The following is a 60948-nucleotide window of genomic DNA, read 5'->3' as shown; positions in this document are numbered from 1 at the left end:
TTATCCATCAACTGACAGTCAGTCACTCAGTACTGTATAAGGCCAATCCAGCCCAGGGGAAGATCCATCCCCAAATATCAATGATTCAGACAAGATTCATGTTTAGGAAAAATCCACCCCTAAATATAAATGCTTCGGGCAAGATCCATGCCCAGGGAAGATCCACCCCTCAATATAAATCAACCGCGCTCACTGGGAGTGTGTGCAGACTCTGGAGGGGCTCCTTCAGCCCAAGCGCTATAAATCAACCGTGCTCACTGGGGGTGTGTGCAGACTCTGGAGCGGCTCCTTCAGCCTAAGCGCTATAAATCAACCGCGCTCACTGGGGGTGTGTGCAGACTCTGGAGCGGCTCCTTCAGCCCAAGCGCTATATAAATCCGATATGGCCTACTACGGCGTGCAGTCCGATCCCATATTAATAATAATGCCTATAAGGCCTGCTGCAGGTGGTCAACCCTGATCCATATAGTAATAAAGCCTATAAGGCATATTGCGGCGTGCAGCCCGATCCTAAAATAATAATAATTATATATAAAGCTGATATGGCCTGCTGCAGGCGGGCATCCCCGATTCAATAAATATCCTCACAATGGATGAGCATGACTGAGTATGAAATGTATATTTTAAAATAATTAATTCAACAGCAACACAACCTTATAGGTCCTAAAATATCAGCACATAGCCTAAACATGATCTTTATTACGATCTCAACTCAATTCCTCTAACATGTGTGGCATGTTCAGATAATAACATGATTCTTTAACTTTGCAACTTCACAGGATTTATTCAAGTTAATTTATATGGTGCACGTCCACACGCTCGTCAACTATCGTGTGTGTCACCTCTAAACAATTTATATAACACCAATTCGGGGATTCATACCCTCAGAACCAATTTTAGAAGTGTTACTTACCTCAACATGTATAATTTCTCACTATGTTATTCCTTTGCCTCGAGAATTGGTCTCCGAAATCCTCGCATCTAGTCACAAATAATTCGATTCAGTCAATAAAAATTACTGAAATTAATTCCATAAGAAAATACAAATTTTCCAATAAAATTTGTAATTAAGCACATAAAAATCTCCAGTAGGGCCCACGTCTCGGAACCCGACAAAAGTTACAAAATCCGAAAAGCCCATTCAACCACGAGTCTAACCATACCAATTTTTCCAAAATCCGACCTCAACTCGACCCTCAAATCTTCAAATTAAACCAAGAGAGTTTTCTAAAATTTTCAACTCAATTCACTAATTTAGTGATAACAACAACAATAGATTCATGTAATTTAACCAAAATCATGTTAGAAATTCTTACCCCAATATTTTCCTTAAAAAACTCTCGAACAATCGCCTCACCCGAGCTTCCTTAATTCAAAAATGGAAGAATGAGATGAATTTGGACTTTATTCTGCTGCCCAGGGGTTTGTTCTTCGCGTTTGCGACCCTCCCCTCACGTTCGCGATGAACAAATCCTCCAACAACGATTTTCAAACTCTTCCCAGATAGCATGTAGTTTATCTACCATAACCTTTTGTACACAACTCCAAATGACAAATGGTTTATCTTTCTGAAAACTAGACACAAAGGGCTACAACTTTCATTTTTGGATCATATCCAAATTCCTTATAGATTGCGAGATATGAGCCTCCAAAGTCATACGACGAACAACAAAAATTCCTTCTTCGCGAACGCAAAGAACAAAGTCCCTACAACAAAATTCTTCTTCGCGAACGCGAGAGTCTCCTTGCGAACGCGAAGAACAATACCAGAACCAGCAACCAGCAGCATCAAAACACCCAAACTTAGTTCGGAACCACCCTGAATCAAACCCGAGGCCCCCGCGACCCCGTCCAATCATACCAACCATTCCCAATGCATAAACGAACCTGCTCAAGGCCTCAAATCACATCAAACAACAATAAAAACACGAATCACACATAGATTCAAGCCTAATGAACTCTGAAACTTCGAATTTCTACAAACGATGCTGGAACCTATCAAATCACGTCCGATTGACCTCAAATTTTGCACACAAGACATAACGGACCCAAATTTCCAGAATCGGATTTCGACCCCAATATCAAAAAGTCAACCCCCCGGTCAAACTTTCCAAAAATTCAACTTTCGCCATTTCAAGCCTAATTCCTCTACGGACCTCCAAATAATTTTTCGGACGCACTCCTAAGTTCAAAATCACCATACGAAGCTATTGGAATCATCAGAATTCAATTACGAGGTCATTTACACATAAGTCAACATCCGGTTAACTTTTCCAACTTAAGTTTCCAATTATGAGACTAAGTATCTCATTTCACCCTATAATCCTCCCAGACCCGAACCAACTAACCCGGTAAGTCATAAAATAACTGTAAAGCATAAATTGAGTAGTAAATGGTGGAATGGGATTATAATACTCAAAACGACTGGCCGGGTCATTACACTATCAGAGTGAGTGACTCTTCCTAGTGAAGGGTTTACATATCTTTTCACGTACCCCTTTACTTTGGGTGCATTTCTTTGAGCGGAGAGCTGGATTCCTTGATTGCGGAATTTTTCCTTCGCTACTAGGTGTGTTTGGCACAGGTAAGTCCTTCAGTGTGGAGGATGGTCGCCTGCCTTCGGCGTTGGTGCCTAGAAACTGGAGAGGAGCTAACCCTAGCTCATATGATGAATCTTTATTCCCCCAAAATCTTCCGCGGGGGAATGATAAACCTTTGCAAGCATAGCCACCATGATTTTCTGTCTAGCATGGATGAAGACAACGACCGTGGGTGGATGGAATAGTTCGTTGCAGTTGTCAGTAGTGACATTATTCCAATAACGGCTTCATCATTTTTGGTTGCTTAGAACCGCTCTCGTAAGTTCTATTTAATACATCCTTTCTTACTAAATATTATTCCATGCTTGTATTGATCCTTCAACCTTCATTTATTATAGCGACCCGATGGATCCCACTGGTGATAGAAGTCTTGGACCGGTGGGTTCAGAAGATCTTGGATATCACAACACCCAAAACCCGTTAGTGGAAAGAACTGTCCATTAAATATGGGTGGAAGGCCAAAAATCATGGTAACTTTAATTTACCTCGCTTCCACTTTTTGTATATGAAGAACTTGGTTGAACACTTCTGACTTGCTCATGAATTTAGGTCTACCTGCAGACTTAGTTGATGTCCTCGAGGAGGATATTTTGGCTGACCCTGCTAATGCGGCGAGGCTGCTGCAGGAGGCACTTACTCGAACATGCATCTCCGGGCCTGCTTCGGGCATAAAACGTTCCTTAAGAAGTCCCCGGCCAGAGAAAAAGCAACCAAAAGGAAGACATTCCTCTACGGTCGGGGAAAAGAATAAGAGGGCAAAAGTTGATGCCCCCGAGTCATCTTTGGTGGCGATGATGACTGGTCCTCCTTCCGGGCCGGTCATAGACATTGTGATGATCGATGATGAAGAAGAAGCTAATGATGAGGGAGCTTCTTTATACAGAAGGCGATGATCCTCATCATCTCAACAGGATGCTCAACTTGTTGAGACATTCACACCAAACGAGGATGATGTCTCGACACTTTGGGGGAGAATTTGATTTGGTCGATAATGACAACTCTTATTCTCGGGCCCGAATTGTTGTGCTCGGTACTGCAAGGCAGAGTACCGGGTTCATGCCGTCTTTGGTTGGCGAGAATCAAACAACCAGCACTGCATTTGATGCAGCTGCTTCACACTCTTCAACTCCATCAATTTCATCTCCACCTTCACCATCACCAGCAACTGCCACATCATTTTTGTCTTCGTCCACTCTTTAAACAGCGGTTGCTACATCATCTCTATCGGTCGCACCTGACTATGAAGAAGGTAACCCTCCTCCCTAGTCCCCAGTTCATGTCAATATGGGGTAAAATTATGCTGCCTCTTCTGAAGATCCACAAAGGAGGAGGAGTGTTACCCTTTCGGTCTCCACCGGATGCAACTTGCTTTCGAGGATGGTGGATCTTGCTAACTATATGAAGCCTTTGGCTTCAAAAAAAGACTGGGAGAAGATTCAGACACCCTTGGGAGAGTGTTTTTTTGAACAATGCTATGCATAACGCCACAGCGGTACGTTCCTTTCTTCTTCTTTTGTTATTTCTTCTACTTTTGAACAAATCTACTCTATGTTTTACTTTTTCCTGTTTTGTAGGCCAACTTTCTTGCTTCTGAGGGCCTCCAAAGGCTGATTCGTGAGAAGGAAGAACTTACTTCTGAATGGGATCAGCTTTTGATGGAACGGGACCAGATTGTTCTTCGTCTCTCGGAACTGGAGACCAAGGATATCAAGGCCTTTGTTTTGGAGGCCCGTTTGCAGCAGAGCGAGCAATAAATGGTGGCCCTTAGCCAAGAAATTAGGCCGCTGAGTTTTAGATTTGATGAAGCCAAGGCTAAATTGGCAGAAGTCCAAAACGTCGTTCTTGCTACAAATGATCGTGAGGCTGCCTCCGCTGAAAGAACGATTAACTTAGAGACAACCTTAAACTCCAAAAGTGAAGAGCTTGCTGCTGTGGTAGCGAAACATGCCCAGTTGGAGGAGAAGTACAGGAAAACTATCGAGAATAATAGGCTCTATATTTCAAATGTCTGTGAGCTCGATGTCAGTCTCAAATCTGCTAGGTCCGATCGGGAAAACCTTTCGGTCAAAATTTCTCAATTCAAAGAAGAACTCAAGCACCGAGCGGCTTCCATCATTGTTGAAAAAAATTATTCCATGTATAGCATGAGGAGAAAAACCTTGGAAGAGGCCAAGATTGGTATCATTGACATTGATGCCGAAATTGCTAAGGACCGGAAGCTTGAGTTGGCTGCACAAAATGGACTCCCGGTGCAGTCTGATGCTTTGGGTTCTTTTGATTTTGATTCCGAGTTTCCAAAAACTGAAAAGGGATCGGAAGGTGATGATGCCGAAGACCAAGATGGGGAAAATGTTGAGCCATCGGTGAAACCAACTCCCGGGGATGCGAATACTCCTCTTCCTCCTGATTCCGGAGACGTTGCAGCTTAGATTTTTCTTTCTTTTTCTATTTTGTACCTTTATCACTCTGACGCGCCTTTGTAAATAAAAACATATTTTTTTTTCAAGTATTGTTTGAGTCTTACTTTCGTTTTGAATATTCATGCAAGTCTTTAACTTTCGTACTTGCTTAAGTATTCTGTGCATGTTGTTCTATTCACGCTTTATTATGTGTAATCTCGGATGCTTTTTCTTCAAAGCATTTTGGTTCCGAGAATTATCCCTTTTACATGAGGGTTTCAATAAGTATTTGTGAAAGTTTGATTTTTGCGTCTTTTTCGTATGCAGCTTCGGGTGTATTTTTTTCCCGATGGAATTATGGATTCTAGGCATTGATTCTTCCGGAACCAACCTTTTAACGTGAGGGTTTTTATAAGAGAGGAACCTCTTATGTTTACGGTGCTCTTGAAGAGGACGTCTCATGTTCATTACGGAACAAACATGTGAAGTACTTGTTTAACTTTCAAATGGTAAAATTAATCATCGCTCAGACAAGAAACAATATAAAAACAAAAGGATTTCATTTCATTTAATTCCTTCTATTTTCAAAAGCACATAAGCATTTTGCTACGCAAAAAATAAATTGCCATGACTTGTGGCTTATCTTGTACAACTTGTTTCTACGAGGCTGCCTACGCAGTCCCTGGATTTTTGTTCCCCGGCTGATGTGACATTCAGTGTTGCCATATCCTCATATCATTTCCCCCAGTGTTCGAATGCGAAGAATGCGAATTGGAACACTGGAAGTCTTGTGTCTTCGAAAATCCAACCAATGAATTGCTAGGTAATCCTTCACTCGACAACATATCTTGTTTCCCATTAGAAACCTGTGCTATCGAGCGAAAGAATACCTAACAGTCCTCTAGTGGTTTGTGCTCGGGAACGATCGCGCAAACCTTGTTTGGTAGTAAACTTAACTTCCTGATGGGAATTTTTTATCGAAGCAAATATTATCTAATCGTCCCCGAGTGGAAACTTGTTTGTTTGCCTTGTTATCAAAGGTCTTACCGTTGCTGTCTTTGTAGTATGCTTTCTGTCGCTGCCTCGTTAAAAACCTTTCTAGAAAAACCCAATTGGGACAAAACCTAAACGAAGGGAAAAAGAGTGCAGCACATACTTTCTGTTTGACTTTTTTTCGTTAGCAGTAATATTTTTTGAGGTGAGCCACGTTCCAGTTGCTGGGAAACTTGTCTCCGTTTTGGTTTTCCAACTCGTATGATCCTTTCCCAGTGATAACTGAAACCCGGTAAGGGCCTTCTTATGTTAGGCCTAACTTGCCCGCGTTGAATTCCCGGGTATTTGAGTTACCTTCCTCAAGACCAAGTCTCCTACTTTGAAATATTGGAGGTTGGCTCTTTGATTATAATAATGCTCCATTCTCTGCTTTTGGGCCGCCATTCTGACATGCGCCAAGTCCCTGCATTCCTCGAGAAGCTCCAAGTTGATTAATATTGCTTCATTATTCTACCCTTCGCTCGCCTCGAAATACCTTAAGGTTGGTTCCCCCACTTGTCGCGCCCTATTTTTCTCGCGAAAGCGGGCTTCGACACATGACAACTCCTTTTAGAATGTGAGATAGAGGCTAAAGAAGAAGAGTCGCCACCTAACAATTTTTAAGGTGCGTTAGGGCACCTATTATGCAGATAACTCTGTTTGAGTAGTCAACGCCACCAAAGATCTGTTAAGGGCTCAAGTTACCTCAAAGAGAAGGTGTTAGGCACTCCTCGAGGTCCACAACTGTGGGTCCCGGTCGAACTTAAGATTATGTGGATTACGATTAAGCTAGGTGATCAAATAAGCAAAGGGAATTCAAAAGTCAAAGAACTTTATTACAACATGATTAATACAGATCTTAGTGCGAATATAGGGATACAACTATTTAGATCTAATAACAACATATACAGAGAGGGGGGGTCCTAAGTGTTTTAGCCTAAAGGATCACCCCATGTAATATAAATAATACTTCGCAACTCCCTTAAGATAGGGAGTTACTCATATTATTTAGTGGGCACAGACTATCATCTCCTGCTACCCGATTACTATGTTAAAGTTATTTACCTAAAAGCGCTCTAATTCAATTCTAAGGCGTACCCTATGCGTGCACTACCCATCCCATACCTATGGCTCAGGAGGTGTTGGACCTCTATTTGGGTGGTTCTAGACCTTACTTAGACTGCTCAGAAATGTCAAAACTATGCGACATACAAATCACATTGGACTTCAAGTATGGACAATTAAGGGCTCAAGTTTGCCTCCACACTTAAGCAACAAATGCACGCAAGACAAGTTTTCACGTTAGGAAATTCCGAATTAAGAACCTTAAGCCCTATAGACATGATTTCTATGTGACAAGGCATCAAAGCACACAAGCGGTTTCAGAGGCCAGGTACTGCTCATAGACAGGATTATACATGCTGATTATTGAGATTACAGGTTTCCAGTTATTAACCCTGTTGTGTCTAGGTGACTTACGCAGTAAGGAGTAATGAAGACCATTGGGAGGAGCCCTTGATGGCGCAACAGTCCAATTCTTGAGAACAACTCCCTTCTCTATTGTCTGAATAATAAGGTCTTCCTCCTCCTCCTTCTCCTCAACCATCACACTGCAGTCCATGTCTTTGTCATCTAGAAATAGCTTCCTTATGCCAACTAGAGATTCATCTTCTTCAGACCCCCACATCATGTCAGCTTGATGAAACGACTGGCTCAAATATGGTACTGGATGATCTAGAGGGTAATAAGGACCACGCCACAGTGGCGACCAATTCTGATACTCGTGCCAGGTGTATTCATACCCAATCCCAAAAGTTGTGCCGTGACGCTTTAGCTGTATCAGTTTGGTGATCCCTTGGAGATTCTTACCGAGACTCTTGCCAGGTTCATACCCTGTCCATGCCAATATGCCTTCTATCTTACTACTCCACCATTTGTCTTTTTCAATTGCGTTGACGTGCTCGACGTGATGGTATGTTTCCCCACCCAACTTCCTTCTATTCTCGACGACCAGAACAATTTGATTGGTGTAAATGGGATTACTTCCGTCCCCATGGATGATCACTTCCTGATGGTTCCACTCAAACTTTACGGCTTGATGTAGTGTAGAAGCCACGGCCTCAGCGGCATATATCCACGGTCGCCCCAAAAACAGATTGTATGTAGGAGATATATCCAATACTTGAAAATCAACATCGACCCAGGTCGGGCCTATCTATAGGCTGAGGTTGGTCTCCCCACATCATGGCAGTTTGAGGACACTGGCAATGCATTTGTCCTCAAACTGCACGGTGATATGTAGTGCCCTGTTGTGACTTAGTCCTTCCGGTGGCAGCTCGTCTTCATGAAAAGTGATCTTGTGGCTTTCTAACACTTGCCCTACCATATTGGCCATCTCTCCACTAGTGATATTATTTGGTACATAAGCTTCATTCAACACCTTCATCAGGGCATTCCTATGTGCCTCGGAGTTTTGCAGCAGTGATAAAATGGATATTTGAGCAGGGGTTTTGTTCAGATGATCAACCACAGAATACTCTCTCGCCTGCACCTTTCTCCAAAGATCATCTGGGCTAGTCTCAATGATAGGCGGCTTAGAGGCAGCTTCTTTGCTTGTTCCTCCCAAATGCTTGGGTGTATAAACCCTACCAGTTCTAGTCATGCCTTGCACCGCACCTGTTTCTTCCATTTTTGCCTTTCCTTTTCTTCTTGCTTCAGCAACATAATCCCAAGGTATATCACAGACTTAAAAGACGGTGTGGGTGCCACCATCACGGTGAAAGGTGTTGTTACCTCAACCTCAAATGGAGTTGGTGCGGCTACCTCAACTTCGATCAGTGCCTGAGTTTGTACCACGATAGATGTGAGAGTGACTGGAGATGTTTCAGGGTTATCCACCTCTCGAATAAGTCCAATTGACCACCTCTAAGTCCCATTCTTCATCGGTCTCTATCACGTTTACCCCTTCACCCCTATGATCCGGGAGAGGATTATTACGGACATTAGGTGCAGCCTCATTTGCCTGTATGACTTTGGTGTCAATTAATGTCTGAATCTTATCTTTCAAAGTACGACACTCATAAATAGTATGACCTTTCATGCCTGAGTGATAGGCACATGTGTTATTTGGATTAATCCACTAGGAGGAGTTTTCCATAGCAACAATGGGAATGGGAGTGACATAACTGACAACCTTCAGTCTCTCATACAGTTGGTCTATGGGTTCAGCAATTGGGGTGTATTGTCTGGGTGGTCTGCGGTCGAAATTTGGTCTAGGGTTTTGGTAGTTTTGGCGGGCTGGTGGTGAGTGGTAGTATGTTGATTGGGTGTTGTAAGTATGGTAAGTGGAGGCAGGTTGTTGGTATCTGGGAGGTGAAGGCTGATATGTGGGTGGGGGTATTTGGTATGTAAGAGGAGACTTTGGACCTCGGGCTACCATCACCACACCTACTTCTTTCTTCTTGGAGATACTTCCCGACTGTAAGGCTTTATTTGTGGCTTGGAGTGCTTCAACATTTGTCACCAGTCCACTTTTGATCCCTTCTTCTATTCTTTCTCCCAATTTTATGATGTCAGAAAATTTATGGTTTTCAATAACCATCAGTCTTTCGTAGTATTGCGGATCCTGAGCTCTGAAGAAGAACTTATTCATTTGTTCTTCTACCAGTACTGGCCTTACTTTTGGAGCTTCAGACCTCCACCGAGTAGCATACTCGTGGAAAGTTTCCGTTGGCTTCTTCTTGAGATTCTGAATGTAGAAAACGTCTGGTGAGTTGTTAAACCTGAACCGATCCATGAAATCTGATGCCATGCTTACCCAATTAACCCATTTCTTTGGGTTCTGACTGATGTACCAAGATAGGGCGTCTCCGGTGAGGCTCCTCATTAACAACTTCATGTGGATTCTTTTATCCTTGTCAACTCCCACAAGCTTGTCACAATACGTTCTCAAGTGCACCTTCGGATTACCAGTCCCGTCGAACATTTCGAACTTAGGAGGTTTGTAACCTTATGATAGTTCTAAATCTGGTTGAATACAATAATCTTCATAATTCAATCCCTCAATGCATTTGCCCCTTTCGACACTATGAACCTTGCCAGTAAGTTTCTTGAGTTCTTCCGCCATGTTCTTGATGAGCAGGTCCTACTCGGCGGATTCAGGTATGTATAGGGTCTGTTGTAGGGTGTAGGGTAAAGTTTCCGCATATATAGGATTGCTTTGGTGGACTCCGGGAATCTGGGTGTAATAGTGGTCATTGGTTGAGTTTTGTGGGTCATGAGTAGGTTATGGTACATTCTGAGGGGTATAGTATGTGGTTGTTTGTGGGTATTGAGTTGGGTGGTGATGGTGTTGTTGAGGAGTAGGTATCGGTGGAGGGTTGTAGTTCTGAGGAGGCGTGGTGTATTGATGTGGTGCATGATGATTTTGCGGATTTTGATTTTGTGTGTTTTGGGGAGTTGCCGGGTTTTGGGCGTTTGTGTTTTGTTGGTTAATGTCAGGGATGTTTAGGGTAAGGTAAAGGTTTGCTAAGTTCCGGACCTGCTCAAGTTTCCCTTGTAGCTCCAATATTTTCTGTTCCAGACGTAGGACCAATTCATTCTGTGCTGGAGTATTCTGACCGTCCGAAGTTTCAACGTTCTCTGCATTGTCCTTTCTGATACTGCTTAAATCATCCATTTTTCCTTTCCATTTGCTTTTGCCTTTAGGATCACTTGGTGGAGTAGGAGTTGGAGGACCTCTGGATCTGGTGTGATATGCTGACGATGCTAGTATGTACGAACCAACCTTGGGGAATGGGAATAGTCAAAAGAAAGAAAAACAAAAGGTAACCAAGTCAGTAAGGGATATTGAAAGGATGCTTGCAATATTGAACATGCTTTGCAAAATCATGTAACAGACTCGCGTCCTAATTTGGGGGACCTCGCCGTGCCTGAGATAGTCCTAAGCGACACATAGACTTGGAGAAAATTGATGCCAATAATTATGTCATTTCATTAATGCGAAAATGAATCAGATCCTTACTAAAACGACAATAATAAGAAAAATTACTAATGGCATTTGCCTTATTACAATCAAAATCTAAAACTAAGCTAAAAAGTAGTAAAAAACATCAGTTTCTTAATCTACTTGGCTATAGAGGGACCTTCTCCATGCTTGGCCTTCTTGGATCCATCAATCAAGTTCCCTAGGTCGCGCATGTCCAATAGTAGGTAAGCCCTTGCTAGATGCCCTCCCTCATTGCCTTCCGTATTCTGACAATCCGAGAGCCTCTTCCTCATCTTCCCATCAAGTTCCATTAACCCTTGCTCCAAATATTCCAATCTTTCTGTTGATTTAGTAGCAATTTCTTTCCATTCATTGATTTCTTCCATATCTACTTTGTGTTGTTCCAAATGCCTATCTTCAGACTCGAAAACCCTCTTGCGCAACATCCTATACTTGACTTGTGCTTCAGCAATGTCATCTATAACCTTATTTTTCAGATTAATCCCTGGCTTGACATCTCCCGCAATATCATCTTCCAACCATGATGGGTAGAAGTATACATGGCTGGCATGGTACCTGTCTGGCTCGATAATGTCTCTCTACAAAGACCTTTTGATTCCACATATGTTGTGCCTCGAACTTGAACGGAATAATGTTCCCTTTAAAGTCTGCTTTGTACTGGACCATGTTGGAAAACTGAGGTATAACCTGCTTTCTTCCCGCTTGCCTCATTACCCTTATAGGAGCATAAGGATAGATTCCTCTTAACTCGATCAACACTAAATGAGTGGTTTCTCTTTACCTGATGATGAACTCGCTGCTAGGGAACCATTCGAACATCCAATGTACCTTTTCGTCAGTCAAATTGCTGAAGAAACGCACCCAACTCACAGCACTTCCAGGTTGCGCGAACCTATCTGGGATAAATGTCATTCTTTTTGGATGATGGTAGGCTATGTAGTCATTCAATGGTCATCGCAGAAGCTCCTGACGATATTCACCTCTCTAGAAATGTTCTTATAACCAAACCTACAGCAACAAATTACAACCCTCGAAGTGCCCATACCCCTGCTTGCATCGATCTAGAGCTCGGTACATTTCGGCCAAGATCATGGGGATGATAGTGTAAGTTTGTCCCACAATTCCTTCCATTAGAGTCCTAGCGGCCATGGCTAAGCAAGTGTGGATCTTCCCCTTTTCATTAGAAATATCAGCAACCCCAAGAAACAGATAATGGGAACAATAATTCGGCGGTGTATCCAACCCAAAGAAGTAACAGCAAGTTCATCATGGTGAAGGCGATATGACTTGCTATGCCCATAACGTTCATAAAGGAATTCAAATGGTATGTATAAGGTGAACGGGAAAGGGATGTGCATGTAATAGAAAATCTAACAAATAAAGATGGAAAAGGAATGTGCGTTTTATAACAAAGAAAACTAATCCACATAAGCCAAGTTCATTATGGTAAGAGCCTAAGAGTAAATCCCCAGCAGAGTCGCCATGTTGTCGCGCCCCTTTTTCTCGCGAAAGCGGGCTTCAACACGTGACAACTCCTTTTAGAATGGGAGATAGAGTGCTAAAGGAGAAGAGTAGCCACCTAACGATTTTAAGGTGCGTTAGGGTACCTATTATGTAGATAACTCTGTTTGACTAGTCAACGCAGCTAAAGATCGGGTAAGGGCTCAAGTTACCTCAAAGAAAAGGTGTTAGGCACTCCTCGAGGTCCACAACTGTGGGTCCCGGCCGAACTTAAGATTATGTGAATTACGATTAAGCTAGGTGATCAAATAAACAAAGGGAATTCAGAAGTCAAAGAACTTTATTACAACATGATTAATACAGATCTTAGTGCGAATATAGGGATACAACTATTTAGATCTTATAACAACATATAAAGAGAAGGCGGGGGGAGGGGGGGGGGTCATAAGTGTTTTAGCCTAAAGGATCACCTCGTGCAACATAAATAATACTTTGCAACTCCCTTAAGATAGGGAGTTACTCATATTATTCAGTGGGCACAAACTATCATCTCCTGCTACCCAATTACTATGTTAAAGTTATTTACCTAAAAGCGCTCTAATTCAATTCTAAATCGTACACTATGCGTGCACTTCCCGTCCCATACCTATGGCCTATGAGGTATTGGACCTCTATTTGGGTGGTTCTAGACCTTACTTAGGTTGCTCAGAAATGTCAAAACTAGGCGACATACAAAAACAAATTGGATTTCAAGTATGGACAATTAAGGGCTCGAGTTTGGGGCTCAAGTTTGCCTCCACACTTAAGCAACAAATGCACGTAAGACACGTTTTCACGTTAGGCAATTCCGAATTAAGAACCTTAAGCCCTATAAACATGATTTCTATATGACAAGGCATCAAAGTACACAAGCAGTTTCAGAGGCCAGGCACTGCTCATAGACAGGATTATACACGCTGATTATTGAGATTACACGTTTTCAATTATTAACCCTGTTGTATTTAGGTGACTTACGCAGTAAGGAGTAATAAAGACCATTAGGAGGAGCCCGGAATTACTTATGCTTGATGACAGTGGCATAAACAAGCAGTAAATAGTTTTTAGAGGTCCATCATTAATATAGAACGAGTAATTATACCCTATAGGCAGGATCTTTAACAGTTGACGGTTGGAACTTATTTTATTGTTATACTTAGTCCTATAGGTGCGGTTTCTACTGAACAGTGTGATACAGTAGCAAATGATGTGATCCAAATCCTATAGGCATGATTGCTAGTATATATGCTGCAGCAATGCAAATTGAAGGAAAGTTCAACGATATTTATTTCCTATGGGCATGTTTTCTAATAACATGTAGCAACAAGGATAATTGAAGCATTAGAGCTCATGCTTTGCTAGTAGAGAAGTAGTGTGAGTGTGTGCTTCTCTTAATGGCATGATTTCTATAGTGTACATAGAGAGTAAACGACACATATAACAAACACATTATTAAGTCCTATAGGCATGTTATCTACCCATCGCATGTAAATATTAAAATCTACCCCATTCCCTTTTACTAACAACCCCAATTATTTATACAAAGATTATTACATGCCCAATAATGAGTAAATGTAATAGTGTTACATAACAACGATAAGAGGCCCACAACATGCCTATTAAATATCCAACATTGCCTGGGCCTTCAATAGCTCTTACACAGCATACCCAGGCCTTCAACAAAGAGCCACATTCAATACACGACTCAGGGATCGATAGAGGAGTCCAGAACCAGTTTACTCAACCATGGCACCAAGTGTTGCACCATTTAAATCAGCCAATTCAAGTACACAACACATAACAGGGGAAAGTAGAGTGAATAGGAACAGTTTGAGATTGAAGGAGTGACTAAGGACCAAGTCCTAGTGTGTCAGAGTTCACAAGGATCTCAATTAGACCCCCAGCAGTGCTCACACTAGGGAGGACAATAATAGAACCTAGGTAGCCTTGGCTGTCAGTCGGCTAAGAATGAAGAGTTCAGAATAGCATAAGTTGCCAATGAGGAAAATGGACAGAAGTTAGGAGATACATTCATATCCTAAAGTAGACATAACCAAATTGAGCATATAGAGTAATTAATCAAATAGGCCAGTAGGTTCAGCAGGACAGCAAAGCACCAGATAGATAGCCTCATATTGAATGAAATTGGGGAAGAAACAAGTTTGCAAGATATACATAGATTATCATTCATGACATTAAACCAATTGAGACCTAAGAGGTTCGAATTAAGCTAAGCATGCATCTTAGGGTCATGCTAATAAGTATTTAGACATTGTGAAAAACACTGGAAGAGACAGGGTATCAAATGAATAAAAGATAGACTGGAAACATATTAGCATAGAAGCAAGATCATAGTCGATAGAAAATGGATTTATTACAAATTGCAACACATTGTACATACAAGACAGACATTGCAGAGATTCAGGACAGTGTGTGATAGCAAACACATGTAGGTATTCTGGGATTGATATAATAGACTAATCTACTAGAGAAGATCTAAGTTATGTCATAAAGCAAAATAGTTCAAACATGGTAGAGAGATCAAGTTGAGATAACTGTCAAGATCTTAGTCAATCACTAATGGGGTAGGGGGATCATGTTGAGTGACAAAAGGGACAAAAGAGCAGGCAAACATGTCACAATTACCACAGGAACTTCTAACACAATTATGAAGAATTCACTATAGAGATTAAGGAGAAAGCAAGTAAGCATGTATTAGGGAACATCCAGACACCCATACACTTAGAGGATCAGATTATCCAGGTTGGACTTAGGCATACTCAGAACTAGTAGCATTAGGAAGAAGTTAGATGCTAAAAGTCTTAGAACAAAGTAGAATTAACAAAATCGTGCACAAAAGTAATTTAGAAAAACATATTAAGCTAGGAATTTCAGAGGCGAGGACACATGCAAATCAAAGGCACATAGGGATGAAATTGCAAGAGTCAAGTAGCTTACCAGTTAACGGACAACAATAAAGAACAAAAGATCCACAAGAACCCAGAAACCTCGATGCGTCAAAGTTCCCAAGAGCTTCGATGAACTCAGGGCAATGCTCGCACCAAGAACAGGTAACAAAATGCTAATGGCCTTGGCTTTCAGCCACGACCAGTACAGAATACCAAGCAAGAGAGTAGCAAAAACCCCAAATTTTAGTAAGAATCGATTCTTTTTTTTAAGTCCCCCCCCCTCCCCCCCAGAAGGGAAAATGAGGGGGTTTATATAGCAGTCAAAAATCGAACAAACATATAAGGAAACCGAGTAAATTAAACAACAAATAAGGAAAGAAAACATGCAAATAAATCTGAAATCGATTTAAGAGATAAATCCGGTAAACCCTAGTTTTCTAGGAAAAGTGTAAATCAGTAGAAATCCAAATGAAATCGGACTCACACAATATAGTATTGAACATATGTAGACGAGATATGGCCCAGATTCAAATGATTGAAATTGAATGGGCAGAATCGGTGAGCTAGTACTTGCTATGTTTAGGCAAGTACCAAGCGATACCATAGAGGAACAACTAGTAGCGTAAAAGCACAGATATGGCAAGTAAATGAGAGGAGAATCCCACTAGGAGAGGGATTGGGAGAGGGATTTAGGGAGTGGCAGTGATTTAGGGTTCTTCAGAGAAGGGGGAGGGTTCCAGGCGGGTGAGAGGGAAATGGAGATTAGGGTTTGGGGGTTGGGCAAATAAAAGGGTAGGTAGTTGTGGGCCGTTGATCTTAGAGATCAACGGCCATAATTTAAAGAGGGATTGGGTCGGGTTAATTAGACGGGTCACGACCGGGTTGGGTTAGAAAGGTTGTTTGATTTGGTTTGGGGTTATTGGGCTAAGGTATTAGGCTAATTTAGTCTGAAAAATCACTTAGAAATTGGCCCAGCCTTTTAAACACATGTAATTTAGCAAAAATAATTTATAAAAATAATTAGTAAATGAGTGAAATATTTTTTATGCACTAAAATGATTATGAATAATGTTTTAACATTAGAAAAATATAAAATACTATTTTTGACACAAATAGTATAAATAAGGAGCATTTGTATATGAATATAGGCCATTATTGCAAAATTAAATAAAGAGCTTAAAAATGCTAATATAATTATATGGAATAAAATAAAATATTTGAAACATATATTATAGGTGCAAAATAATTATTTTAGGTAACTAAGTCATTACAAAATAATTTAAAAGGATAATTACTAGATATTTACATATAATTTAAATACAAGAAAATTAATTTAAAGCTCAAAAAATTATGAAAAATTATAGAAAATGCGTGTATAGGTTTATAAACTAAATAATGATGCAAAAAATGCTATTTCAAAAGTATATATGTATTTTAAAAAATATGAGGGAAAAATTGGGTATCAACACCACTTCCACTGATATCAAAGTTTCTGCACCGTATACAAGGGAAAAAGGGGTCTCTCCCATGCTTGACTTGGTCATTGTTCGGTAGGCCCATAGAACCTCAAGTAATTCTTTGGGCCAGTTGCCTTTTGCTGCTTCCAACCTTTTCTTGAAGTTTTGAATAATCACTTTGTTTGTTGATTCTGCTTGACCATTTGCGCTCGAATGATAAGCTGAAGAGGCAATCCTCTTTATCTTCAAGTCTTCAAGGAACTTTCTAACTTTTGTGCCGATAAACTGCAGCCCATTGTCGCATGCAATCTCTTTTGTTTTCCAAACCTGCAAATTATATTTTTTTCACAGAAAGTCGACCACTTTGCGTTCTCCGATCTTCTGATAAGGACATGCTTCCACCCATTTAGAAAAATAGTCAGTCAAAACTAAAAGAAACCTTACCTTTCCAGAAGCCGGCGGCAGTGGTCCGACGATGTCCATCCCTCATTTCATGAATGCCCACGGGGACAGAACCGAATGTAGGGGCTCTGCCAGTTGATGTACTAGTGGTGTATATCGTTGGCACTTATCACATTTTGCGTACGAACTCATTGGCATCTTGTTCCATACGGGGCCAGAAATATCCTGCCCGAACTAATTTTAGCACCAAAGAATCTGCACCCGAGTGGTTGCCGCATGTCTCCATCTACCACTTCGAAGAGTGATCTCTTCATTACTCCCTCAGCGTTCGTGAGCAGCAAAATTTCTCCCCGGGTAGTCATGCTTGCGAGGTTGAATCCGGCGAGAAGTTTCGTTGTCGGGATAATGATTCCTGTGAGTTTAGCTTGCTCCAATACTCTCCATTGTATGATATTAGGTGAACTTCCTGGATCCACTAAAACACGTTTAATTTTAAAATCTGACACATTTAAAGAAATTACCAGTGCGTCATTGTGCGACAGTAGTAATCCGTCTGCATCTTCATCCGTGAATGTGATATCGTCTTCCCGAAGCCTCTTACTATGAGTTATCCACACTTTTTTCTTCTTCGCTGCCGAAAAGGTGACCCCGTTAATTTCATTCCCTCCGAAGATCATGTTGATTATTTAGCGTGGAGGTTTTTCTCCTGCTTTTGAGGTTTCCGCATCGCCCCTGTTCCAACCATAGTTATTTTTAGCTCGATCACTCAAGAATTCTCTGAGGTGACCACTCTTTAACAGCGTCGCTACTTCTTCCTGGAGGTGTCGGCAGTCCCCAGTCCAGTAGCCATTAGTGCCATGGTATTCACATCATAAATTGGGATCCCTCTAACTAGGATCAGATTTCATATGTCTTGGGAATCGTGCCTCCTTGATATTCCTCATGGCCGACACCAACTCTACGACACTAACATTGAAGTTATATTCTGATAACTTTGGGTAAGAAGGATCTCGCGACCCCGAGATTTCTCTATCCTGCAGCGATCTGTTGTTCTGGCCACGATCGATCCTTCTATCAGCGATGAACCTATCTGATGTCCATAAGTTCATGCCACGACCTTTTTTCCCCTTGTAGGGCAAAAATCGGTGTTTCGAAGTCCGTCTATCCGTGTCAATATCATCTTTTATTTTTTCTCCGTTCTTCTCCCGTCCTTTGGTCGATGATGGAAAGCCAACCTGATCATCTTCGATCCTTATTTTTGACTCGTACCGGTTTTGGACATCCGCCCGAGTCATCGCTTGGAAATCGAGCAGACTTTCCTTCAACTTTCGGGAAGCGTCCGAACTTCTCGGATTTAGACCTTTGGTGAATGCTTCGGCTTCCCATTCATCCGGGACCGCCGATAGTAACATCCTTTCCTTCTGGAACCCGGTGATGTACTCTCGTAATAAATCAGACTCTCCTTACACGATCCTGAATATGTCGGACTTTCGGGCCTGCACTTTTCTGGAACCAATATGAGCCTTGCTGAAAGAATCCACGAGCATCTCAAAGGAATCTATGGAATGCGCGGGTAATAGTGAATACCACGTTAAATCTCCCCTCGTAAGAGTCTCACCAAATTTGTTCAGCAACACGAACTCAATTTTGTGAGGAGCCAAATCATTTCCTTTCACTGTTGTTGTGTAAGTGGTAATGTGCTCATGTGAATCTAAAGTTCTGTCATACTTTGGCACCTCGGGCATTTTGAACCGCTTTGGGATTAATTTCGGGGCCGCACTCGGCTTCTACGGTAATTGAATATACTTCTTCGAATTCGGGCCTTTCAATACTGGTGCCCAGGATTTGATCCATGCGGGCGTTTAGTCCCTTTATGAACCGTAAAAGTTCCTCCTTGGACGGGTCGTTATCGTTGTTGAGGCCGTATTTGCTCCCTTCTGGGAGCCAACTTCGCCCCTGGGAGTGTTGTTGTCGACTCTCCGCGTCGTTTGATTTGCGGGAACCTCGGGAGGAATTGGATCTCGCCTGTTCGCATTATTCGAAGCACCTGATAGCGCATGTTTTAGTTCCATCATAACCTAATCCTACCACGTGAGATGGCCTAGAATGATTGTATGTTGCTCTTGCAGGACCCTTACTGCACCCGATACATGCTTCTCATCAGCATCATCAGGAGTCCTCTCCCGAACCTGTCGAGGGTATCGCCCATCATGCGTCGGTGTGGCGTCGTTCTCCTCTTTGCGAGTGTCACTGATTGTATCTTCGAAATGAGGTTGCTCCCCTTGAATTTCAGGGTTGCGTGTGCCGTTAATAGTTGTATCTACCATTTCTTTTATAATTTTTGCTAAAAAAAAATAATCAAACTTATTAGTAAGAAAGACAAGGATCAATTTAATTGCACGACTGTCTAGGCCCCACGGTGGGCGCCAAATTGTGTACCCAAAAAATAGTATAATTGAATTTGTTCGTGATTTCTAGATAAGTGAATTAATTCGATAAAAAAGTAATGAAAATAACTAATAAAATATGAAATACTTAGCCTTAGAATGTAGATGAAGCAACAGAGCTAATGAGTCCGGGAATAAGGTTTCCGGGCACAACAATGATAAGATCAAAAGCGAAAATAAAATTATATTAAAATGCTCTATAGAATGTAGTGTAAGTTAGCCAGAAAAATTCATCCCCCTTACAATGATAACTGAGCTCTCTATTTATAGCTATGTCTAGGGAAGGAAATCCTAGCATCATGCCCTTCTTAATGTCAATTATGAGGGCCATTGACGAAGATGTAACGTTGAACATAAATGCCAAATTCCTTGTAACGGTCCATCATCCTTAATGCTGCAAAATATTTCATATTAAATGTTACTGGGCGCAAAGCATTTAGTACTCATTTTATGATCGTTATTCCTTCCGATGACAAGCGGAATAGCTATGTTCCTTGGCCATCTCCATCTTGTGTTCCATGTGTCCTTCCTTTAAGCGGCCACGTGTCATGTCGTATTTTTTCCTCTACAATATACTAGAGTTCTAGCATAATATACTGGTCCAGCATATGCTGGAAGTTCGTACACAGGTGCTCCAATCTCCAGTATATTATGCTGGAACTTTTCGTGTGATGGAGTTCCAGCATAATATGCCGGAAGTTCATACACAGGTGCACCAATCTCCAGTATATTATGCTGAAATTTTCCGTGTTTGCAGCAAAATAGTGGCTATTTTTTAATGACTTTGCAAACGCCGGCTACTTTTCAATTACCAGTCCGAAAACTGGCTAGTCCGTACTATTTTCACGTCCATACATGTTTGTATTCATATATATTCGTATATACAAAATACAAACATATACTCATGTGTTCTTCTTATCTTGTAGGACCAAGTTCATATGGATTTATAGCATATAGGGAGAACAATTATTGACACCAATTTCAATCAAATGAGAAAAGTTTAGAAATTGACTAACATATGGAAATGCGTGTAGTTTTTTTTTCTCTCCTTCGACATTTTATAATTTAGTTGGATCTCTTTCATTGGGCACCCAAATGAAGAATTAACTTAAATAGTCGCCTTTTCAAGTGCTTGCATTTAAAATAGTCGACGGATGTATAAAACATATATAATCCATATATAATCATTGAATACTTTATGTATATTGACTAGAAAAAGTAAATAGTGAATTCGACCGGCTATTTGTATAAAAATCCCTTTTCAAATTTTGTCATGATCCTTTTAGTTATAGGAATTGTTACATAAATAGTCGGCCAGATTCAATGTGTACTTTTTCTAGCTGGTATATATAGATTATACATTGATTATATACAATTATACACATATTATACATGAATTATACATATATTGTATAGCCGCCGGCTATTTTAAATTTAAGCACTTGGATAGACGGCTAATTAAGTTAATTCTATTTAGTTTTATTGTTGGATCTTGGGTGGGCTTTAGCAATTGGAAAATAATTGTCTCTTGGTGATGCACTGTGCCTCAACAGTTCAGCAGATATCAAAATAAGAAAAGCATAATTAGAAAATAGGCAAAAGAAAGTATGATTTGATCAGTCAGTCAACCTTTTGATTTTCAAGATTCACACAGTCCTTAAACCAAAAACTTAGGAGTAATTTATACTTCATTTAAAAGGAGTTAAAAACCAAAAGAGAGCTATAAATTTCAGAAGTTTTTTAAAGGCACTCTTTTTTCCTCCCGGAGAACATGCATGCACGACACTTAGGCCACACATTTTACGCCTAAGAAAGTGCATGGTAGAACACACCCCCACCCTCCCTATCCAGACCTCTTACCCTAGTCAACCCAAAAGCAGCCAATGGATATAGCAAATGAAAAATCGTCAAACTTGCGCGCAACTCGACTATTTCACGGGATATATGCTATCTTCTATCGGTACATGTATCGAATAACTTTGTCCATTACAATTAAGGTAAATAGAATAAAACACCTATTGTTTTGTATCTTCACTATAATTTGAACACGAAACCTCATGGTTTTTCTCTCACTTTATTGTTCACTAGCTAGACACACACATTTGACCTCTATTTCGATTTCATTTTGTTTTAGACTCAATATATTGTGTTACCACTTAGCAGAGTTCCATATTTTTAATAAACATTCGTTATTCCTGGGTTGTGCCGCTTTCCTAATCTAAAGATAAGAAAGCATCCCTTCTCCAAAAATTATGGATCATTTTGTCGAGTTCCGTAAAGATTTTCTCAAGCGCCCGAGTATACTCTACTTGTTCACGGGTGTAATACTCTATTTTAAACTTATTTATAAGAATGACACATTTTTAGATTTAAAATTCAATTTTAAACTTCGTATTATCCTTAATTAGTAATTACTCTCTTATAAGCATAAAAATGACATGGTTAGGGTGGAGACAACATATACCGAACTATTTCAATTAAACCTGATATTTTTTACATAAAATATAAATACGTAAAATTATTAAAATTTCAATAAGTCTGGAGTTCTAATCAAATACTATATATTGAAATAGAGGAAGTAGTATTTTGTTTTGGAGTTGTTGATAGTATAGCAATAATATAAACAGTAAATGGTGAAGGCAATGACGACAAACGCATGCATCTGTTTCTAAGTGTCAGAGAGATGTATTATCCCTATACTGCAATTGCCACTGCCAATATTTACATTTCTATAGGACAAAAGGTCATCATTACTTTGCAAAGCAAATCATCATTGTCTCTACCCTCTCTCGTTTCAATTTAGACGAATTAGTTTAACTCGATACAAAATTTTAAAAAAAATAAATTAAAATTTATGATCCTAAAAACTTAAGGAATAAAAATTTTATGGGATCATAACATTTGTATGGTTATAAAAATTTCTCATTAAGGATAAAATAAGTATTAAAATTAAATTATTTTCAAATTTAGAAATACGTCATATTTATTTTGAAACATAAAAAAAAAAAAACTCATCTAATTTGAAACGGAGGAAGTAATAATACACAGGAGTAGAGTATTTCTTTTCTATTTCTATTTTGGCCCCTAAGAAATATTATACGGAGTATATCAAGATGGCAATAAAGCAAATCGTAACGTAAAAAAGAGCGGTACACAAAACATCTCGTATTTATATAGACTTCAGGAAAAAAATCACACCCCAAAAAAATATGATTTGATAATATCAAATATCCTAAATGTTTTCAATGTGTTTAGGTACACGAACTAATTAGGCAAAATTATACTACATGAATGTAATTAGATAATTAAGTACAAAAATAATTATGCGATAAATAATACTACAAAGATTGTTGTATAGGAATTTTTATGATAATAAGATCAAGAATTAGTCGCACTAATGTACCTAATAGATGCAGACTAGTTTTAGTTTAAAATTTCAAATTATTAGAGAATCCTAATTTATACTAAAGGAGTGATGCATTTTTTTCATACGTTTTTATTACTTAACTATAATATTACTTAACTATAATTAATTAATAAATATAAATTTTTATCTCAATATATAATTTAATCATGATAAATTAACTTAGTGCATAAAACAGATGCCATAAACTTTTTGCATACAAAATCTGTGTAATTCCTTAAAGTTTAGGGTTGTGACGCATCTTTTTCTTTAATTTTCGTGGTGTCTCTGTTCTATACATGAGTCTCACGTGTGACCAATCCAACTATATAAGGCAATGAAACTATAATATATACTTGCTAAATATTTATCCGTACGTACTGGGTATTTACATTGGCTCAATAAATACCTAACACATATTTTCATGAATATGATTATGGCGCTAAATTATGTAGTTAATTAATAGTCATTCTTACTTTAATAGTATTTTCTTACCTTAGTAATATTTATGATAAAGTAATATAGTTTAATATAAATATTCAATGCGGGTAGATACTAGTATAACTATTTTCTGTGCATTGGCCTAAAATATACCGTACCTTTGACTTAGAGGGTTAGGTCTTAGCTGTCCTAGGGTTACCAATACTCCTTATTCTCTTTCCTACGTCTAGCCTTCGAAATAGGAGAAAGGAGAATCAAATAATACTAGAAAGAAAAACGTGATATAAAAATAGTACGATTTTCATATGCTAATTTAGTTCAGTACAGTAACAGTTTCTCTAAAGGTATTTTTTGTTAATTACTTTATTTAGAAATGTCGATTTGACTGGATCTACTTCTGATTTGGGAACATAATTTTATTGATATTTGGGTTATGAACATTCAACGCATTTGGAATTATTTCGTCCTTTTTTTTCGTCCTCCTGATATGGTGCAATATAAGACATAATAGAGGTTCCATATTTTTCGGATAAAATATACATGAATATTCTTGTCCAAATATCCTATATCTAGTCTATAATGAACAAACATTTAGATCAGAAACAAAAAAACATTTAGAGAAGAAGGTGTGAAATCACTTGACCAAAAATAAAGGCTATTTTAGACCAAGAATTGAGGAAGTATACAACAACACAACCACAATAAACTCAGTGTAATTCCATAAACATGGATATGAGAAAGGTAATATGTACTCAATTTTACCCGTAAAGAGGCTGTGAATAGTAAAAGTATAGTGGCATAAGATATTAGATTAATAACAGTCACAAAATAAACAACAGTAGAGAAAATTCATGCAATATTTGGTCTCTCAAAAATACTTATAGATAAGTATTCTGGTGCATGGGCAAGCAAGTATTACCTATCAGAATCTTCAAACTTAATATAGTGTCTGTTTTTGTAGTTCATAGTTAATAACTCAAAGTCTCTTATGTAACCTAACTAAGATGGATCCACCGGCGTCCGTCGGCCATCTCCGCCAGCGGCGCGTGGCTGCTGGAACTGGCTTAGTTGACCTATAAGAAGGCTACTTGCGTCAAAGTTGTTACTCCCATGGCCTTCAAATGCGCGAATCATGTGCTGGTGGTGTTGTTGTTGTTGTTGCGACTGATCTCTGGGGAAGAACTGATGGTGGTGGTAGAGGTGATGGTGATGATCCCTACCACCTCCAGCCATGAAGTTGAATTGCTGGTGGTGGTGGGCGGTAGTGGCAGCTGCAGCAGCCGCAGCTGCCAAGAGTCCATGAGTTGTAGTACCTGCAATACCTATCGAGACATAATATAATACGAGTTCTCAATGGTGTACAAAAATATTTAGATAATTAGTCACTTATTGATAATTACTGGTAAATAATCTTGATAAATATTAATTGATAGCCTAGCAAATAAGATAACCACTTTGCTATCACATATTAAAATTCATTGATGGTATAAAAAAATTATATTGTCAATATACAGAGCTTAAACCCTAATTTAATTAAGTACTATCATTAAAAAGGTACAGAAAATGAAAAATTGCATAGAGACATTGATTATCCTGTTTTTCCAACAGTTGTCATGTGGGAGGGACTACCTACCATCTCTAACAACATTATACTTTTAAATGAGTTGTTCATGCAGTTCAACAAGGTATCAAAACAGATAAGAAATCCTAGGTTCAAATTTCTTTGCGACCCAAAAAAGGCAGCTCGGTGCACTAAGCTCCCGCTATGCGCGGGGTCCGTGGAAGGGCCGGACCACAAAGGTCTATTGTACGCAGTCTTATCCTGCATTTCTGCAAGAGGTTATTTTCATGACTCAACCCCGTGACCTCCTGGTCACATGGCAACAACTTTACCAGTTACGCAAGGCTTCACTTCGGACCCAAAAAGCGAAAATAATCCACATATTTAAGCCATAAAAAGAAAACGAGAAAATTAACTTAAATAGTCGTCTACCCAAAAAAAGTAGTTTGCTAGCATATGTAAGTATTAAGGCCGAACGGCCAAATGTGTAACTTCCCCAAGAAAGAAACGAGGAGTGTGTAGAGAAATAATATAGTAATTAAGTACTGAATTAAAAGAATTTACCTCCTAAATTTTGGTACTTGGAAAGCTCAGATTTAGCACAGCTAAGGTCCATTTGGAGTTGTCGAAGTTGGTGTTGAAGAAGTGAAATGACACCAACACAGCCATAAACAGGATCCCTAAGTCTCATATCAGCTTCATAAGCTAATGAATTTACAGCATCTTCACGTTGGTGAGGTTGTAATTCATTCAACAATTTGGTCACGTTACTAGCCCCAAACACTTTGTGCACATTCGCGAATTTCTGAGGTTGATCAGGGGGAAAGTATGGCGCGAAAACGCACTCTGGTTGGCATTTTCGACGTAGGAATTTACACGCTGCACATGGCGAATTTGACGATAATGAAGAAGAAGAGGAAGACATTGATAGCAACAACTTGTTTTACTTCTTCTGAATTTGTCTTGATTTAGTTTGACCTGAAAAATGGTACAACCAAATAGTATTGAAATTAATGAAGTTATGAGTGTGTATATATATGTCTATAGTGTTAAGTGGTTAACAGTTCACAATTGGGATATGCTATAGTGAATATATATTATCTAGGAAAATTTTACGAAGAACTGGAAAAAAGTTTGTGCTGTGAAATATGAATATCTAAAAGAGGTTCTTGAAATTTCTTGTTTTGGCCTTGTGGGTCTTTGAAACATAAAGGACCAAAACAGTATAGTATATATTCTTGAATAATACTAACTCTCAAAATTTCAACCGGAATTCAGATCCAAAATAACCCTTTTATTTCCTGTTCCAAATTATGCGACATTTTTCATTTCTCGAAATTTAATGTAAACTTTGACCAAAATTCTAAAATGTATTTTTTATCTGACATTTCTAGTTCTTTCATATAATTTTTGAACATTTAAATTTTAATTTTAAAATTTTGAGTTGATACCATCCAATTTAACTTTAAAGACTAGTCAAATAAACTCAAAGAAGTGAAAATGTAGATAAATTGGGTCGGAAAAAGTAATATTTTGTATGCTCCAAGGCCAAAGGGGAGAAAAATGGAAATTGTAGAAGCGAGCAGAAGAAACAGTAATATAAGTAGTAGTACCTGTTTTTGCTGTGTTTAACCAAAGGAAACAGAAACAAGACTTGTGCTTTGTTTGCTGCAATTGAAGACCAACAAAATCTTTGGTAATACTATTATTCCAGAAAAAAAATGAAGAATATGAAGAAGAAATTAAAAGTATAGCAAAACAGAAGGAGGAGAAAATTTTCACTGCTGACCAAGAACCAACCTATACATACAAAGTAGTAAAAGCTAGAAAAATAAACAAAAAATAGTGTACGTACGTACGTATAATATGAACGGCTTAAAAATGGAAGGAAATAATATTATGAAGAGTACCATCTTAGCCTAGCATGGTATTAAAAAATATTTCTTGGGGGGGGGGGGGGTTTATTTTGGGATTGGATCCCGTGTAATTAAGTGTGAAAGTAAGAGCTTTGTCTTTGTTAAGTATGGAGTAATAATATATTATCTCACTCATTACAATGTCATAATTTTAGTCTCCTACTCAGATCTTACTTGGTATTCATTCATTAACATTTTGCGTGCTGGATTTTCACTAACAAAATTTATCATATAAAACAATAACAACAAATTCAGTTTAATCCCACAAATAGAATTTTGGAGAGAATAATGTATACGTAACCTTACCCATATCTTATGCAGGTCGAGAGACTGTTTCTAGTAATTACTCGGCAAGATTCAAAATATATAAAAAAATATATTTTAAGAAGTAAGTCGAATTCAACATCTACTATATATATACGTAAAAACTAATTTGACCTAAGTGTAATTTTCCGAAGAAGAGATTTCTTTGCCCCTAGCTCTTCCCATGCTTGTGGGTAAGAGAAAATTAAGACATGGAAGTTTATATATTGAGAAAATAAAGTACACAAAAACTTAGTGGAAAAAATGGACTAACTAATTAAAAAGAAAAGGAAATTAAAATAGTAATACCTCCTAAGTCTATTATTTTGAAAGTTTGCGTGCCACTATTCGGTCAAACCATTCTTTACTTTTCAGCACGTAGTGTTTATATATCTGGCTCGATTATTGTGAAAAGATGGCTAAAAGTCAAGCTTGGATCTTGTGTAACAAAAGCTTTCTTTTTCAAAAACCAGAAAACTAGAAAAGAATACTCACTACTACTACTACTAGAGTGTGTATATATATATATATAGATGAAATGATTACCCTTTTTTCCTTTTGCTAAAAACAGTTTGCTATCTTTCTGACTGATGATCTTCAAGAAAATCTTCTTCTCTTATCTGTATATGAAGAAAGGGACAGAAAAGTAGTAACTAGGAATATAAAGCAACCAACAAAAAAAAAAAAAACTAGCTAAAAATCGAGGGTATGAAATACCAACAATATTTTTCGCAACACGTCAAAACAAGCTAGAAGGTACGAGTACACATGCGATTTAAAACGAGACTTTTTACTAATGACCAAATTGGAATGACATAATTTTCTTTAAACCCTATTAGGTAGTAAGAACAAAGGAGTATATGAACAAGAATATTGATATATAAATCATGCAGAATATAAGAGTTTTCTTTGAATGGAAAGTATATAGTAATAGTAAGTAGAAAATATTAAAATTGGGCAATCTTTAAGCTTCCATATCAAGAAAAGCATATAAAGATGGTGATAATATAAGGTTAAGTGCAAGAAAAGGGGAAGAGTTTCTTGAAGTTTTTAGCTTTTTTCTTTGTTGAATGAAGTGAGCAAAGGGGAAAAAACACAGAAAGTCGCCCAAGAGAAGAGGCTAAGGAGACGGAGAGAAAGCAAAAAATGTAAAAAGAGAGAGTTATGACTTGTGATTATTATTATTATTGGGGTATGGGGATATAGGGGAGTCAGAAGAAGTTTTTTGGAGGGATCTTCATATTCTTTTGGTTTTAGGGTTTAGTAGGGAAAAGAAAGAGGAAGGGATTTTCAGAAATAAAAAATATGTTAAGAGGGTATTTTCTAGACTTGTCTTGTGTCACTGATGTGACCTTTCCTTTTTCCTGTCCTTGTATTCCATTTGTTACACCTTACACACATTTAAGTCGCCTACACACTCTATTTCTCTCTTTCTCACCTCCTCTCTCTCTCTCTCTCTCCATTTTCTCTTATTCCTTTTTTTTTTTTTTTTTTTGTGAAACTTCGTTCAATTATTCTTTGTTACAATCGTGATCTCAAAATCAGTATGTCTGACTAATTTTATGGGATATATGCTATCTCTTATTAATATCTCGATTAATTCCACGAAATATTTGTTATTTTTCACCAATACAGATACCGAATCAAGGCTTAGGTAAATAGAAATAAATCATAAGTGTTTTTGATTCCATTGAAATTTAAATCTGAAATCTTATAATTTTATATTTAATTTATTGACCACTAGTCATATTTAATTTATATGACTAATTGTATATACGCTAATGAAAGACATTTTTGTTAAAGTTGAAGTACGTAACCGACAAATCATGCCAAATTTAAGAGGCTATTTGGGTAATTGGCCTTTTCTTAATCTAATTATTCCATAATGTTTTGTTAAGGACGTTTGCCGTGATTATTACCATAATTAAAATTATTTTTCTTAGTGGAAAAAGGGTTTTTTGGGTGAAAAATGATTCTTTCATATTTATTCTTGGGAGAAAAATTTTGCACTTACATAAATGGGTGAAAATTATTTACACTCTCAAACTTTGCGTTAAAAATCAAACCCTCCCCCTCCCCCTCCCCCTCCCCCCAACTTTGAACAATAGTCATTCTCCCTCCTTTATCTTACACAATACCTTTTTTGCCCTTAGAATTTTTAATTTTTGCCTCTGTTTAATACTTTTTTATTATACGATATTTTTTTATGATTTTAGCTATAATTTAAATTATGTAATACGTATTATAAATTATAATGTAAGTTCATTAACACTATAAGTAGAATAATCCTTTTATAAATATTATAAATTTACCTTCAATCTTTATGATTGCTATTTTAATGTAATGCATATTAACTATATATTTAAGTTATCTTTTTTTAGTGTCGGAGCCAGAAATTCATATAAGAGGATTGAAAACACCTCCAAAAGAAATTTATTAGGATTTAAAGTTGTGAGCTAAAATAACTTTTGAATCTCTATACCAATTTAATATCATATTCTTATGTCAAAGGAATTCAAAATTTTATATATATATCTAAAAAGTTTATTTTTGTCCTATTTATGCAGTCTAATTTTCTGGCGAGGAGATTCAATTGAATCCTCTTACCTCCTTTGTCCGTTAACTTTCTCTCTTATTCTCTATTGTTAATATAGATTTTTAGATTTTGATTACAATTAATGGACTAATTTTTAAATTTATATTATAAAATTCATTTATAATAAGGTATAACATAATTTAAATTAAAGATAAAACCATAAAAATATCATAGAATAGAAAAGTATATTATATAGAGGAAGGAATTAAAAATTCAAGGGACAAAAAGGCATTGTGCAGGATAAAGGAGGGAAAATGACTATTGTTCAAGGTTGAGGGGAGAGTTTGATTTTTAAAGCAAAGTTAGGAGGTATAAATGCTTTTCACCCTCCATAAATTAAGGTTTCCTTCTTACACAATAACACAATAGCCTGTATTTATGTATTCATTAAAGATAGCTTTGTTTAGTGAAAAATTATTCTCTAAATAGCTTTTTAGAAAAAAAATTATATTAATTTTGTCATATATAGGTCAATTGACCAAACTATATCATAGTATTACGCCTCTTTTAATATAATTTTCTTCATTATTTCAATCCCAACATGCTTCACTACTAGAAAACTGTCAAAAATCGTCCAGAAAAACCAACCAATATCGGTCGGAGTCGAACAAAAATCGATCGATATCCGACCTACTTTAATTCATCGAAAAAATAATGGTCGCTAATGCGAGGCGACCGCAGACGGTAGATATTTCCGACCGAAGTCGTTCGGTAATTTTCAACGCACTTTGACCAAATAATCGGACACAAAAAAAAAAATTCCGAATTGGGTCGATTTTCTTGAAAATAATTTTTAATTATTTTTAAATTAGCGACCGATATCGGTCGGAATCTTAATCATTCATTTTTTAAAAAAATTATTCATTTTCGACTGAAATCGGTTGGTATTATTAAAATATTCAAAATTTAAAATCAAAAATTTCTACCGAAGTCGGTCGGTATTATTAAAATATTTAAAATTTAAAATAAAAAATTTCGACTAAAGTTGGTCGGTAAATTTAAATTTCTGAGAAATTCAATTGAACATTTCTGACCGACTTCAGTCGGTAGGCGATCAATTTTCTAGGTAAGGTTTTAGCAGAATACAACTGATTTACAGCTGCACCACCTGCCAACAACCAATTACCTATAATGGCAGCATTACATTGTTGTCATTCAATTAATAACAACAACAATAACAATAATAACAACTATCAAAAATATATTAACAATATTTATAGAGTTTCAAAATATCCAACAACAAAACGTTTTACAAGTTAAAAGTTCAAACATCATTCAATGAGTGTTTTGTACTACATCATCTCCATTTCTACTACTAGAAGCTTCATCGTCGGCATGATTCTAAGGATCACGACGAGAAGGATTAGCACCTGGGGAAGACTCACGAGACCGGGGAACCAAGAAAGCACCACTAGCAAGAAGATTGGCCAGGTGACCTTGAAGGACATTAAATAGTTCGTCCCTCTTTTCTAGCGGACCTTGAAGGGTATCAAATTGCTTTTTTCTTCTCTAGCCTTTGCCTCTTCAAGCTCTGCTGAAAACTTTGCGATCTTCTTCTCCTAGCCTAGAGAGTCGACCTATCAAGTGCATCGTCTTGGGCAAAAGTCCCTATACCTTGCAATCCAGCCCTGTAGTGCCGAAATGATCTCTTTAGAAGGCCGTATGTTATCCCCCTTTTAGGACCATCGACAACATCCAACCGTATCTTCTGCGCTTCTTCGTCTGAAATGGAATGTCGCTCGCCTTGCTCATTCGGTGGCAAGCTCTGAGTGTACTCCTCCACAGTAGTCTTGTAGCGACCCTTTATTTAGAAGATAGAAAATTATTAACTATATAATATTATAGACATTAATTTTAAGTTATAGTAGTTATGAAACTTACATATGTAGTCTCCGCTCGGTCCTCGACCCATCTAGTTGGATCTGTCGGTGCCTTCTTCTTTCGGATGTAAGTCTCCATAAAGAACTCATCATGAGTCATCTTCCTCCCATATGTTTTTTGTACAATTATAATAAAATATTTTAACTAAATTAAAATATTTAAAAATAGTTCTATAAAAATATTTTAAGTAATATCCAGTAGTCCCTCGCAGTCCCCATGCTCCTTGTACCCACACATTGCATGGAGCCACCCTTCTCAGATGCTCGAGCCTTCTTTCATGTTCACTTCTCTTCTCAAATTTTTCAATGGTCCACTGCCTCAACAGATCCTCCCATAAATGCGGTAGAACCCATGAAGGCTTCTTGCTCTTCTACCGAGCAGAACAGAAGGAATCAAATAGTCTTTTACGATATTTGAACTCAAAATTTGAAATAATGGCACTGTTATACCGATCCTCCCAAGCACACTTAGTCTGCAAATGAAGTGTGTAACGTTAGATGAAAAAATTATTAATATAATTGTTAAATAGATAATAATTGTATTAAAACCTTAAATTGGTTGAAGGTTTGCTCCACGAACTCCAGGGGAAATTCACTCCAAGTCTCATAGGGTGCATCATACAACTGGCCAAGAGTTTCAGTGATTATCTTTGTAGTCTGATGACTAGGTATGAACCTGCAACATAAAAGTTACATTAAATAAACAAGACTAGCCATTATAATTCAGGAATAAGAGGTAAATAATGCATCGACTTCACAGCAACCTTCTTCCCGCTGAAAACCTGCTTAAAGCGAGGGTTTTCACAAAATTTGTAACTTTCTAAATCTGCATTGCCCTTATAATACAACATGCAACCATCTTCACAACATTCGATTCTCATAGACGAGAGTCCTAACTTAGAAACCAATCTTTTAGCCTTATAGAAATCTTCAAGTATGTTGAAAGTTGGGTCAACTAGTTCACTCATAAGGCCAATGAAAGAATCCATTCCCGCTTGAGAGATATTGGTATATCTGATTTGATACTGGATAATCTATCCGCAAAAGACAACTGAGAGTGCATCCTCCCTTCACTTAGTGGATGAGTAACGACCTCTAACTGTTCATAAAAATATTTTGCTCTTCATTAGGAACTTGTTCAACACTTTTATGGGGTTCAAACTCGTAGTGCATCCCAAAAGCATCCGCAATCATTTTATGGTATCTAGGATGTTGAACGTTATTCCCCACCGACCTACTACTTTCACCAACAACTATGTTATGAAATACACCATCACTATCATCAACCTCTCCATGACTAGTCCACACAAAATAATTATCCATAAACCCCTTTTTTTATTTATAAAGATGAGTCTTAACATCCTCCGATCCAAAAAAATACAAACACTTGCACTTCACACAAAGACACCTAATCATCCCTCCGATTCGAAATGGTTCATGTGACATTGCATGCCTAATAAATTCATTTATCCCTTCTATAAATTTCTTCCTAAAAAATCGACGATTAGGATAATTTCTATTATACATCCAACTACGATATTCCATCTACACAAAGAACAAATAAATTGTATATTATATTAATTTATACTTTAAGTTACAGAATAAACTTTAGTTACAAAGTAGTTAATTTAAATAATTTGAGTGCATATTAAATTTAAAGTTCTCATATATCCCTAAATAAGTTCTTTCAAATTCAATTAGACCATTAACGGGCAATATAAAATTGAAAGACTTGCAAGATAGCAAACACTAGTATTAATTATAATTAGACTAACTCATGAAGATTATAATTTATTAACACATTAAATTAGACTAACTCATTCAATTATGATTTGTTAACACATTTAATTAGATTAACACAATTAGTTAAGCCTAATTTTCTAAAAGCAATAAACACTAATCGAACAATATTAGTGTCCCCTAATGTCACGATCCAATTTCACCTATAGGTCGTGATGGCACCCAACATCACCGCTAGGCAAGCCAACCAATGAATTAAACCTATATTTTCTCTTTTAATAAATTCCCGAGTAATTAAACTTTCCTTACTTGCAAGATTTAAGGAAAATAGAACGTCTAAATAAATAAAATCCAAAATAATAATTCCAACTCACAATTCTACTAAAGTGTGTGCCAAGACCTGGTGTCACAAGTGTATGAGCATCTAGTAGATTATACAAACTTCTAACCACTATCTGGATATGAAATTGACAGAATACAAATAATTACAAAAGGGAGGGAGAGACTCTAGGGCTGCAGAACGACTCAGGAAGCAGCTCACCACTAGGCCTTGGGATATCGGGGGTACGCGCCGGAAGGACCACCTGAAAAACCTGTCTCAGATCCTGCACAAAAGTACAGCAAGTGTAGTATGAGTACGTAAACAACGTGTACCCAGTAAGTATCAAGTCTAATCTCGAAGAAGTAGTAACGAGAGGTCGATTTTTGACACTCACTATGGATCAATAATATTATAATAGAAATATTTAAATTGACATGGTTTATGTGAATAACAATAATTTTCTTAACAAGCGTAAATAAATAATTCTTTCAAATTTAATACTTTCCAGTTAATCATTTATCTTTACAAGCTGCAATAAAATGTCAAGGCATCGTGTAATTATTATTATTAAGCACGATTTATGTCGAGGTCGTACGGCCCGATCCAGAGTGTCGTGTACGCTGCCGAGGGATGTGTGACATGATCCATAGATGCATCTATCTACTGCTGAGGCGTTCGGCCCGCTCCACAGGAAGAAAAGGATATTTTTATAAGAATTTGACTTAAACATTATTAATGATTTATATCCAAGGAAATACAACTTTCATTAACTACCTTTTAAAATTTCTCTAACAAGTTCTAATATAATTTAGGCATTTGAATTTAACAAGTATATGCAAAATTCCAAATAATTCATGAGTTGGGTCCTAAAACTACCCGAACAATAGCATAATAGTAGCTACGCACGGACTGCCGTCACCTCGTACGTACGTAACCCCACAATTAGGAACAAATATTTATTTTCAACACCTATGGGGTAAATTCCCTCTTACAAGGTTAGACAAGAGACTTACCTCGTCTCAAAGCTCCCTTCCCGATCACAAATTCGCGTTAAAGCCTCAATTTGGTGCCGAAAAATCCGAAACTAGCCAAATGTTATACAATTTAATCAATACATGCACAATAATTTGAAATTAAATCATTAGATTAATTAATCAACCCAAATTGGTAAAATTCCTAAAATTCACCCCGTGCCCAAGTGCCCGGATTCCTAAAATTTGCGGAGGAAATCGTCACACATAACCTTACGAACTCAAATATACAATTTGCATCCCATTCCATAACCATTTTCGTGGTTAAAATCTCATTTTTATCAAAACTTAGGTTTCTCATCTAAACCCTTGATTTCCACAATTTACATGTTATATTTCAGTAGTAGACACAGGATTTTGTGCATGCGGGTTCAATCTTAAAAGTATATAAATTTAGTCGTAAAATAGTAGTTTCCAAATAGATTCAAATAAAATATTTATGCAAAATTTACATAGCTTTAATCATAATTTATACATATACACAATATTATTGTTTTGTGAAGCGGGTTCAGTTGAACCCGCTAACTATCACTTGGGTCCGCTACTGGTTATAATCTATTCATAATCCATGTATTTAACTCACAATAGGTAGAATTAACTTACCTCCAAGTTGCTAGGTGAATACTTCTCTCAAAAAGCTCCAAAATCGCCCAAGAATGGAGAAAATGAGCTCAAAAATTGTTGAGCCCCATTTTAAGACATTCTGCCCAGCGATTTTTCGCTTCTGTGGCTCCGCATCTGCGGAAGGGACCTCACATATGCGGTTTTCCCCTTAGTTGGCTCGTCTGCTTCTGCCATCAGCGGCTCGCTTCTGTGGTGCGTGTATCGCACCTGTGACCTTCGTCTGCTCCTGCGCTGTCTTCCTTGCACTTGCGCCATCGCAGGTGCGGTCCATTTCCTCGCTTTTGCGGTCACTGGCAGCCCCTCTCTTGGCCGCTTCTGCGGCTCGTGGCTCGCTTCTGCGAGCTCGCACTTGCGGCTGTCCATGTGCAGGTGCGGTTACACCAGAAGCTCGAAGCTTCAGCCATTGCTCCTAAGTCCAAACTTGGTCTGAGCCTCGTCCAGTTAACACCCGAGGCCCCCGGGGCCCCGTCCGAACATACCAACAAGTTTGAAATAATAAAATGGACTCGCTCAAACCCTCGGAATGCATAAAACAACATAAAAACTAAGAATCATACCCAAACTAAATTGATTCAACTTAGAAATTTCAAATTCTTTAAACTTACTCTGAACACGCCGAAACATACTTAAACTACTCGGAATGACACCAAATTTTACATGCAAGTCTTAAATTACCATATGGAACTATTCTCATGCTCCGAATTCCAAATGGACCTCATTTACTCTAAAAACCTACTCCAAATCAAATTAAAAAAAATTTAAAACCTTCAAAAAACTAACTTTCATTATTAGGCACCGAAACGCTCCCGAGTCGTCCAAAACCCATTTCGAACATATGTCCAAGTCTAAAATCATCATAGCCTTTTTGAACATTTTCTAAAAATGTTGACCGAAGTCAAATATAGCCTTTTTAAAGCCAACTAAGAAACCAAGTGTTCCGATTTCAACCCGAACCCTTCCAAATCCCGAACTAACCATCCCCGCAAATCATAAAATAGTAAAAGCATATACGTGGAGTCTTATTTAGGGGAATAGGGTTCTAGAAGGCAAAACGACTGGTTGTGTCGTTACCCCTAAATTACTAAACCCTAAGTTTCTAAAAGCAATAAACACTAATAGAACAATAAATTAAATCCTAAATTAATAAATTATTTCTAAAAGCAATAAACAAAAATAGAATAATAAATTAAACTCTAAATTTCTAAATGCAATAAACAAAAATAGAATAATAAATTAATCCCTAAATTAATAAACTCTAGATTTTAAGAATTAAAGTAACTTTAAAAAAAACTAGGTGACTAACCTTCAAGTGGTGGAAGCAGCGGAAGTTAAGCAATCGTGAGAAGTGAGGCAGGTGGTAGAAGAAGCAGCGGCGGCGGCGGAGCAGAGATAGTGAGAGTGGTGGAGGAGAAGAAGGCAACGACGACGGCGGACGGGATGGGGATGATTTTGGGAGATAATGGAAGTAGGAATAGATTTTGGGAGGGATTTGGGCGAAATCGCCTTAGGATAGAGGAGATAATGAGAGATAGAGAAAATAGAGAAATGGGAAAGAAAGCCCATCACTCGGCTCTAAATTGCAGATTTTTGACCGACTTCAGTCGGAAAAGGCGGACGGTATATTTAAGTGAATATTTTACCGTTTGACCATAATACTTACCGACCGAATTTAGTCGGTAATCTGATTTTTTTAAATTAAAATAACCGACCAAAAATGGTCGGTATTTAGTGAGATTTTATTAGTTATATTACATGGGGATTTTACCTGAGAATTTTATTTGCAAGAAATTCCTACGGATTTTCATGGGAAAATTAAAATTCCTAAATTTAGATTTTTTTTACTTGCAAAAAATATTTTCCCAGGAAAAGGTAACTTTGGCGCCAAATATTTTCTACGAAATTATTTGGGAAAATAAATCGGCAAGTACATTTTCGCAGGAAATTTTGCAGGTAATTAAACGAAGAAAATGGAAAACAATTCCTATGATAATCCATAGGTAAATCTCCGGTAGAGTTACATGCCAATTTACTTGGGAATATTTTCTTGGAAATTTATCTGGGGAATTGCTTATTTGAGGAATTACCTGGGAATGTTGTTGCTGCCGATTTGGCTTGAGATTTTTTCTGGGGGATTTACCTGGGGATTGTCTTAGCTGGGGAACTACCTAGGGATGTTGTTGCTACGGATGTAGCTCGGGATATTTTTTTGGGGATTTTCCCGGGAATTTTCTTACTTGAAAAATTACATAGAAAATTTTTCTGTAAATTTAGTTTTTAAAAATTTTCTTGCTAATTTGGGAGAATTACATGGGAATTTTATTATTGTAATTTTTTCTAGAAACTTGTTCTTGGTGATATAGCAGGGAATTTTCTTAACTGAAAATTTATCTGGAATTTTTATTAGGATTTGTTCTTAGAATTTAAATAGAAATTTTATTGTTGTTGCTTTAGTCAAATATATAATACTTAAAAATTTGTCTTAGGATTTTATAGCAAAATATTTAAACTTGAATTCCTATAAATACTTAAAAAATTATTATTTAAAATCTTAAGAAAATATTATTTTTAATTTAAAAAGTACATATTTTTTCTAAAAGATAGAAAAACTTGATATGTAAAACACATCCTTCCGTATTAATTTTATCTATTATATATTTTATCAATTGTGTCACGACCTGAAATCTTACCCGTCGTGATGACGCCTATCTCAATACTAGGCAAGCCGACAATATCAATAACCCACAATTTCTTTTAAATATAGAAAACATAATAATTAAGTTTAAGAGAAAATACCACAAATACTGGATATAAATACACTCCCAAAACCCTGTGTCACTGAGTACATGAGCATCTATACATTACAAGTTTGGTAAGCATCAGTCTATAATAGTCTGAGACCAAATAAATTAAACAATGAGATAGGGAAGGAGAGACAAGGTCTGCGAAACACGACAGTTACCTCTGAATCTCCGGAAAATCAACTGTGCGAAAGAATCAACACCCACTTTATCCGAGATCAACTGGATCTGCACATGAAGTGCAGGGTGTAGTATGAGTACAACCAACTTAGTATGTAACAATAATAAATAAGAACTGAAAGTAGTGACGAGCTTCACAGCTAAGTCCAAATACAGTAATTTTCAACACAAAAAGGGTAGGCATGCTCTCTAGTTCAACATTTAAAATTCCACAGTAATTTCATATCAACTTCGACTGACACAGAAGATAATGTCTTTCAGAAATTTCCAAAACAGTGATATATGACAGCTGAAATGTAACAATAATGAAATCAATACATCCTTTTAGAGTAACAGTCACTCAGTCCTCCCATTCACTCCAACCTCACAGTCACTCTTTCCTCACAGTCACTCTTTCCTCTCAATCACTCGGCACTCGACACTTGCACTCAGTAGGTACTTGCGCTCACTGGGGGTGTGTACAGACTCCGGAGGGGCTCCTTCAGCCCAAACGCTATAACAAGCCAATCATGGCATATAACAATGAAACATGCTGCGGCGTGCAGCCCGATCCCATAAATATCCTCACAATCAAGCCCTCGACCTCACTCAATCATCAACCTCTCCATTCTCTCGGGCTCTCAGAAATCATGATAAGCAGCCCAAATAGAAATGATATGATGCATCAATAATGAACAATAGAGACTGAGATGAAATGTGCAAATAAAACTGTGAGTGAGTGCAAAACAATAATTTAGCAGATAATTCCACAAGTACATGACCTCTGTGGGTCCCAACAGTATAAACACATGGTTTAAACATGACTTATAGTTTGATTTATCTAAAACGTGGAAAATGTACGGATATCAACAAATTATTCAACTACACGATTCCATGGAATTTACAAAGTCACAATTTCTACGGTGCACGCCCACACTCCCATCACCTAGCATGTGCGTCACCTCAAAACCAATCACATAACACATGATCCGGGGTTTCATACCCTCAGGACCAAATTTAGAACTGTTACTTACCTCAAATCGTATAATTCTTTATTCTGCAATGCCTTTTCCTCGCGAATCTGTCTCCAAATACCTCAAATCTAGCCATAAATAATCCGATTCAGTCAATAAAAATTATAGGAATTAATTTGATTTGAAAATACAAATTTTCCATAAAAATTCAAAATTTCACCCAAAAATCATCCATGGGGCCCACATCTCGAAACCCTACAAAAGTTACAAAATCCAAAAGCTCATTCAATCACGAGTCTAACCTTACCAATTTTACCTAATTCCGACATCAACTCGACCCTCAAATCTTCAAATTAAACTAAGAGAGGGGAGGGGGTTTCTAAACTTTCCAAATTAATTCACCCATTAAATGTTAAAATAAATCATGGATTCGGATAATTTGACCAATAATAAGTTAAGAACACTTACCCTGTTGCTTTCCTTGAAAATCTCCCAAAAATCTCCTCTTCCCGAGCTCCAATCCGTCAAAAATGGAAATAGAACTTAAACATTTTGTTCACGCATACCTTCTTCGCGAACGCGACAGGTCCCTCGCGTTCGCAAAGCACAAAATTGTGCTGTCCAACATTGCCCTTTGCGAACGCGAGTCACAGCTCGCGAACGCGATGCTTTACTGGACAAACCTTCGTGAACACGAAGGCAAAACTCCTCACCAGCTATTTTCCCTTTCGCGAATGCGATACCCAATCGCGAACGCGATGAACAACCTCATTTGCCCCCAGCTCCTCTTAGCGAACGCAAGACAACACTCATGAACGCGAAGAGAAAATATTTCCTGCCTCAAGTTCCCCTTCGCGAATGCAAGAACACACTCGCGAACGCGAAGATGGAAACCAGACACAGGCACCCGAAAATTCCAGCAGCTGTTTAAGTCCAATTTTTGATCCGTTAACCATCCGAAACTCACCCGAGGCTGCCAGGACCTCAACCAAATACACCAACAAATCCTAAAACATCATACGAACTTAGTCGAAACCTCAAATCATATAAAACAACGCTAAAATCACCAATCACACCCCAATTGAAGCTTAACGAAAACTAACGAATTCCAACTTCTACATTCGATGCCGTAACCTATCAATTCAATTTCGATTGACCTCAAATTTTGCACACAAGTCATAAATGATATAACAGAGCTATAAAAATTTTCATAACTGGATTTCGACTCCGATATCAAAAATTCAACTCCCCAGTCAAACTTTCAAACTTAAATTTCTATTTTAACTATTTCAAGCCTAATTTAACTATGGACTTCCGAATAATTTTCGGACACGCTCCTAAATCCAAAATCATCACATGGAGCTATTGGAATTATCAAAACTCTATTCTGGGGTCGTTGACACATAAGTCGATATCCGGTTACTACTTTAACTTAAGCTTTAAACCTTGGAACTAAGTGTTCCAATTCATTCCAAAACCTAACCGGACCCGAACCAGTCACCCCGGCGAGTCACATAACAACTATAAAGCACAAATTGAGCAGTAAATGGGGGAGCGGGGTTGTAATACTCAAAACGATCGGCCGGGTCATTACATTCTCCCCCTTTTAAATAAACGTTCGTCCTCGAACGGGTTTAGAATTATACCTGGAGTCTCAAATAGGTGTGGATATTTGTTCCGTATCTCCCGATCAATCTCCCAAGTAGCCTCTCCGATTGGCTGGCCTCTTCAATGTACCTTCACTGACGCTATGTTCTTTGACCTCAGTTTTCGAACCTACATCAAATTACCGTCCAGCTACACGATACTGAAATTCAAAATATGAGACGGATCCCCGACATACTTCCGGAGCATAGATACATTGAACATTGGATGAACACCTGATACACTAGGTGGCAAATCAAGTTCATAAGCCACTTCTCCAATTTCTTCAGTATCTCAAAAGGCCACCGAGGGCTCAACTTGCACTTCTTCCTGAACCTCAACACACCCTTCATGGGTTAAATCGTGAGCAGAGCCTTCTCCCCAACCATGCAAGCAACATCACGGACCTTCCTGTCGGCATAACTCTTCTGTCTAGACTGCGCCGTGCGAAGCCGCTCCTGAATTAATTTAACCTTCTCTAAAGCATCCTGAACCAAGTCAGTACCCAATAGCCTAGCCTCACCCAGCTCAAACCAACCCACCGGAGAACGGCACCATCTCCCATACAAAGCCTCATACGGAGCCATCTGAATGCTCGACTGGTAGCTGTTATTGTAAGCAAACTCCGCGAGTGGCAGAAACTGATCCCAAGAACCCCCAAAATCAATGACACAAGCGCATAGCATATCCTCCAATATCTGAATAGTGCGCTCGGACTGTCCGTCCGTCTGAGGGTGAAATGATGTACTCAACTAAACCTGTGTGCCCAATTCTCACTGCACTGCTCTCCAAAATTGTGATGTAAATTGCGTGCCTCGATCTAAAATGATGGACACTGCACACCGTGTAGGAGAACAATCTCGCGAATATAAATCTCAGCCAATCGCTCCAAAGAATTGTAACGACCCGACCGGTCGTTTTGGGCATTTATGCTCCTTTATACTATTTGAAGTCTTGAATACCTTCATACGATATATTATGACTTGTGTGAATTGTCAGTTTTGGTTTTCAGGTATTTCGAAGTTAGTTTGGAAGAATGAAATTCAAGGCTTTAAAGCTTAGGTTAAAATAGTGATCAGATGTTGACTTATGTGTAAAAGACCCCGGAATAGAGTTTTGATGATTATAATAGATTCGTATGGTGATTTTGGACTTGAGAGCGTGTCCGAAAAATTATTTGGAAGCCCGTAGCTAAATTACACTTGAAATGGCTAAAATAGAAATTTAAGTTTGGAAGTTTGATTGGGGAGTTGACTTTTTGATATCGGGGTTGGAATCCAATTCTGGAAATTGGAATAGGTCTGTTATGTTATTTATGACTTGTGTGCAAAATTTGAGGTGAATCGGACTTGATTCGATAGATTTCGGTATCGAATATAGAAGTTGGAATTTCTTAGTTTTATTAAGCTTGAATTGGGGTATGATTCGTGGTTTTAGCATTGTTTGATGTGATTTGAGGCTTCGACTAAGTTTGTATGATATTTTAGGACTTGTTGGTATATTTGGTTGAGGTCCCGAGGGGCTCGGGGTGAGTTTTACGGTGATTTTGGACCATTTCTAGGCCATTTTTAATTGCTGGTTTCTGTCTACAGAGGTGTGCATCACGATTGCGAACATTTGGTCGCGTTCGCGAAGAGCAAGCAGAAGTTTGGGGCCTTGTGAATCGCGATCGCTGAAGCTCTTTCGCGATCGCGTAGAACAAAATCTCAGCTGCATTGACCCGAATTTGGAAGCTTATATCTCACAATCTATAAGGAATTTAGAGATGATCAAAAAATGAAAGTTGTAGCCCTTGATGTCTAGTTTTTAGAAAGTTAAACTTTTTATCATTTGGAGTTTTGTAAAAAACATTATGACCATTATACTAGAAACTGTCTGGTAGAGTTGGGGAGTTTGTTCTTCGCGATCGCGAAGGCAAATTTTGGGCTGGAAAGTTTTGTGCTTTGCGATCACGAAGCATTTTCTGTGATCGTGAAAAGTAAATGCCTGGACAGAAGCTATATTTTGAGGTTTCATCCATTTTAACACATTTGGAGCTATGGAGCTCGGATTGAAGCTATTTTTGAGGCGATTTTCACCATATGGATTAGGGTAAGTGATTCTAAATCGGTTTTGGTTAAATTATACAACATTGGATTCGTCTTGTTCGAGGTAAGTAACTCTTCTAATCTTGGAGCTGAGGGTATGAATCCTGAATATACGTATTATGTGAATTGTTTAGAGGTGACACACATGCTAGGTGACGGCCGTGTGGGCGTGCACTATAAAAATTGTGATGTTATTGGTTCCGTGAAATTTTGTAGTCAAATAATCTTGGTATTTTATATGTAGTTTTATGTGTTAAAAAAATTGAGCGGTGAATCATATTAAAAATCATGTTGAGGCTATGTACCAGTATTATTGAGACCTATAAAGGTCATATTGCTGTTGAATTATTTGTTTAAAATGAAATTTCATACTCAGTCATGTTCATTCATTTCATATCATCTCTCAGTCTTTGTTGCTATTTATTGATTCATAATATCATCATTTTGGGCTAGTTTCATGACTTTGTGAACCTGAGAGACTGGAGTGATTGATGACTGAGTGAGGCCGAGGGCTTGATTGTGAGGATAATTATAGGATAGGGTTGCACGCCGCAGCATGCCATATTGGCTTTATATACTTTATTATTATGTAGATCGGGGTTGTCCGCCTACAGCAGGCCTTATAGGCTTTATTATAGCACGTGAGTTGTCCGTGCGAATACAGATATTGATACTATAGCATGTGAGTTGTCCGTGCATATTATAGCGCTTGGGCTGAAGGATCCCCTCCGAAGTCTGTACACACCCCCAGTGAGCGCAGGTACCTACTGAGGGTGAGTGCCGAGCGATTGGGAGGATTGAGTGACTGTGAGGACTGAGTAATGGGGAGGATTGAGTGAATTGATACTTTGAGAGGTATGCATATGGTTTTATCACTGAGATATATTGCATTGGCATGCACCCATGACATACAGACATAGAGATGTATTTTTCTCACGCTGTACGGTATCACATCATTCATGACTTCTCACACATATTGGCCTACGGGCATAGTGATGCATTTTTTCACTGGCTATCTGGAAATAAAATAAAAAATCTTATCATTGTTGAAAGGATTTTTGGGAAAAATTACTGTTTTCAAACTTATTCGTATTTTTGGCAACTTCGGTAAACGACTTGGGACTTTCGCTGATACACTTGAAAGGCAGAACTATTTTTGAAAATTATGATTTAGCTGAGCATTTATTCCTTGGGTTACTTCTTTCATTACTTGCTTTAAGTGGTTATGAACTGTTGTTGGTTATTGGAGTTAGGCTCTGACCTTGGTACAAGCTCGCCACTACTTTCAACCTAAGGTTAGGTTTGTTACTTATTGAGTACATGGGGTCGGTTGTACTCATACTATACTTCTGCACCTTGCGTGCAGATGTTGGCTGCTGATGTTACTGCATTCGTCGGGAGCTAGATCTGAAGGTGCACCTACGTTCCGGTTGTAGCTGCCTCTTGTTTATGGTAGCCTTAGATTCATAAAACTCTATTTATATACTTTTCAAACAAAAGATGTATTTATTTCATACCATCTTTGTAAATTCTATTCTTAGAAGCTCATGATTTGTACTACCAGTGTTTGGGAAAATGTATAAGATTCAGATATTTCTTTACTTAAATGCTTTATTAATTGTTATTGGAATTGGTTAGTAGTTAATTAGCTTGCCTAGCGGGTTGGGTTAGGTGCCATCACGACTAGTCAGAATTTGGGTCGTGACAAGAATAATTAGTACCAACTGGAATAAAATGCGCGGATTTGGTCAACCGATTTACAATCACCCAAACAACATCAAACTTCCTCAAGGTCCGTGGGAGCCCAACTACGAAATCCATGATAATACGCTCCCATTTCCATTCCTGAATTTCAAGTCTCTGAAGCAATCCTCCCGGTCTCTGATGCTCATACTTTACCTGTTGACAATTTAAACACCGAGCTAAAAATCCAACTATATCTTTCTTCATTCTCCTCCACCAATAGTGCTACCTTAAATCCTGATACATCTTCGCGATACTTGGATGAATAGAGTACCACGAACTGTGAGCTTCCTGGAGAATCAACTCACGCAAACCATCTACATTAGGCATACATAGCATGCCCTGCATCCGTAATACACCATCATTTCCAATAGTGACTTCCTTGGCATCCCCGTGCTGAATTGTGTCCTTAAGGACAAGAAGATGGGGATTATCATACTGACGTTCTCTGATACGATCATAAAGAGAAGACTGAGAAACCACAAAAGCCAAAACTCGGCTCGGCTCGGCTCGGAAATATCCAATCTGACAAACTGGTTGGCCAAGGCCTGAACATCCAAGGCTAAAGGCCTCTCTGCTACCGGTAAGTATGCTAAGCTGCCCAAACTCTCCGCCTTACGACTCAAGAAATCGGCCACCACATTAGCCTTTCCGGGGTGATAGAGAATGGTGATTTCATAATCCTTAAGCAACTCCAACCACCTCCGCTGCCGCAAATTAAGATCCTTCTGTTTAAACAGATGTTGTAGACTCCGGTGATCGGTATAAACCTCATAATGGACACCATACAAATAATGCCGCCAAATCTTCAAGGCATGAACAATAACTGCTAATTCAAGGTCGTGGACCAGATAATTCTTCTCATGTACCTTTAACTGACTGGACGCATAGGCAATCACCCTACCGTCTTGCATCAACACTGCACCGATACCAATACGCGATGCGTCACAATACACAGTATAAGACCCTGAACCTGTATACAACACCAATACTGGGGTTGTAGTCAAAGTCGTCTTGAGCTTCTGAAATCTCCCTTCACACTCATCCGACCACATGAACGGAGCACCTTTCTGGGTCAATTTAGTCAAAGGCGATGCAATAGACAAGAAACCCTCCACAAAGCGAGGATAATAACCGGCCAAGCCGAGAAAACTCCGAATCTCAGCAGCCTGGACTGTCTCTATCTTCTTCGGATCCACCTTAATTGCTTCACTAGACACTATGTGTCCCAAGAATGCCACCGAACTAAGCCAGAACTCACACTTACAGAATTTGGCATTCAATATCCCCTCTCTCAGAATCTGTAATACAATACCCAAGTGATGTGCATTCTTCTTCTGGTTACGTGCGTACACCAGGATATCATCAATAAATACCACGACAAATGAATCAAGATACGGCTGGAATACGCTATTCATCAAGTGCATAAATGTTGCTGGAGCGTTGGTCAGCCCAAAAGACATCATGAGAAATTCATAGTGACCATAACATGTCCTGAATGTCGTCTTTAGAATATCCAAATCCCGAATTTTCAACTGATGATACCCCGATCTCTAATCAATTTTGGAGAATACTCTCGCTCCCTAAACTTGGTCAAATAAATCATCAATACGCGGCAAAGGATATTTGTTCTTGATTGTAACTTTGTTCAGTTGTCTGTAATTAATGCATATCCGCATAGTACCATCTTTATTTTTCACAAACAAAATCGGTGCACCCCAAGGTGACACACTAGGCCTAATAAACCCATTATCAAGGAGTTCTTGAAGTTACTCTTTCAATTCTTTCAATTCAGCTGGTGCCATATGATACGGAGCAATAGAAATGGGCTGAGTGCCCGACACCAAGTCAATACTAAAATCAATATCCCTGTCGGGTAGCATGCCCGCCAGGTCTGCAGGAAATACATCCGAAAAGTCTCGCACGACCGGTACTGAATCAATAGCAGAAGTATCTGCATCAACATCTATCACAAAGGCCAAATATGACAAACACCCCTTCCCAAACCATACATTGGGCCTTCAAATAGGAAATTACCCTACTGGGAACATAATCTAGCGAACCTCTCCACTCGACCTTCGACAACCCTGGCATTGATAATGTCACGGTTTTTGCATGACAGTCTAGAATAGCATAACATGGAGACAACCAATCTATACCCAGAATTACATCGAAATCAACCATACTGAGCAATGAAAGATCAACTCTAGTCTCCAGCTCCCCAATAGTTACCACACACGATCGATACACACGGTCCACAATAATAATATCGCCCACCGGCATGGATACACGAACAGGTGAAACTAAGGACTCACGAGGCATGTTCAGATAATGAGCAAAATATTATGATACATACGAATACGTGGAACTAGGGTCAAATAATATAGAAGCCTCCCCGTGCCATACTAAAACAGTACCTGTGATCACTGCATCTGGCCTGGCAGAAAAAGCATAGAATCGGGCCTGACCGCCACCTGATCGGCCTCCCCCTCTAGGGCGACCCCTAGCTCATTGAGCCCTACCCCGAGCTGGCTAGGCGGATAGCAAAGTAACTGGTGCTGAAGTTGTAATCTGACGCCTCTTATTCACTGGACCTCTCGGGCGACGAGGACACTGCCCCCACATATGCCCAAACTCCCCGCACTTAAAGCAGCTCCCCGGTACTGGTGGTGGTGCGTACTGAATCGGGCCCCAAGAACCAGAATAACTACTAGAAGCACCCGGTGCAAATGAACCCTGAACTGAAGGGACACGGGACGAACTCTGGGCTGGAAGGGCACCGAGAGATGGCTGACCCTGATGAGAACTGTATGAACCATGGCTGGATGATGCACCATGGTGAATTGTACGACCCGTCTGAGCGTGCCTGTAAGGACGACCCCTGCTCTGCTGTAAAACTGACCCCCTGAAGGAACACCGCTGAAATCACCTTGTCCACGAGGCCTCTTGGCCTCCCTCTCACCACGCTCCTAACTATGGACTACCTCTATCTGCCGAGCAATATCAACCACCTCATCAAAAGTAGCACCAGATACCCTCTCCCAAGTCATAAGTAACCGCAACTGATATGTGAGGCCATCAATGAATCTCCTAATCCTCTCCCTGTCAGTGGGAACCAACCAAACGGCGTGACGAGCCAATTCAGAAAACCTTATCTCGTACTGGGTCACAGACGTGCCATCCTGCCAAAGCTGCTCAAACTATCTGCGCAGCTCCTCCCTGCGAGACTGCGACAGGAACTTCTCCAAAAAGAGAACAGAGAACTCTTGCCATGTAACCTTCGACCATCTGAAGCCAGCCCTAGAAAACTGAAAAGTACTGAACGAGACCCCAATAGTCTCCAGAATACCCGTTGTCCGAAGAATCCGCTGGGTTATACTAAAAGCCCTGAGCATCCTCTAACTCAGCACCACTAAATGTTGGAGGTCGAAGCCTCCCAATTCTCTCAAGTCTCCTCTGCTCATCATTTTCCATAACAGGGACTACTGGGGCCTAAACAGCTACAATCGGTTGGGTTGGTAGTGCCCTCAGTATCTGAAGTCCCTACACTACCTGCTCTGGAGTACGAGCAACAGAGGTATGAGTACCTCCCCCGGCCTCAGAAATAGCTGGTGCAGCCTGAGCCAAAACCACCTGAGCAAAGCCAGTGCAAACTGTCAATATCTATGCTAGAGCCTCGTGAACGCCTGGAATCACAATAGGTGTAGCTGGTGTCTGAGCTGGTCCTGTTGGCTAAGCTATATCTGAAATATGATCTTGAGCTGGAGCAATTGGTGGTGCTAGAGGTGTTTCTCCAACTGCTGTATGAGCTACACCTCGACCTCTACCACGGCCCCGGCCTCTTGCGGCCCTAGCTGGTAGCACTGGTGGCTGATCGTCCGATCCAATAGTACGTGTCCTCACAATCTGTGAGAGAATAGAATAACAGAAATTTAGTTTCTGGAATCAACAAATTCGCATGATAGAATACAAGAAAGTGAAGTTTTCCTAAGGGTTCGACAACCTCTGGAAGATAAGTACAGACGTCTCCATACCGATCCGCAAGACTCTACTAAACCTGCTCATGACACGTGATACCTATGTAACCTAGGCTCTGATACCAACTTGTCACGACCTGAAATCTCATCCGTCGTGATGGCGCCTATCTCAATACTAGGCAAGCCGACGATATCAATAACCCGAAATTTCTTTTAAATACGGAAAACATAAGTACTGGATATAAATACACTCCCAAATTTCGGTGTCACTAAGTACATGAGCCTCTATGCATTACAAGTCTGGAAAGCATGGTCTATAAAAGTCTGAGACCAAATACAGTAAACAAGGAGATAAGGAAGGAGAGACAAGGTCTGCAAAACACGGTAGCTACCTCTGAATCTTCGAAAAATCAACTGTGCGAAATAATCAACACCCACTATGTCCGGGATCACCTGGATCTGCACACGAAGTGCAGGGTGTAGTATGAGTACAACCAACTCAGTAAGTAACAATAATAAATAAGAACTGAAAGTAGTGACAAGCTTCACAACTAAGTCCAAATACAGTAATTTTCAACACAAAAAGGGTAGGCATGCTTTCTAGTTCAACATTTAACATTCCACAGTAATTTTATATCAACTTCGACTGAAATAGAAGATAATGTCTTTCAGAAATTTCCAAAACAGTGATATATGACAGCTGAAATGCAGCAATAATGAAAGCAATGCATCCTCTCAGACTAACAGTCACTCAGTCCTCCCATTCACTCCAACCTCACAGTCACTCATTCCTCACAATGACTCATTCCTCACAGTCACTCATTCCTCTCAATCACTCAGCACTCGGCACTCGACACTCGCGCTCAGTAGGTACCTGCGCTCACTGGGGATGTGTACACACTCCGGAGGGCTCCTTCAGCCCTAGCGCTATAACAAGCCAATCATGGCACATAACAATGAAACATGTTGCGGCGTGCAGCCCGATCCCATAAATATCCTCACAATCAGTCCTTCGGCCTCACTCAGTCATCAAACTTTTTAGTCTCTCAGGCTCTCAGAAATCATGATAAGCAACCCAAATAGAAATGATATGATGCATCAATAATGAACAATAGAGACTAAGATGAAATGTGCAAATAAAATTGTGACTGAGTGCAAAACAATAATTTAGTAGATAATTCCATAAGTACACGATCTCTGTGGGTCCCAACAGTGTAAACACACGGTTTAAACATGATTTATAGTTCGATTTCTCTAAAACACGGAAAAGATACGGATATCAACAGATTATTCAACTACATGGTTCCATGGAATTTACAAGTCACAATTCCAATGGTGCATACTCACACGCCCGTCACTTAGCATGTACGGCACCTCAAAACTAATCACATAACACATAATCTGGGGTTTCATACCTTGAGGACCAAATTTAGAACTGTTACTTACCTCAAGCCGTGTAATTCTTTATTTTGCAATGCCTTTGCCTTGTGAATCTGCCTCCAAATGCCTCGAATCTAGCCACAAATAATCCGATTCACTCAATAAAAATTATAGGAATTAATTCCGTATGAAAATATAAATTTTCCATAAAAATTCGAAATTTCACCCAAAAATCGCCTGTAGGGACCATATCTCGGAACCCAACAGAAGTTACAAAATCTGAAAGCCCATTCAACCACGAGTCTAACCATACCAATTTTACCTAATTCCGACATCAACTCAACCCTCAAATATTCAAATTAAACCAAAAGGGTTTTCTAAACTTTCATTCATCCATTAAATGTTAAAAACAATCATAGATTCGGGTAATTTAACTAATAATGAGTTAAGAACACCTACCCCATTATTTTTCTTTAAAATCTCCTAAAAATCGCCTCTTTCCGAGCTCCAATTCGTCAAAAATGGAAAATGGGACGAAGTCCCATTTTCAGAACTTAAACATTATGTCTAGGCATTCCTTCTTCACGAACGCAACAAGTCCCTCGAGTTCGCGAAGCACAAAATTGTGCTATCCAACATTTCCCTGCGCGAACGCGAGTCACATCTCGCGAACGCAATGCTTTACCGAGCTTCCCTTCGTGAACGCGAAGGCAAAAATCCTCACCAACTATTTTCCCTTTCGTGAATGCGATACCCAATCGCGAACGCGATGAATAACCTCTCCTGCCCCCAGCTCCTCTTCGCGAATGCGAGACCCCACTCGCGAACACGAAGAGCAAATCTTTCCTTCTTCAAGTTCCCCTCCGCGCATGCGAGAACCCACTCGAGAACACGAAGAAGGAAACCAGATACAGGCATCAGAAAATTCCAGCAGCTGTTTAAGTCAAATTTTCGATCCGTTATCCATCGAAAACTCACCTGAAGGCCCCCAAATACACCAACAAGTCCTAAAACATCATACGAACTTAGTCAAAATCTAAAATCACATCAAACAACGCTAGAATCACCAATCATACCCCAATTCAAGCTTAACGAAAACTAACGAATTCCAACTTCTACATTCGATGCCGAAACCTTTCAATTCAATTCCGATTGACCTCAAATTTTGCACACAAGTCATAAATAACATAACGAAGCTATGAAAATTTTCAGGACTGGATTCTGACTCCGATATCAAAAAGTCAACTCCCCGGCCAAACATCCAAACTTAAATTTCTGTTTTAGCCATTTCAAGCCTAATTTAACTACGGACTTTCGAATAATTTTTTGGACACTCTCCTAAGTCCAAAATCAGCATACGGAGCTATTGGAATCATCAAAACTCTATTTCGGGGTTGTTTACCCATAAGTCGACATCCGGTCATTATTTTAACTTAAGTTTTAAACCTTGGAACTAAGTGTTTCAATTCATTCCTAAACCTCACCGGACTTGAACCAATCACCCCGGCGAGTCACATAACAATTGTAAAGCATAAATTGAGTAGTAAATGAGGGAACCGAGTTGTAATTCTCAAACGACCGGCCGGGTCATTACAGATTGTTAAGGTAAATATTATTAAAATGCTCACTCTATATAAGACTTAATGATGTATATAGTCGGATTGAACATTACAAGCCATTAAGCATAATATAGCCAGTTGTTAATTTTTAAAAAAAAATTCAATTAAAAAAATAATTATTATAAATTTTGTTATTTTAAGAACTAAAATTTTAATATGGTCGATATATGAAGGATATAACAAAAATAAGATACAACTACATCTAGCATATTTCTGTTAAAATCATCAGAAAATATACTAAATTGTGCATAAGTGCACAATTTAAGTTTATTTTTTAAGCAGAGAAAAATATGTTACATTTATAAAAATATAAATAACTTTTTTAACTTTTTTTTAATCTTACTAGTATTTCGACACATGCGTTGCACGTTTATTCCATATAACTTTTCACAAAATATGTAACGAAATAATTGTGAGAACATATATTTTAGAAATTATTTAACCATGAATTTTATCAAATGCCAAAAAATGCATTGAAAAATATTTTAGAAAGAAATTAGACACATACCGTTCATTTCCTGACAGGAAAGGATGCATTTAGTTTAAATCTCCTTTTTGTTCTTTCTTTGTTGGTTTTTGTTAGAAAAGCTCCTGCTACGTTCAAATGTTTAGCCCCTTAAAAAGCAAGATATTTCTCTAGAAGCTAACTTATATTAAAAATTCAATTCTAACTAATTATCGAGAGCAAAATCTTGCTCACATAGCCATACGTGAAACATCATTAGCTAAGATTTCTTTCCAAAATGTCAGTACAATTACATACATAGAAATTAAGAACCAAATTAAAAAAACCTAAAATTATAATTTATCCAGGTAACACTCAAATAAATAATTATACTACCATAATTGCTATAATATTTCTGAGTGACCTGAATTAAAATAGACTCCAAAATTTTTACATATACAGTCCACAAATTATACACCAAATAAAGAAAATAGGAAAAAGAAGTTGAAAACTTTACATGAACCTGTCACGACCCAAAATCCAACTAGTCGTGATGGCACCTAACCCAACCCGCTAGGTAAGCCAGTTAACCACTAACCAATTCCAATAACAATTAATAAAGCAATTAAGTAAAGAAAATAACTGAATCTTATACGTTCCCAAGGACTGGTAGTACATATCATGAACTTTTAAGAATAGAGTTTACAAAGCAGAAATGAAGTAAATACATCATTTGTTTGAAAAATACATTAACAATATTTTATAGATCTAAGGCTACCATTAATAAGAGGCAGCTACAACCAGGACGCAGGTACATTTTCAAATCTATCTCCCATCGAACACAGCAATATCAACAGTCAGTATCTGCACACAAGGTGCAGAAGTGTAGAATGAGTACAACCGACCCCATGTACTCAATAAGTAACAAATCTAACCTTAGGGTGAAAGTAGTGACGAGCTAACAAAAAGGACGGGTCCAATACCAATATTCCACAACAGTTCATAACAGCATAGTACAAGTAACAAACGAGTATCTCAGAAATAAAAGGCTCAGTTCGTTCACAGTTCCAGAAAAATAGGCATTTCTTTTCAAGTATCTCAGTGAAAACCCAAATCTTTTACCGAAAAAGGCAAAATAAGGGTAAGTTTGAAAACTGTGATTTTTCCCAAAAATTCTTTCAACAATAAATAAGATGTTTCATTTTTCTTTCAGATAGCAAGTGTAAGATGTCTCTCTATGGACATATGTAATAATGTATGAGACGTCATAACGTGATACGATACAACATGAGGAAAACAACATCTTTATGCCTGTATGTCAAGTTTGCATGCCAAATGCGATGCAAATCAGTGATAAAAATCATATGCATACTCTTAGAGTATCAATTCACTCTGTCCTCCCATTCACTCGGCACTCGGCACTCAGCACTCGCACTCAGTAGGTACCTGCGCTCACTGGGGGTGTGCAGACTCCGGAGGGGCTCCTACAACCCAAGCACTATAATCCGCACGCACAACTCACGTGCTGCACGGACAACTCATGTGCCATAATATAAATATCTGGAATCTCACATACAACTCATGTGCTGCACGGACAACTCACGTGCTATAGTATGCCAATCTGACCCGCTGCGGCGTGCATCCCGATCCCATAATCATCCTCACAACCAGGCCCTCGGTCTCACTTAGTAATCAATCTCTCCAGTGTCTCGGGCTCACAATGTCATGATATTAGTATGAAAATAATGATATGATGTATCAATAAATAACAACAAAGACTGAGATATGATATGCATGTGAATGCGTACGACTGAGTATGTAATGCAATGAAAGCAGATTACACAACGACAGAAATGACCTTAGTGGGTCCCAATAGGATAAACATGTAGCCTAGACATGGCTTCTAACATAATCATAGCTCGATACTCTAGTACGTAGAGATTTTATAATTTCAGACAAGTTCAGGTAACTACACCGTACACAGAAAAAAAAATAAAAATCATAGTTCACACAGCACACGCCCACACGCCCGTCACCTAGCATGTGCGTCACCTCAAAACCAAATACATAACACCTATATTTAGGTTTCATACGCTCAGCTCCAAGATTAGAAGAGTTACTTACCTCGAACAAGCCAATTCCAACACCGAGCAAGCCAAGCGATGCTCAAAAATGGCATCTCGCGTGTTCTGACCTCCGAACGCCTCGAAACTAACCAAAAACAACTTAAATACATCAAACACTGCTACAGGAACCAATCCCGATCGAAAAAGATCAAATCTTGAATCAAAAGCCCAAAACTGGCCAAAAACCCAACCCGGGCCCGCACCTCAAAACCCGATAAAATTTATAAAATCCAACAACCCATTCAATTGCAAGTCCAACCATACTAGTTTCTACTCAAATCCGACTCCAATTCGATGTTCAAAACTCAAAAATTAATATTATGAAACTTTAGTCCAAAACCCCTAATTTCCTCTATAAAATTCACAATCCAATTCCCAAAAACGAAGATAGATTTGTGATATAAAATAAAAAATGAGTAGAGAACATTTACCCCAGTGCACAAGATGAAATTTGCTTCAAGCATCGCCTCAATCTGAGTTCCACAGCTCCAAAAAAGCAAAAAAGTTCGAAAGATTCGAAATAGAGTACTTTATAATCTGCCCAGGCATCCTCTTACGCGAACGCGGGAAAACTATCGCGTTCACGATGAACAAAAGACACACTGCCACAAAAGACTCTACGTGTTCGCGATACACCCCACGGGAACGCGATGACCACTGCTGCCAAAGCTTCGCGAACACGACTCATATTACGCGACCGCGATGGAGGATTCCCCAGCTCCAGTTGCCAAACCTCAACACTACGCGAACGCGATCCTTCATACGCGAACGCGAAGAAGACTTGCCCCCAACTCTACCCGAATGCGTAACATACTTCGCGATTGCGAAGAACAATTACTGCTGCCATCAAAATACACTACGCATTCGAGAAACTTGCCACGTGAACGCGATGAAGAAATGTGATACCAGACACCAGAACACACCAGTACCGAAAACATGAAGGAAAATAGCCTGAAATCAATCTGAACCACGCCCGAACCCCTCGGGACCCCTCCCAAACATACCAACAAGTCCCATAACATAACACAGAAAAACATGAGGCATCAAAACACACATAACAACATCAAAATGATGAATCACACCTCAATTCAAAATCAATGAACTTTGAAACTTCAAACTTTCATAACTGATGCCGAAACCTGTCAAATCACGCCCGATTGACCTCAAATTTTGCACACAAGTTACATTTGACATTACGGACCTGCTCCAACTTCCGGAATCAGAATCCGACCCCGATATCAAAAAGTCCACTCCCGGTCAAACTTTTCAAAATTCCAACTTTTGCCATTTCAAGCCAAAATTAACCACGGACCTCCAAATTATAATCCGGACACGTTACTAAGTCTAAAATCACCCAACAGAGCTAACAAGACCATCAAAATTTCAATCCGAGGTCAAATGCTAAAAAGTCAAACTTGTTCAACTCTTTCGAATTTAAAGCTCCCTAGCTGAGAATCATTCTTCAAAATCAGTCCCGATTAACCTGAAAACCAAAACCAATAATTCACATAAGTCATAATACATCATACCGAGCTACTCATGCCCATAAACTACCGAGCGAAGTGCAAATGCTCAAAACGACCGGTTGGGTCGTTACATTCTCCCCCACTTAAACATACGTTCGTCCTCGAACGTGTCCAGAGTTGTTCTCAAGGCCATCAACTGCCGTGTAACCTTACCATGCACACACTCGGGGGTGATCCCCTGTCACTCTATTCCATATAGGTCCAACAACACAACATAACTGAAGATCATTACTCCAACCTTAGCCCATAAGCCTTAGAATCCAATTTCCAACATCCAAAATTTTTATAAGGTCAGAATCTCGCATCTACACACTGTATAAGTGTGAACAAGCTGTAACCATAACCCAAGATGTAATCACATGATATACCACATAACTCAAATACTCATAGCAATAATTTCTAATCATAGTGGCTGCTCAAAATCACCCAATATCGGTAATAAACCTCATGTCAAACAAAACCTCGTTCTAAAACCTCCGTACACTGCCGATGATGAAAGAAACACGTAGAATTCATAAACATTCATCAGATCAACCAGCCATGGAATTCCCTCCCATTCGACAAGAACTATAGCCAAATACTAAGTCGATATTATCCTTCCAAACATGTTGTAATCAATTTCGATTGTATCCATCCTAGGTCCAGTGATCTCATCTCATCCAACACGACCACTCTAGTGACATGCCACATCAATACAATCTAAAATCATAACACGTGCACCAATAAGCAACATTCCAAATATACTCAATCATGGAAAAATGACTCAGACGAGAGAACTGTCCCGCAAGCTCAACAAGTACCACCACAATGCAATGCTAAGAACCTATCACACACCGTAGAACCAAAACACACGAATCTAACACAAGGGATCATATCTCAACATAACTCCGCTGCAATGCGTGACCCCATCCAAACACTGATCCATATGAAATACCTCAGCCACCATGCTCAAAATTAATAACCACACAAAATTCGACTTCAAGAACCCAAAGTGCATTACCGTAACCCCGAAGAGCAAATAACACAATACCACAATCTGGAAAGAACATAGCCAACGTGCAAAAAATCACGCAATACTCAAATACTCATCTCGCTCAAATTTCGCTATAAAGCCCAAATAGAACCACACCGTGTGTGCATCTAACCCACGAATCGCAACCCCTCGTAGCATAGAAGAGTAACTCACATATCATTTTAGAATACAAATAAGCTCAACAACAACTGAATGATACCTCCCTCAACAATAGCAGTATGGAGCCAACCAATCCGACTCGGTGTAGAATACACATCCTAATTGGGCCTACCAATAGATCCCCAAATCAACTACGGGCACCCACACATGGGTAGATAACCCTCCGAAAGTCCACAATGACTAAATCATAATATATACTACTGTCTAGCTAGCATCGTGCATGACTTCACAGTCCACAACCATGAAAACAACCTGCTCTTGAGAACTCCCAGTCTCCAAATCCATAAAACACACGAATCACCATATAAGATCCTAACTCCACCGCCCGAATGTCTAACACATCCCTCATACATAATCATCCCACAAGGAATACTTCTAAAAATTTTCTGTGTCACATAGCAAAATTTAAATATCAGCAGTCGATCAATCAGGAGAGTGCCGCAATACTCGTGAAATATCCATAAATCAAAACACATTGCCCCTTCTGAAATATATACTCTCATCAAGCCATACTGATTAGTAATATCAGTTACCTAGTCATCTGAAACTGTCCATGTTGCCTACGAATCTATGCCTTTCCCTTCCAAACAGACCTGTGACCTTGCACATGCAAATCTCAATTCCACACAACACCGCATCTACTATGCCATCCTGTGAAGAGTATAAGAATCTCATAATCAACTCTGAGTCCCAAGCAGAATACATACCCAATCAGTCAGAAAACTTCTATTTGGTATCATCCCAGAGAAATCCCAATACGCAACATATTCCTCACGCCGATAGGAAATATACTCCTCGAACCGAGGTAAAAACCATTGAGAACTCTTTGAAACCCATTTGCACATAACCAAGCTATCAGAACCGAATCTCTCTAACTCAGCCCATCCATGTAGGTCGCCAAAACCCAAGAGCATTGCCACGAAACACCTGTGGAGACTAGCCACATCATAAGTATCCAAAGAACTTATTATATCCATTACTGTGCTGATCCAACCTACTACCACGCTGTCCTATTTCTCCAAGTCCCTTCCAAATTACCTTCAAATTGATACTTCTCATTGCTGTAACACCATGATCCTTAACCAAAATTCACCACACAAGAGACCCTAGTATAAAACTACAACGCCCTAAGGGCCATAAGCCGCTAACTTCCCTCTTAAGCACCCCAAAGCACTACAACCGTGACACCCACTCTAAAGAGACCTTATGTGAACCAAAAACTGTTTCTTTCACCTTCTTGATGCTTAAATGCATAATCCACAATGGTATAAAAATGCCACAAGTCTCGACACCATCCAATGTAACTCTCAGTTTCTAGCTATATACAAATCTTGAAAATTCCAAATCTCTACATATAAATATTGAATCCATCAGAACCATTCTCGAGAGTCACCACTCTACTCAAATCTCAATTAAACTGACCAAACGGACCAAACGACCTGTGCTCCATTAGCACACCAACACCCAAGGGAGTAACCCACACTCCTAAGCAACTGAGCAGATTCCTACTCCATGTACACTACACCCTTCACGACCCATAGAGTGTAATACAACCTGTATCCCGAATTTCCTTTACCTGAGTCATCCTCGATCCCGACCTCTACAAGTCATAACTGATTCACCAGTATACCCTGAACCGAAACTAATACAACACATAAACGTGCAGTCAACTCGTCGATAACAGACTCCCCCACTTGGCTCAAAGCCATGGAATAAAACATCCGATTACCTACAATAATCATACCCCATTACTACCATAATACCATAGTAATATTCCACTAAATCCATCATCCGCTCATGCAACACAAACCATCCAGTACCTCAAATCACCTGCAAATCTCGTGTTCATCCTCATGATAGTTAAGCCAACTTTCACAAGCGATCTAAACTCAAATTGCAGCATAAATCATTCACTGGTAAAAGAGAACTCTCTGCAAAACATCATAGGGATCACACAACCTCAGGACACCTCGCAGGAGATAACCCACCTGCCTTGCCTCAAACTGATATCTCTCTATATCTTTCCACAGTCACGTCTACTACGCAATCACTTAATCTTCTCGATTCCGAACTCATCAACAAGACATGAGAATCTACTTCACCCCACAACTAAACAACATGAGATATCCCTCAACACACCCATAACTCGAGACCATACGCCAAATCAAGGCAGAAAGACACCCCATAGTCCTTGCTACATCTCAAGTAAACTCTTCTCGTCACATTCGAACAATCGAAACACATCTCTCAGTCTTATCATAGTTATCCAATCACGAATTCCACCAATAAGGACACCAACGAACCTATAAGTCCCAAAAGCACGTGCTCACAAAGTCAAAATCTCTGTGCTTAAGCTATCGTCAAAACCCGAACTCAAGTCCTCCAGACTGACCCATCATCAACACGCCAAAAGCACATCTCGCACCTCAACTATGGAATCACAAGCCACCGGCGCACAACCAATACCGAGCACTCACATGCGCATACGAATACGTGGAAGGAATTCAAAGAGTTATGCTTTAAGATGAATCAATGTCGCACGATAAGGAAAGAAATATGGGAGGTATATCCTAAATGTCCTGTAGCCTCTCGAAGATAGGTATGGACGTTATCATACCGATCCGCAAGACTCTACTAGAAATTGCTCATGACTTGTAGAACCTATGAACCTAGAGCTTTGATACCACCTTGTCACGATCTAAAATCCAACTACTCGTGATGGCACCTAACTCAACCCTCTAGGTAAACCAGTTAACCACTAATCAATTTCAATAAAAATTAATAAAGCAATTAAGTAAAGAAATTATCTGAATCTTATACGTTCCCAAGGACTGGTAGTACAAATCATGAGCTTTTAAGAATAGAGTTTACAATGCGGAAATGAAGTAAATACATCATCTATTTGAAAAATACATTAACAGAGTTTTATAGATCTAAGGCTACCATGAACAAGAGGCAGCTACAACCGGGGCGCAGGTACATCATCAAATTCATCTCCCATCGAACACAGCAACATCAACAGTCAGAATCTGCACGCAAGGTGCAGAAGTGTAATATGAGTATAACTGACCCCATGTACTCAATAAGTAACAAACCTAACCTTAGGGTGAAAGTAGTGACGAACTAACAAAAAGGTCGGGTCCAACATCAACCACAACAGTTTATAACAACATAGTACAAGTAACAAACGAGTATCTCAGAAATAAAAGGCTCAGTTCATTCACAGTTCCGGAAAAATAGACATTTCTTTTCAAGTATCTCAGTGAAAACCCAAATCTTTTACCGCAAAAGACAAAATACGGGTAAGTTTGAAAAATGTGATTTTTCCCAAAAATCCTTTCAACAATAAATAAGATGTTTCATTTTCCTTTCAGATAGCAAGTGTAAGATGTCTCCCTATGTCCATATGTAACAATGTATGAGAAGTCATAACGTGATACTATACAACATGAGGAAAAATGCATCTTTATGACTGTATGTCAAGTGTGCATGCTAAATGCGATGCAAATTAGTGGTAAAGATCATATGCATACTCTCAGAGTATCAATTCACTCAGTCCTCCGATCACAACTCGACCTTCAAATCTCCAATTTATAGTTTATGAAGTTTCTATAATTATTTTCTCAATTTTCCATCTCAAAGTACTAATTAAATAATGAAATCAGTGATATATTCATGTATATTAACCAAATCCAAGTTAGAATCACTTA

The 60948-nt window shown here is 38.8% G+C and overlaps 1 protein-coding gene across 2 annotated transcripts; it reads right to left on the bottom strand.

Annotated features, from left to right (window-relative positions):
- Nucleotides 1–24383: 24383 nt before the first annotated feature.
- On the bottom strand, nucleotides 24384–28677 carry LOC107802176 (protein ASYMMETRIC LEAVES 2-like). 2 transcript variants are annotated; one of them, XM_075228478.1, is made up of 5 exons: nucleotides 28093–28677; nucleotides 27922–27995; nucleotides 26770–26824; nucleotides 25721–26134; nucleotides 24384–24917 (listed from the first exon to the last, which is right to left on the bottom strand). In XM_075228478.1, the coding sequence occupies exons 4-5, from the start codon at nucleotides 26079–26081 to the stop codon at nucleotides 24595–24597; spliced, it is 684 nt and encodes a 227-aa protein (XP_075084579.1). In that variant the 5' UTR covers nucleotides 26082–26134; nucleotides 26770–26824; nucleotides 27922–27995; nucleotides 28093–28677; the 3' UTR covers nucleotides 24384–24594. The 2 variants fall into 2 exon arrangements, with proteins under 2 accessions (XP_075084579.1, XP_075084580.1); XM_075228479.1 differs by having other exon boundaries at nucleotides 28097–28677.
- Nucleotides 28678–60948: the final 32271 nt, after the last annotated feature.

This window comes from Nicotiana tabacum, chromosome 13, assembly GCF_000715075.1.
Source record: "Nicotiana tabacum cultivar K326 chromosome 13, ASM71507v2, whole genome shotgun sequence".
NCBI lineage: Eukaryota > Viridiplantae > Streptophyta > Magnoliopsida > Solanales > Solanaceae > Nicotiana > Nicotiana tabacum.
Note: the sequence above shows the minus strand (reverse complement) of the source record. Positions and strands in the feature narration are given on the sequence as shown.

Bases quoted from the DNA above. Each gene is read 5' to 3' on its own strand.
- LOC107802176 (XM_075228478.1), bottom strand. From the start codon at position 26,081: ATGTCTTCCTCTTCTTCTTCATTATCGTCAAATTCGCCATGTGCAGCG. The intron at 24,918-25,720 runs GTAAATTCTTTT...ATGTCTCGATAG, and splicing joins CAAGTACCAAAATTTAGGAG to GTATTGCAGGTACTACAACT.